Source organism: Manis pentadactyla, chromosome 2 (genome assembly GCF_030020395.1).
Source record: "Manis pentadactyla isolate mManPen7 chromosome 2, mManPen7.hap1, whole genome shotgun sequence".
Classification (NCBI taxonomy): Eukaryota; Metazoa; Chordata; class Mammalia; order Pholidota; family Manidae; genus Manis; species Manis pentadactyla.
In genome coordinates this window covers 198,054,093-198,126,181 of record NC_080020.1, presented here as the reverse complement: position 1 = coordinate 198,126,181, position 72,089 = coordinate 198,054,093, and the positions used below count along the sequence as shown (strand labels likewise).

The following is a 72,089-nucleotide window of genomic DNA, read 5'->3' as shown; positions in this document are numbered from 1 at the left end:
TATTTATATATTTACTATATACTGAATTCTTTCAATAAAGCAATCTAGAGAAACAATGTTTTTTCAAATTGTCACAAATCCCCCCAAAATTTTCCAAAATATTTATTGAAATAATCCTCATATAACTGGACCCACATAATTTGAACCTGTATTGTTCAAGGGTCACCTGTACTTGTAGAACAACTCTGAGAACAGCATGAAGGCTGGCAGAATGTCTTTTCCAAAGTTAGTAGAAGGGAGGAAATAATAAAGATCAAAGTGGAAATAAATGAAATAGAGACTGAAAAAAAGAAACATAGAAAAGATCAATGAAACTGACAGCTAGTTCTTTGAAAAGACAGTCGATAAGTGTGTAGCCAGACTCATCAAGGGAAAAAAAAGAGAGGGCTCAAATAAATAAAATTAGAAATGAAAGAGCAGAAATTACAACCTACAACACAGAAATACAAAGAATTATAAGAAGCTACTACAAACAATTTTACACCAACAAACTGGATAAGCTTGAAGAAATCTATAAATTCTTAGAAATGTACAATCTTCCCAGACTGAATCAGGAAGAAATATAAAATCTGAAAAGATCAATTACTAGTCATTAAATCAATAATCAAAGAAGTCCTGGCCCAGATGACTTCACAGGTGAATTCTACCAAACATTTAAAGGAGAGTTAATATTTATCCTTTTCAAACTGTTCCCAAAAAACTGAAGAGGAAGGAACACTTCCAAGGTCATTCTATGAGGCTAGCATTATTACATTGATAACAAAACCAAAGACACTACAAAAAAAGAAAATTACAGGCCAATATCCCTGATAAACATAGATGCAAAAATTCTCAACAAATATTAACAAACCAAATTCAACAATACATTAAAAAGATACACCATTATCAAATGGAATTCCAAGGATGCAAAGATGGTTCAATATCTGGAAATCAATGTGATGCACTGCATTAACAAAAAGAAGGATAAAAAATCATATGATCATCTCAATAGATGCTGAAAAAGCATTTGACAAAATTTAGCATCCATTACAATGGGTGGATATTAACAAAGTGGGCATCAAGGGAACATACCTCAACATAATAAAGCCATATATGACAAACCAATAATTGGTATCATTCTCAATAGTGAAAGCTTTTCCTCTAAGATCAGGACCAAGACAAGGTTTCCCACTCTCACCACTTTTGTTCAACATAGTACTGGAAGTCGTAGCCACAGCAGGCAGACAAGAAAAAGAAATAAAAGGCATCCAAGTTGATAAGTTTGAAGTAAAACTGTCACTGTTTACAGATGACGTGATACTATATATAGAAAACCTTAAAGACTCACCAAAAAGCTATCAGAATAAATGAATTCAGTAAAGTTGCAGGATACAAAAGATACAAAATCTGTCTCATTTCTATACACTAGTAACAAACTAGCAGAAAGAGAAATGAAGGAAACAATCCCATTTATAATTGCATCAAGAGGAATAAAATACCTGGGAATAAATTTAACCAAGGAGGCAGAAGGCCTGTACTCTGAAAACCACAAGGCACTGATGAAAAGAAATTGGAGATGACACAAATAAATGGAAAGATATTCCATGCTTGTGGATTGGAAGAATATTGTTAAAATGTCCCAAAACAATCTACAGAGTCAATGCAATCTCTATCAAAATACCAATGACATTTTTTACAGAACAAGAACAAATGATCCTAAAATTTGTATGGAACCACAAAAGACCCTGAATAGCCAAAGCAATCCTGAGAAAGAAAAAGTTCCCTGATTTTAAACTATACTACAGAGCTGTAGTAATAAAAAAAGTATGATACTAGCACAAAAATAGACACATAGACCAATGGAACAGAACAGAGAGCCCAGAAATAAACCCACCCTTATATAGTCAATTAATCTGTGACAAAAGTGGCAAGAATATATAAGGGGGAAAAAACAGTTTCTTCAATAAATCATTTTGGAAAAACTGGACAGCTACATGTAAAAGAATGAAACTGGACCACTTCCTACACCACATACAAAAATAAACTGAAAATGAAGCAAAGATGAAAATGTAAGACTTGAAACCATAAAACTCCTAAGAGAAAATATGGGCAGTAAATCCTTGGTCATCAGTGTTTTTTGGCTCTATCTCCTCAGGCAAGTTAACAAAACGAAAATAAACAAATGGGACCACATCAAAATGAAAAGCTTTTGTACAGCAAAGAAAACCACCAAAAAAGCAACCTAATGAATGGGAGAATGTATTTGTAAATGATATATTCCATAAGGGGTTAATATCCAAAATATATTAAGACCATACAACTCAACACCAAAAAATCTAATAATCCGATTAAACATTGGGTAGAGGACCTGAATAGACATTTTTCCAAAGAAGACATACAGATGGCCAACACACAGGAAAAGATACCTTGCATCACTAATCATCAGGGTAATGCAAATCAAAACCATGAAGAAGTATCACCTAACATTTGTCAGAGTGGCTATTACTAAAAAGAAGAGAAATGGATGTCAGTAATGATGTGGAGGAAAGGAAACCCTCATGCATTGTTGGTGGGAATGTAAATTGGGGCAGCTACTAAGGACAACAGTATGGAGTTCCTCCAAAAAACATAGAACTACCATATGATCTACCAATTCCACTTCTGGGTATTTATCTCAAAAAAATTAAAACACTAATTAGAAAAGATATAGGCACCCTTATACTCATTGCAGCATTATTTATGATAGGCAAGATATGAAAGCAACCTAAGTGTCCATCAGTAGATGAAAGGGATAAAGAAGATGTGGTCTATATATGGAATGGAATATCACTCAACCATAAAAAAGAATGAAATCTTGCCATTTGTGAGAACATGGGTGAACTTCAAAGATATTACGCTAAGTAAAATAAGACAAATACTGTATGATTTCACTTATATGTGTAATCTAAAACTGGAACAAATGAATAAAACAGAAACATACTTATAAATACAGAGAAAAAAACTAGTGGTTTCAAGAGGCATGGGAAGCAGAGGGATGGGTGAAATAGATGAAGGGAATTAAGAAGTGCAGACTTCCAGTTATAAAATAAATAAATCATGGGATGTAAAGTACAACATAGAGAATATAGTCAATATTATAATAACTTTGCATGGTAACCGATGGTATCTAAACTTGTTAATGGTGATCATTTTGTAATGGGTATAAATGTTGAATCACTATGTTTTTATACCTGAAACTAATATAATATTGTATGTCAGCTATATTCAAAAATAATAATCAAGTCAGAAGTGAGAAGTTTTCACACTATCACTACTTCTATTCATCATTGCACTGAAGGTACGAAGCAAGTATTTAAGTCAATAAGGATTGGAAAGCAAGAAATAAGTGTTATTTGCAGATGATAGAATTGTGTACACGAAAAAACCCAAAGGTATCTCCAGATACATTATTACAATTAAGTGAACTAGTCAAGATGGCTGCCACAAGGTCAATAAACAACTTTAAATTATATTTCTCTATATAAGAAACAATGAAACATTTTTAAAAACCACTTATAAGAGCAAAAAGTAATGTCAAATACCTAGAACTTGACTGAACAAAAGTTCTATGAGACCTCCACATAGAAAAGTATAAAACAATATTGAGAAAAATTAAAAATGAAAACCTTTACCATATTCATTGGTTGGGAGACTATTTTGAAGATAGCATTTCTCCCCAGGCTGATCTATCGATTCAGTGCAATCCCAACCAAATGCCCAACAGCCTTGCAGCAAGCACAGACAACTGTTCCTAGAAGTTTGTCTGTGTGGGGAGGTGAAAATGCCATGACAGCAAGAATAGGTCATGAGATCAAGGAAGGATATTTCTTAATATGGGAGAAGCATAGATATACTTATAAAAGTGAGAAATGGTTGATGATTGATGCAAGGGGTAATATCCAAGCCAGCTGGAAGGAATGGTTTTAGAAAGAAAAGGGATCCCCTCATTTATAAAAATGGCAAGACAGGAAGAAAAGGTCTGTGCAAATAGTGGCTGGCTTGTAGATTTGGTATGGGAATTGAAGAGAGTTCCCAACCGATAGTTCCAATTTTATTAGCAATATAGGAGATATTCAGAAATGAAATGCAAGTTTGCAAACGGTTTTTAAATAGTCCATCAGACACATAGCACATTTGCTGACCAGTCCCCATAGCCTATTTGAGATTGGAAAGCATGAATGTACAAAGAAAGCTGACAGTAAAACTGATGAGGATGGAGTTTTAGGACATGGGCAAGAGTGATCCAGAAATGGCAGGTGGAAACCTCTAAGCTGGTTAAGGAAGTACATGAGGAATTGGAGTGCTGATGAAATGGGAGATAGAAAAGGGATCAGCGGAAAGTGGAAGTCCCAAAGAAAACCGTATCTTTTCATCTTACTAATTTTGTACTTTTCCATAGTTTATTTCACTTAGAGGCAATAGGAATCTGGATGTGATGTGATGAACTCCCAGGGACACAGGTAGGAGTAGAAATGTCACCTCAAGATCACTGGTCCTATTAGGACACCTTCAGCTGTGAGCAACAGAACTTGACAAACAAAAGCCTCAGAAGAAGAAGATCCAGACACAAAGCCTAGGACTGGCTTATCCAGAGGCCCAGCAATGCCACTGAGTTTCCGGGCCCTTTCCATCTCTCTGCTCTGCTGTCTTGTTCTCGGACGACCTCCCCTCATGGCACCGAGTGAGCATTTCTTGGTCAACTGTATTCATAGTGCCTGACTCATAGTAGGTTTTCCAAATGTCATCATAGAATGAATGAATGGTCTTATTTCCTGGTTTTTCATAGACTTAGAAGTCCAATGAGCCTGACAAAGATTTTAATGCCAGACTTGCTCACGTCCTCAGGAAAGCCTGGATGCTAATATCACTGGCTCCCGCTGAGAGTGATCTAAATCTGGGCAAACCACCATCATGTGGCCTGGGTCACAGTGGGGCTTAGGAAGGTGCCAAATCACCTGCTTCAAGTAGATGTCCTCCATCCTTTAAGCTTAAACCTCCTTCTGCTATGAGTCCACCTTCTGCACCAGTCCCAGCCCTTGGCTCCCTGGGATGCCCTCTACCCCATGTCCTGGAGCATACGCATCGTCTGTTCTGTCCTCATCTGTTCACACCTTGTCTGCCCAGCTATACTGCAGGTCTCCTGAGCACAGGGGCAGGGGCTGTGGCTTGTATATCACCTCCTATTTTACACACGTTATTACTAACTGTGTCTGCATTTGGGCTCAGTGATTACCTCCCTGCCCTCTCTGACGGTTAAGTCTCCTAATTTTACAAAGTGTTCCTGAAGGTCTCATCCAGCTCTCCTAACCCTCTGGTTCTTTTTGAATGGATTTGTGGCCCTTAGAAAAGATAGAGTGAAAAACAAAAGCATGACTGCCAGATGGCATAGCTTCCATCATTGAAAAAGATCACAGCAAAAACTCAGGAGAAGAGAAGAAAGATGGACTGACAGTGAGGATGGGAGGAAAAAAACAGAAGCAGGAGAAGGGCTCCAGCCGGGGCAGTGAGGGACCTTAGCCTGGCAACTCCACGCATGTTGTCTGCAGAAACAGGAAGATGGTAAAGGCCGCCAAACCTTCCTGGGACCACAACTCCGAGTGCAGGGCTGTGAAATTGTAGGTGCTGGTGGGGACGCACCACTGACCAGGGACCTGTCCTTCCAACTCATGAGCCATCCAACAGAAATTTAGCCTGACCCATGCATAACTGTAAATTTTCTTATAACAACCACATTACAAAAAGAACAGGTGAAATTAATTTTCATGTTTTGTTGATGCGACATATCAAAAATATTTCAACATGCAATACAAATTTTTCAGCTATTAACAAGATATTTGATATCCTTTTTTTTATACCGAGTCTTTAAAATGTGGTGTGTATTTTACACTTATGTCTCATCTCAATTCAGACTAGCCATACATCAAGTTCTCAAGAGCCATATGGACAGCCCACATCTAAACGATGTGGAATTTGGAATGCAAGTGTTCACTCCTATTTTAAATGCCAGACCCTGTTCTAGATTCCGGGGATAAATTTCTTGCATTAATAAATCAAGAAAGGTCCCTTTTCTTATGAAACTGACATTCTTGCATGAAACACAGGACACGAACAGATTTATTTTCAAGTTTATTTCAGATGGTGATAATTGCTGTGAAAAAGGGTAACAGGGTAACTTGATGGTAAAGCAGAAACAACCTTAGACAAAATAGTTAGAGGGTCAGAAGAACTCTCTGAGAAGGTGAAGCTTGAGCACAGATCTAGATAGCAAGAAGGAATCAATCAAGTGAAGAATTGAGGGTAGGCATTCTGCAGCAGATGAAGAGTCAGTACAAATGCCCTGGGATCAGGATGAACTTGTTTAGGCTTGAGCAGCAGAAAGGAGGCTAATGAGTTAGGAGTGTGGAAGTGGAGGAGACAGTGATAAAGGAAAATTCAGAAGGCAGGCAGCTATGAGAACATGTAAGGCAGTAGCTCTCAACTCTGGCTGAAAAACAAAATCAGCTCTACGGCTTCTAGAAAATACTCATGCCAGCCCCTCATCTCCCCACTATGAGGCTCTGATTCAATTCATCTATGGACAGCAGGCATCAGTATTTTTAAAAATTTTCCAGGTGATTCTAAAGCACAGGCAGGGTTGAGAGTCACTGAGGTACGGTGTTGCACACCCCAGTAGAAAGCTTACACTTATTCTAAACATAGTGGGAAAGTGTTGAGGGGTTTAGGGAGAGATGGGACGTGATCTGAGTTATCTTTCAAAGGCCAATGCTTTATGGAAAGTGGCCTGTGGAGGGGTAACAGCAGAAGCAAGGACATAGTTAGGCACCAACTGGAGAGAGAGGGCACAAGGAAGCAGGCTGTGTAGTGGGCATAGGGCAGACCAGCCTTGCTGATGGCTGAGGTGTGGGGGATGCAGGACAGAGGTGCTCCTGGCGTCTGGGAATCATTAGCAGCACCAGGCATGTACCAAGGGCCTACTGTGCTCAGGGCAGGCTCTATGGGCCCCCTGGGCAGCATGAGAAAAGCTGCCTCCACAAATCTGTTCTGGACTCTGGAGAAGACTCCATTGTCATACTATCCTGGGGACATGAGGGCTGGGGGGGGGTGCTCCTCAGAAATGTTCAGTGGGTGCTTACTCTGAACATTCATATCAACTTTTCAAGGTGGACTTTGGTGTGATCTTTTTATTCTCTTTGGAAATCTGACTGTATGGATCCAGAGTCGACCTTACCCCAGAATTGTCTGCTCCATCTGTCCCACCATTGCCTGAAAACTTTTATGAGCCTAACCCCACCTCATTTGAATGACCCAGGAGAGGGCAGCTGATCGATGCTGGGCAAATAAGGGAACTTTGTCACAGAGACAGAGATTGGGAGGCCTCGTTGCTCTGTGCACGTTGGCACTGTCAGCTTCTGCATTTCGCCCGAGGAGGGCATGACACAGACACACGGAAAGCAGCATACGGAAACCTCCTAAAGGCCTTGGCATCCATTTCAGCTGCTGTGAGGGCTGCCCATGCCTTCCCGATGCTGTGGGACTGACCCTTAATAAGGAGAAATTCACACAACATAAAACTGACCGCTTTAAAGTGAACGATTTTGTGGCATTTAGTACATTCACAATACTGTATAACCACCATCTCTAACACTGAAATACACACATCATCCTGAAAGAAAACCCCCCACCCATTAAGCAGTCGTCCCTGGACAAGGGGTGATCTCCCCACATCCAGCCCTAGTACCACTAATCTACTTTGTCTCTGGATTTACCTATTCTGGATATTTCATATAAATGGAATCATAGTACACATGGCTTTTGTCTCTGGCTTCTTTTACTTACTGTAGTGTCTTCAAGGTTCATCCATGTTATAGCACATATCGGAATTTCTTTTCTGTGCCTGAATAACACTCCATTAAATGTATATACTTCATTCTGTTTATCTATTCATGGACATTTGAGTTGTTTCCACCTTTTGGCTATTGTGGATAGTGCTGCTATGAACATGCTCATACAAGTTTTTGTCTGAGCCTCTGTTTTCAATTTTTAGGGGTCTCTATCTAAGAGTGGAATTGCTGGGGTCATATGGTAATTCTTTTCAACTTTTTGAGGAACCACCAGTAGTAGCATTTTCTTTTTACTTGAAGTTGTACGTGGATTTGTTATTTTTAGCAAGAAGAGTCCTGCTGTTATGGCTCAGACCAGTTTTCTGGTCCATTTAGCAAGACATTAGCTCCTTTGCAAATACCTGGTCCGACACACTCCAGCAGCTGCAGCAGGACAGGATGCAGGGCCAACCCTGTGGCCAACTCCAGCCCTCCCTGGGCTCCACCCTGCCTGCCCTCCTTTACCCACTCCTTCTTGCTTCTAGCAGCTGCTGGTCCCCTCAATGCAGACTCCAGCCCCTCAACACTTCTTGGCCTCCATCCTCTCTCCCCTAACGGACACACTATCTACCTGAGAAGGGCTTACCTGTGGCCCACCCCAAACTCCCATGAAACCCTCTACCCCCAGCCCCACCGTCCCTGGCACTCCCATCCTCCTGAGCGCACCGCACCCACAGCCTTTATGGCAGACTTCCAGCCACTTCAGCCCTTTGTTCCTGCCTGCTGCCACTCCTTTCTCTGATGGTCCCCATAACCTCCAGCAGGGCAGGCACCCGGCATAGCACATACGACAGCTGAAATGAAGCAACAGCCTTTCTGATGCAATAAGCCCCCACTTGTGTGGACCACACAGATCTCCTGTGATCACAGCAAATTCCTTCCCCCCTCCAGCCTTTAGGAAACAAATGTCATAGGCAGAGGTATTCTGAACATCCAAGGTGATAAAGGACAATAGCAGTTAATAGCTGTTTTTGAGAACCCTGCAAGGTAGGGATGGTTAGACCAAGTTTACAGTTGAGGACATTGGGACTGAGAGATTAAGAAACTGAGGTCAACCTGCCATCAGTGTTAATGCTGGGTTTTGATCCAGACCAGTCAGATTTCAAATTCTAGATTCCTTTCACCAAACAAAGCTGAAATTGCATTGAAATTACAACATATTAGACTACTCACCAGCAAAATAGCAGTGAAACATTACATTAATTAATATTGTACCTCATACTGGAGATTGGTGGAATTCTTCTGAAAATCAGCTTGGCAATAAGCCTCAAATCCCTACAAATGTTCCTACCACAGGACCTTGATGAATTTATTCTCACAAAATCAATTCTATAATATAAAACCATACAGGCATAGGGTGTTCATTTCTGCATTATTTATAACAGCAATAAATTGGGAGTAATCTCAACGTCCAAATAGATGGGTTTAGTTATAAGGAAATTGTGGTCAAAGAAACATTAGACAACCATGATTCTCAACCAGGGTCAATTTTGCCATCCCCAAGGGGCATTTGGCAGTGTCTGAAGACATTTTTAGTTGTCCCAGGAGGGAGAAGGTGACTTCTACTGGCATCAAATGAGAAAGGATAGATGCAGCTAAACATTTTATAATGCAGAGGACAGGCCCCAAATATCACTAGCACTGAGACTGAGCAACCCTGTGATATAGAAATTAAGTATTATTAATATGAGGACTTTATGATCTGATGCTCAGAGAAAAAGTAGAATTCTAAGTTTGGGGCAGACTATGATTTTAATCATGCAAAACTATATTGCATAAGAAGGAACAATAGAAGAAAACATGGAAAATTTTTAAAATATATTGGTGGAAATAGAGATAAGTCTTGTTCTTTGAAAAGTTCTTTATATATTTTTACATTAAAATGGAAAAAATTGAAGCACAAATGGCTACAGATAAGAATTGAATTTTTATTGTCTAGATCTGACACTGCACATGGCATATTTTTTGTGCTTCAGTACTTTTGGAAAGAAAGAATGTAATTTTTTTTAAAAACAAAAGCTATGGGAACAGATCTGGACCAAAAGTCATATTTTTAGAAAACCACCCAAATGTCATGTCCACTATGTTGATCAGGATTCCTTCTGATGCAAGGGACAGAAATCAAACTGAAGCTAATTTTATGTGAAAAAAAATATATTGATACACGTAACTTGGAAAAGGGGGGGTAGATCTGGCATCAGGTCAGACCAAGCTATCTCCAAACCATGCGATCTTCAGTCTGTATGGTCTGTGATTTCTCTCTCATTCATTTTCACAATACCAACCACACACCCATTCTCTGAGCGTGGCCCCTCATGCTCTACTGCAAACAGCCTCCTTGCACAGAAGGGAGACAGAAGAGGCACAAAAAGCTCTAGGCTTAACATCATTTTGAGTATACAGCTAGGAGTCCAGGAAAAGAACTACTCAGCTTCCCTAGAGGAAATCTCAAGGGAGGTTTCTGATTGACTGTGTCCGGGCCACACATTTATCCAGTGGTCCAATTGCTAGGGTTACATGCTTTTGATAGAAACTAGGAACAGAATTGGCAGGAAAGAGGGCTAGACAGACAAAAACATCAAATGTCCACTGTCCTGTCCATGATATCAACAAATGTCCACTGTGAATTTCATGGACATAAGGTAACATAAAAAACACTAATTTTGGAAGCCTGTATGCCTCGCCCTAGGTTGGGCTCTGGACACCTGGAAGAGAGGGAGAACCCAGTCCTGTTATCCAGTCTGTCCCCCATGGTGGGCTGGACATGAAAATGGAATCTGACCTTTAAAGCTATTCATTGAACTGGATCTTGGGAAGGATAGACCCAGTGAATGAACTGAAGGAGGTATTATTTAGAGCTTTGAGGGTAACTCAACAAAAAACTTTATTTTACATTGCAATTCTATACACATACAACATATACACACACATAACTGAGACAGAAGTTTAATGAAACTTATCCTCATTACATACAATGGAGTACAAAGTATCAGAATGCCTTACGTTTTATTTTTAAAAGTATTTTTTTCATGACCCATTAAATTGATTTCAAATCAAAACACACTAAAGGTTTGAGACCAGCAATTTGGAACATTTATTAAGAGTGGCTTAACATGATTATTAATAAGGCTCCCGTGGTCCTACATGTGGGTGGTGCTTAGTTTCCACCATCAGACTCCCCACTAGGGACTGAGGCATCTCCAGAAATCCCCTTTCAGATGTAAGTATCCTGTCCTCTCTCCAGATTATTTATTAAGACCTACTGAATGCTCCTCTATAGGACCATGTGGAAAACTAAGAGAGACACTGGGGTAGCACTATCCGGTGAAGGAAAATGCTGATGGGTGAGGACAGTCAGCCAGAAAAGCTGAAAGAAATGCAGACATTTATTCATCCACTCAAAAGCTGCTTAAATTATCTGAGCTTCTGTTTCCTTGTTACAAAAATAGGGCTAAAATTTTCACATGCCATAACACTACTGCACCTGGGGATGAGCTTTCTTTACCTTATTGATGCTCCCAACAGGGCCAGGCTCATAGTCGGGATCTGTAGGAAAATGTTTCCAAATTCTCAGCTCATCTTAAAATAAAGATCATTGCACATCCCACCATTGCCATATGACTTAAGTGCTCCCCTATAGGGGGTTTCATATTCCTGTTCACATCAGGCTTAGCCACATAACTTGCTTTGGCCTATGGGATGTGAGTGGGCATATCAAAAAAGCCTTAAGGACCATGTGAATTTCTCCAAGTTCTCTTGCTTTCACCTTCAGCCATGGCTCATCTCAAATGAGGACCTCCCCTCAGTGGGGGTCCCAGATGAGAAGACACATGGAACGAGCCCCAGCAGCCCCAGGGCCTTCAGGACACAGAAACAAATCATTTTATGAGCCATTTAGGCTTGGGGATTGTCACAACTAACATCGAGTCCCACAAACAGCAGGAACAGGAGGGATAGAAGACAACAATACAGAGCAACAGGAGGAGATGAAGAGAACATTTTGAGTACCTATTGGTGCTTGGAATCATATTAATGTCTGAGAAATAGAAGGCCAAGGTTAGGATGTATGTGCTATCCTCTAGAAGTTTAAGATCTAGTTGGAACTGAGCCATGAGCAAATGAAATGGCCTAGCCACAGGGACAATGGAATGTAAGGACCAAGCATGTCCCAGACCCAGGCTGCAGTAATTCCCAGTGTGAAGGGATAACTCTTAGTGGTCTGGAAAGAATTTAAAGGATTTATGTGAGCCTTGAAGATGCACAGCACTCGAGAGGCTGCTATGGGCTGAGAAAAGGGCACAGAGCACAGGGAGTAAGGGCTTCTCAGAAGGAGGGGAAATGGCTGGGGAAGACATTCTAGGCTGGAGGAGTCCATGACTTCTCCTGCGGGTCATCCCAAGGACCTCTATGTCTTCATCAGGACTGTACAGAGCTCACTGGTTCTCCTGTCTATTTGGTGGATGAAATAAAGATAATTAGTAGGAGACCTGTAGAGTGAGCAGAGCCACATAAATGTGTGGGATGCTGGAGGCTCTGCCACGTGAGGAATAGGCGTGATTCAGAGAAGTTGCTGGTCCCTCTGAGGTGAGGCAGACTGGGACAGTGGGGTCTTGACAAAGAGTATGTTTGGTTTTGGTTGTGACCCCAATCATCTACCCAGTATGACTGCATTTCTGGTCAATGGACCCAGACTTTCATTTCTGGAACTTCTCCATGATTTCCTGAGAAAGTCCAGCCTTGTGGCCTGAGTGCATTGCATGCAGCCAATGAGAGAAGAGGGTTTTGCAGAACTGAGATGTAACAGACCCTGACCTTTGTTCTCTAAGGAGAATGCCTCCCCTTTGTACTTTCCTCTGGAATTTCCCACAGACGGTGCTGACCTTCATCAAGGGAGAGTGGGATTTCATAAATTTAGACTTGCCTCGACCTGCCCATGAGGGAATTTGTGCCAGTTACAGATATCCATGCAGTACAGAGTTTTGTTTGAATGAGAAAATTGGGCTGAAGGAAAAATAGGGTAGACAAAAGAGGTGAGGTCAGGAGTAAGACACAACGCTAGGTAGACAGAAGACCACAAATTGGACAGTATGCTTCCCAGTGTAAATACACAGAGGATAATATTGATTACAAGTTTCTTGGTTTTTAAAAGGCAAAAACAGGTGCCCAGGTGAAGCACAGCTCATACTTGTACTGAAACCAGGGAGAACTCTCTCCGTGACTCACATAGTAGGTCGGAATGACGTCCACCTTCAATAATGACCTTTGATGAATACAATAGCAGGTTTCAAGGGGCTATTCTTCAATCTAGAATAATGGCACAGGTCAAAGTTCAATTCAACAAAATTAATTATTTGAAAGACCAAGACAAAGCCATCCAAATCTGAGGGAATCTGAGGATATCCTTTGACTCAAGGATGATATTTAGAATATAAAGAAACAGATGAATGGCTTATCTTTCCAGTAATCCTCCATGAACATTATTTCTTAAAAATAAGAGTTTCTGGTGTGAGCAGACTGCAGAGTTTGATGTTACACTATCAGGTAAAAGCCAGAGACTCAGAAAAATCTATTGTTCCTGTTAAAGGAAAACTGGCTATGCTTTGGCCATAAAGCCAAGTAGAGAGATGAGCCCATGTCGTCTTTTGCCAAGTTAAGGAGCCTCGTCAGGATTGGAGCCAATGTGAAAATCCACTGAACCTCACGCAGACGGGAACCAAGAAGAGAAGCAAAGTTTCCCACAGGAATTAGTTCTACATTTATTCCAACCTGGGGCAAAGTCCCAGCAGCTGCATGTCAGAGATTGGCCACTGGCATGCTAGCCTAGAAAACGTTCAAAGCAGACGTTTACCAGTTGCCCACTAAGACCTCAAAACATTTAATAAAATGCCCAGAACACTTAGAGCCTTAGTACCAGTCCACAGATAAACCACACTGCATGGCCTAACCAAAATGAGCTGCACACAGTTATCTCTGAAGTCAAAAAGTGAGAGTACCAGGGTGAGAACGAAGTGGGAAGAGCATACCAATGTTAAAAAGAAAAAAAACGTTTGCATATCACTATGAATTGTTGTCTTTGAAAACCGATGCTTGTCCCCCCAAAGTCTTCTGATGACATGAAAAGAAAGTTCTAAGGGAATTCGCATTTGTTTTTCCCCCTCTTGCCCTACTGTCCACAGCTCACTCAGGTCACCCAATAAACCCTGAGGGTCTGTTTCATTTTTTCCTTCCCACACAAGCCTCACACTAACAGTCTGGCCTTTCCAAACCACCACTGGCAATTTCAACTGAACTGATCACATATCAATCAATCCTAGGCAGCCAGTCCTGACACCAAGAAACTGTGACATTGTCCCCATCAGAACTCACAACCTTCATCTGCCAAGCTGGACTCATCCCATAGGCAAATGAAGGAACAAAGTTTCCCCTCTCTTTTAATCTGGAGCAGCAACTTTGGGGCACAAGTCAAATTAGCCTTAAATGCCTTAAGAGGGAAGGATTAGTAATTTTGATTCCCCATGACACCCGGTAGGGTATTCTGTATATTGTAGGAGCTCAATAATTACTATCATTTTTGAATACTTTATTCTGGGTGCTGTACTTGAAGCTTTATGTATTTCATGCATATATTTTTTCATTCATTCTAACAATTCTCCTAGAAAGGTGTTATTTGAAAGATGGGGAAATAGAAGCTCTGGCAAATCCACTGATTCATCCAAGACAGAAGAGCTAGTAAATAGCACAGGGGACTTTGATTCCAAGATTGCCCAATATTAAAGCTGGAGCTCTTTCCCCTCTGCTGTGCTGTCTGCTAAAAACAGTTCATGAAAGCCACGAACTCCTCCTGTGACTGTTGGACCAATGATGAAAGACATAGGTGGGTGAGACTGGGCTCAGTGTCACCTAAACTTTCTAACAGTTACAAAGTCTGACAGCACAGAATGAGGAGGGGCGGAAGATGGCGGCGTGAGTAGAGCAGCGGAAATCTCCTCCCAAAACCACATATATCTATGAAAATATAACAAAGACAACCCTTCCTAGAATAAAGACCAGAGGACACAGGACAATATCCAGACCACATCCACACCTGAGAGAACCCAGCGCCTCGCGAAGGGGGTAAGATACAAGCCCCGGCCCCGCGGGAGCCGAGCGCCCATCCCCCCAGCTCCCGGCGGGAGAAGAGCAGGCAGAGCGGGAGGGAGACGGAGCCCAGGACTGCCGAACACCCAGCCCCAGCCATCCGGGCCAGAGTGCAGGGCCCTCGATACTGGGAAAACAGGGCAGCAAGAACAGTGAGCAGGCACTGGAGGCTGGGCGACAGAGGACATAAGAAAAGCGCGCGACCATTTTTTTTTTTTTTTTTGCTTTTTTGCTGCTTTGTTTTGGCGAGCGCTTTTTGGAAGTCTTAAAGGGACAGGGACCCCAATACTAGGGAAACAGGGCAGAAAGACCGGTGAGCAGAGGCCTGAGGCTGGCACCGGAGAATAAAGAAAAACGAACGACCACCTTTTTTTTTTAATTAAAAATTTTTTTTTTTTTTTAATAAAAAAAATTTTTTTTCTTGTTTTTTTTTGTGGTCGTTGTTTTGTTTTGGCGGGTGCTTTTTGGAAGTCTTAAAGGGGCAGGGCGGGTCACTTAATCCAGAGGTAGGGAATCCGGGATCTCTGGGCACCCTAACCCCTGGGCTGCAGGGAGCAGGGAGGCCCCTTACGGAGATAAATAGCCTCCCAGCAGCTCCTGCTCCAACGCGACTCCACCATTTTGGAGTAGCTGCCCGAGCCAGGCCACGCCCACAGCAACAGCGGAGATAAACTCCATAGCAGCCGGGCAGGAAGCAGAAACCCTGTCTGCGCGCAGCTGCGCAGCACAAGCCACTAGAGGTCGCTGTTCTCCCAGGAGAGGAGGGCCACAAACCAACAAGAAAGGAAGTCCTTCCAGCCGTCACTCATCCCAGTTCTGCAGACTATTCCTATCACCATGAAAAGGCAAAGCTACAGGCAGACAAAGATCACAGAGACAACACCAGAGAAGGAGACAGACCTAACCAGTCTTCCTGACAAAGAATTCAAAATAAGAATCATAAACATGCTGACAGAGATGCAGATAAATACGCAAGAAAAATGGGATGAAGTCCGGAAAGAGATCACAGATGCCAGAAAGGAGATCGCAGAAATGAAACAAACTCTGGAAGGGTTTATAAGCAGAATGGATAGAATGCAAGAGGCCATTGATGGAATTGAAATCAGAGAACAGGAACGCATAGAAGCTGACATAGAGAGAGACAAAAGGATCTCCAGGAATGAAACAATGTTAAGAGAACTGTGTGACCAATCTAAAAGGAACAATATCCGTATTATAGGGGTCCCAGAAGAAGAAGAGAGAGGAAAAGAGATGGAAAGTATCTTAGAAGAAATAATTGCTGAAAACTTCCCCACACTGGGGGAGGAAGTAATCAAACAGACCACAGAAATACACAGAACCCCCAACAGAAAGGATCCAAGAAGGGCAACACCAAGACACATAATAATTAAAATGGCAAAGATCAAGGACAAGGAAAGAGTGTTAAAGGCAGCTAGAGAGAAAAAGGTCACCTATAAAGGGAAACCCATCAGGCTAACGTCAGATTTCTCAACAGAAACCCTACAGGCCAGAAGAGAATGGCATGATATATTTAATACAATGAAACAGAAGGGCCTTGAACCAAGGATACTGTATCCAGCACGACTATCATTCAAATATGACGGTGGGATTAAACAATTCCCAGACAAACAAAAGCTGAGGGAATTTGCTTTCCACAAACCACCTCTACAGAACATCTTACATGGACTGCTCTAGATGGGAGCACTCCTAGAAGGAGCACAGCACAAAACACCCAACATATGAAGAATCGAGGAGGAGGAACAAGAAGGGAGAGAAGAAAAGAATCTCCAGACAGTGTATATAACAGCTCAATAAGCGAGCTAAGTTAGGCAGTAAGATACTAAAGAGGCTAACCTTGAACCTTTGGTAACCACGAATTTAAAGCCTGCAATGGCAATAAGTACATATCTTTCAATAGTCACCCTAAATGTTAATGGGTTGAATGCACCAATCAAAAGACACAGAGTAACAGAATGGATAAAAAAGCAAGACCCATCTATATGCTGCTTACAAGAAACTCACCTCAAACCCAAAGACATGTACAGACTAAAAGTCAAGGGATGGAAAAACATATTTCAAGCAAACAACAGTGAGAAGAAAGCAGGGGTTGCAGTACTAATATCAGACAAAATAGACTTCAAAACAAAGAAAGTAACAAGAGATAAAGAAGGACACTACATAATGATAAAGGGCTCAGTCCAACAAGAGGATATAACCATTCTAAATATATATGCACCCAACACAGGAGCACCAGCATATGTGAAACAAATACTAACAGAACTAAAGGGGGATATAGACTGCAATGCATTCATTCTAGGAGACTTCAACACACCACTCACCCCAAAGGATAGATCCACTGGGCAGAAAATAAGTAAGGACACGGAAGCACTGAACAACACAGTAGAGCAGATGGACCTAATAGACATCTATAGAACTCTACATCCAAAAGCAGCGGGATATACATTCTTCTCAAGTGCACATGGAACATTCTCCAGAATAGACCACATACTAGGCCACAAAAAGAGCCTCAGAAAATTCCAAAAGATTGAAATCCTACCAACCAACTTTTCAGACCACAAAGGCATAAAACTAGAAATAAACTGTACAAAGAAAGCAAAGAGGCTCACAAACACATGGAGGCTTAACAACACGCTCCTAAATAATCAATGGATCAATGACCAAATCAAAATGGAGATCCAGCAATATATGGAAACAAATGACAACAACAACACTAAGCCCCAACTTCTGTGGGACACAGCAAAAGCAGTCTTAAGAGGAAAGTATATAGCAATCCAAGCATATTTAAAAAAGGAAGAGCAATCCCAAATGAATGGTCTAATGTCACAATTATCGAAATTGGAAAAAGAAGAACAGATGAGGCCTAAGGTCAGCAGAAGGAGGGACATAATAAAGATCAGAGAAGAAATAAATAAAATTGAGAAGAATAAAACAATAGCAAAAATCAATGAAACCAAGAGCTGGTTCTTCGAGAAAATAAACAAAATAGATAAGCCTCTAGCCAGACTTATTAAGAAGAAAAGAGAGTCAACACAAATCAACAGTATCAGAAACGAGAAAGGAAAAATCACGACGGACCCCACGGAAATGCAAAGAATTATTGGAGAATACTATGAAAACCTATATGCTAACAAGCTGGGAAACCTAGGAGAAATGAACAACTTCCTAGAAAAATATAACCTTCCAAGATTGACCCAGGAAGAAACAGAAAATCTAAACAGACCAATTACCAGCAACGAAATTGAAGAGGTAATCAAAAAACCACCAAAGAACAAAACCCCCGGGCCAGATGGATTTACCTCGGAATTTTATCAGACATACAGGGAAGACATAATACCCATTCTCTTTAAAGTTTTCCGAAAAATAGAGGAGATGGGGATACTCCCAAACTCATTCTATGAAGCTAACATCACCCTAATACCAAAACCAGGCAAAGACCCCACCAAAAAAGAAAACTACAGACCAATATCCCTGATGAACGTAGATGCAAAAATACTCAACAAAATATTAGCAAACCGAATTCAAAAATACATCAAAAGGATCATACACTATGACCAAGTGGGATTCATTCCAGGGATGCAAGGATGGTACAACATTCGAAAGTCCATCAACATCATCCACCACATCAACAAAAAGAAAGACAAAAACCACATGATCATCTCCATAGATGCTGAAAAAGCATTTGACAAAGTTCAACATCCATTCATGTTAAAAACTCTCAGCAAAATGGGAATAGAGGGCAAGTACCTCAACATAATAAAGGCCATCTATGATAAACCCACAGCCAACATTATATTGAACAGCGAGAAGCTGAAAGCATTTCCTCTGAGATCGGGAACTAGACAGGGATGCCCACTCTCTCCACTGTTATTTAACATAGTACTGGAGGTCCTAGCCACGGCAATCAGACAAAATAAAGAAATACAAGGAATCCAGATTGGTAAAGAAGAAGTTAAACTGTCACTATTTGCAGATGACATGATACTGTACATAAAAAACCCTAAAGACTCCACCCCAAAACTACTAGAACTGATATCGGAATACAGCAAAGTTGCAGGATACAAAATCAACACACAGAAATCTGTGGCTTTCCTATATACTAACAATGAACCAACAGAAAGAGAAATCAGGAAAACAACTCCATTCACAATTGCATCAAAAAAAATAAAATACCTAGGAATAAACCTAACCAAAGAAGTGAAAGACTTATACTCTGAAAACTACAAGTCACTCTTAAGAGAAATTAAAGGGGACACTAACAGATGGAAACTCATCCCGTGCTCGTGGCTAGGAAGAATTAATATCGTCAAAATGGCCATCCTGCCCAAAGCAATATACAGATTTGATGCAATCCCTATGAAACTACCAGCAACATTCTTCAATGAACTGGAACAAATAATTCAAAAATTCATATGGAAACACCAAAGACCCCGAATAGCCAAAGCAATCCTGAGAAAGAAGAATAAAGTAGGGGGGATCTCACTCCCCAACTTCAAGCTCTACTATAAAGCCATAGTAATCAAGACAATTTGGTACTGGCACAAGAGCAGAGCCACAGACCAATGGAACAGACTAGAGAATCCAGACATTAACCCAGACATATATGGTCAATTAATATTTGATAAAGGAGCCATGGACATACAATGGCGAAATGACAGTCTCTTCAACAGGTGGTGCTGGCAAAACTGGACAGCTACATGTAGGAGAATGAAACTGGACCATTGTCTAACCCCATATACAAAAGTAAACTCAAAATGGATCAAAGACCTGAATGTAAGCCATGAAACCATTAAACTCCTGGAAGAAAACATAGGCGAAAACCTCTTAGACATAAACATGAGTGACCTCTTCTTGAACATATCTCCCCGGGCAAGGAAAACAACAGCAAAAATGAGTAAGTGGGACTATATTAAGCTGAAAAGCTTCTGTACAGCAAAAGACACCATCAATAGAACAAGAAGGATCCCTACAGTATGGGAGAATATATTTGAAAATGACACATCCGATAAAGGCTTGACGTCCAGAATATATAAGGAGCTCTCACGCCTCAACAAACAAAAAACAAATAACCCAATTAAAAAATGGGCAGAGGAACTGAACAGACAGTTCTCCAAAAAAGAAATACAGATGGCCAACAGACACATGAAAAGATGCTCCACATCGCTAATTATCAGAGAAATGCAAATTAAAACTACAATGAGGTATCACCTCACACCAGTAAGGATGGCTGCCATCCAAAAGACAAACAACAACAAATGTTGGCGAGGCTGTGGAGAAAGGGGAACCCTCCTACACTGCTGGTGGGAATGTAAGTTAGTTCAACCATTGTGGAAAGCAGTATGGAGGTACATCAAAATGCTCAAAACAGACTTACCATTTGACCCAGGAATTCCACTCCTAGGAATTTACCCTAAGAACGCAGCAATCAAGTTTGAGAAAGACAGATGCACCCCTATGTTTATTGCAGCACTATTTACAATAGCCAAGAATTGGAAGCAACCTAAATGTCCATCAATAGATGAATGGATAAAGAAGATGTGGTACATATACACAATGGAATACTACTCAGCTATAAGAAAAGGGCAAATCCAATCATTTGCAGCAACATGGATGGAGCTGGAGGGTATTATGCTCAGTGAAACAAGCCAAGCGGAGAAAGAGAAATACCAAATGATTTCACTTATCTGTGGAATATAAGAACAAAGGAAAAACTGAAGGAACAAAACAGCAGCAGAATCACAGAACTCAAGAATGGACTAACAGGTACCAAAGGGAAAGGGACTGGGGAGGATGGGTGGGTAGGGAGGGATAAGGGGGGGAGAAGTAAGGGGGTATTAAGATTAACATGCATGGGGGGGTAGGAGAAAAGGGAGGGCTGTACAACACAGAGAAGGCAAGTAGTGATTCTACAACATTTTGCTATGCTGATGGACAGTGACTGTAAAGGGGTTTATAGGGGAGACCTGGTATAGGGGAGAGCCTAGTAAACATAATATTCGTCATGTAAGTGTAGATTAGTGATAGCAAAAAAAAAAAAAAAAAAAGGGCAGTTTCTGTGTGGTAACCTCCAACGAGTTCTACACAAGGGTATAAAGGGCATATAAAAGTGTAGGCAAAGGGTCTGTTTGTGTTTATACAGAGGATCAAAGCCTAATTGGGCTACCCCGAAAATGAACTAAGATACGATATGAAAAAGAACTTCCAACATCTGCACTCTCTGGAAGACTCATGCCAGAAAATGATCATCAAAAAACCCCAACAAAGATCCACGCACTGCTACAGCTGTAGATGCACTCATCCCACCAGTTCCTGGACTTGCCATGGGAATGAGGAAGGAGATATCTAAGCTGGCCTGTGCATACAGTAAAACAACAAAATTGGACTGGATCTATACTGTTGGAACTCAACCAAGAATTTGGAGAAGTGCAAATTGTAGCGCTCCAAAGTCTTACAACTACAAACTATTTACTGTTAAAAGAACATATGGCATGTGAACAGTCCCCAGGAATGGGTTGTTTTAATTTGTCTGATTTCTCTCAGACTGTTCAAGTTCAGTTGGACAATATCCACCATATCATAGATAAGTTTTCACAAATGCCTAAGGTGCCTAACTGGTTTTCTTGGTTTCACTGCAGATGGCTGGTAATTACAGATATGCTTTGGTTATGTAACTATACTCCTATTATGTTAATGTGTGTGTGCAATTTAAGTAGTAGCTTAAAACCTATACATGCTGAAGTTACTCTACAAGAAGATATATCAAAGAAATAATCAATCTTCCCATGTTTTCTTCCGCCTGCTACTTCTATAGCTTTTCTTCTTCCTTCCTAATTACAACCCTTAAATAGAATTCGTGCCTCATATCAAATTTACCGAGTATCATAATTCTTCCAAGTGGTAAAGATACCTCAAGACAAATGCTGGGCATAGAAGCCACAGGGCATAAATATGCAAAGAAGTAAAAAGCTAACTTTTTCAAACAATAAGGCTTCTCTCTCACTTACCAACTTCACATTTCCCTGTATGGCCCCGGAAGATGACTGGTTAGCCAGAGACGGGTAAGATTCCTCAAGGGAGGAACAACCTAAGACAGGCACAGTCGCAGGGGGGCCATCAGGTGAGAAATTGGGGATCAACAGAGGTGAGGCTTAGAACCTCACCCCCCCGTTCTGAGAGAAATCTTCTGCATACGTGGATGTTTTATTGCCCTGGTCTAGCTTGGATTAACACATAGTCTACAGGCACACACCTGATCATCTACATGTGCTCTCTTACAACACTAAACTATGTTTTCTACCTTTATCTTGTATCTACCTACCACTTCAGCATTTTATTAAAAATAATAATAATAAAGAGAGAAATGTGGTATCCACATATAAATCAAGTATAAAAATCAAATGAGTATTCATATTTGAACTGACTGTTTATAGTTCATAATGCATGAGCAAAACCGAAAGTTTCTGTGATGACTGCCCTTGTACTGTTCACTATGTAACTTATTCATTATGTAAGAATTTGTTCTACATGTAAAAACTTGTTTGTTATGCCTCAGAAGATTGGAGACTGACAAAAATTAGGCTTGGGGTGGAATAATGATTGTGCATTGAGCATTGACTCCCCTATACAGAATTTTATTGTCGTTAACAACCATTTGATCAATAAATATGAGAGATGCCCTCACAAAAAAAAAAAAAAAAAAAAAAAAAGGACAGACTTACAATGGTAAAATAAATAAGTAACCGGGATGTAATGTATAGCATAAGGAATATAGTCAAGATATTGTAACAGCTTGGTAGGGTGATAGCTGGAACCTAGAATTATGTATATAAATGTTCTACTACTGTGTTGTACACTTGAAACTCATGTAATGTAATACTGTGTGTCAACTACCCTTCAATAAAAAATAATTATTAAAAAAAAAAAAAAAAAGTCTGACATCAGAATAGACTACTTCATCACAGAAACAACTTTCTGTCTGAGACAATACAGATGGGATCACTACTCTGCTTAAAAAGCTGGACTAGATAATCTCAATACCTAAAATCAAGAAACCAAGACTGAAAGTCAGATTCTGAGAAATGAGGCCAAAGTTAAATTCCAGGTTCCTTTCATAAGCACCTTATACACGAGACACTGTGTTTCAGGAGATACAGAGATGAAAAAGATATCATTTCAGTATGGAGGCAGGGTTATAATTTGAGCTTGGTACTAAAGAAAAGTAGGATTTCAGAAAATGGGAGCAGAAAAGAGTTGAATATTATACCCAGTCCCAAATGAAGGGAACGGAATTTTCAAACACAGGATGGTGAGAATGCACAGAAAATGTTTAGGGCAATAGAGCATACATCACAGAAAGTAGTGGGAGAGAAGCGCAGAAGAGTATTATGGGGCCAGATTATAGTGGGCTTTGAATGATTAAGGAATCTAGATTTTAGTTTATTACACCTGAAAGCCCTGAAGCTTTTAAACAAGGAAGTGATTTATTTGTGGCTGTGGCTTAAATAGATCAGTCTGAATCCTCAATAAAATATTAAATAGAATCCAACAATGTAGATAAGAATTATACACCATGACCAAGTAGAATTCACTTCAGGTATGCAAGGCTGGTTCAACATTCAAAAAAAAAATCAGTGTAAACCACAACACTGACAGGCTACAGAAGAAAAATTACATGAACACATTAATTGATTCAGAAAAAAATTTGATAAAATCCAACACATATTTGTGGTTAAAAATCCTTAGCAAACTAGGAATAGAGAGGAACTTCATCAACTTGGTAAAGAACACCTACACAAAACCTATAGCTAACTTCATATTTAATGGTGAGAAATGGGTGCTTTTCTGCCAAGACCAGGAACAAGACAAACATGTCCACTCTCACCATTCTTCTTCACAATCATACAGGAAGTCCTAGCCACTGCAATAAGACAAGGAAATAAAAAGGTATATGGATGGGTCAGGAAGAAGTGAAACTGTCTTTATTCACAGATGACATGATTGCTTATTGAATAGATCTGGCACTCACCATAGGAAGGACCCTTACCAATTTGATAGTGTAATTTTGAATCAAGAGAGTAGAACTAATTTCTTCAGCTCATGCTAGAGACTTGACAGAGACCACCTAAAAAAAGAAAAAAACCATGTAAATAAAACCAAACTTATAATTTAAATAGCAAACTTGAACTGATTTGATATGGATGTTAAAGCACTTACATGAAAAGTCATCTGTTCTGTTTAGACCAACTCAATAGCACTCTCCCTCTCCTCTGCCACCCAGAAAACTTCTAGAGGGTAGGACATGATGTGAAGCTATGTACCAATAAGCTGCATTATAATGGCAAAGCATCTCATCATCTTCCAGGCTTAGCCTAAGCAATTAGGATAACACTAGAAACAATAATGGCCACATTACAATCCAACATTTCCATATTTCTGTGATGGTTTCCAAGTGAACACATCCTTCTGTAACTATCAAACAAGAGTAGAAAACATTAAAGCAATTCAATCAATGAGAATGTATTAAGTACTGACAACGTGTAAGACTCCAGAGGGTGTAAAAGGAAGTTTTAATGTGAAAACAAATAATTTAGAAAAAGAAAAAGTAGAGGAATTGAAGAGTCAGATGGACAAACCTGAGCTCTGAGTCTTGCACCGCAACCTCCAGCCACATGACAAACAAGTTTCATAATCCCTCTGAGCCCTCAGCCTTCTCACTTTTTTTTTTTTTGTAGATAATTATTTTTTATTGAAGGGTAGTTGACACACAGTATTACATTACATTAGTTTCAGGTGTACAACATAGTGATTCAACATTTATATACATGACAATTCTAGGTACCAGCTCTCACCATACCAAGCTGTTACAATATCTTGACTATATTCCTTATGCTATACATTACATCCCGGTTACTTATTTATTTTACCATTGGAAGTGTGTACTTTTTTTTTTTTTTTTGTGAGGGCATCTCTCATATTTATTGATCAAATGGTTGTTAACAACAATAAAATTCTGTATAGGGGAGTCAATGCTCAATGCACAATCATTAATCCACCCCAAGCCTAATTTTCGTCAGTCTCCAATCTTCTGAGGCATAACGAATAAGTTCTTACAGGGAGAACAAATTCTTACATAATGAATAAGTTACATGATGAACAGTACAAGGGCAGCCATCACAGAAACCTTCGGTTTTGCTCATGCATTATGAACTATAAACAGTCAGTTCAAATATGAATACTCATTTGATTTTTATACTTGATTTATATGGGGATACCACATTTCTCTCTTTATTATTATTATTTTTAATAAAATGCTGATGTGGTAGGTAGATACAAGATAAAGGTAGAAAACATAGTTTAGTGTTGTAAGGGAGCAAATGTAGATGATCAGGTGTGTGCCTGTAGAAGCCTTCTCACTTTTACCATTCTCATTGTTGATGCTATACATACCTAATGTTGGGGGGGATTGAATGTGAAAATGCACATGAATTTGGCTGGCTGTAAATGGCAAAACACATTTGTTTATCTAGTTCGTCAGTTTGTTTATCTGCCTGGTAAGGCAAAGTCTACCCATGAGAGCATTAAGTGTCCAAAGCAGATGAGGAGTACAGGCAATAGGAAGAGCAGAGGGAGAGAATTCTTGAACTGGGGTGGACAACAAAGGCATTCCAAAGGACATTTGGGACAGCTGATTTGTAAATTACTCAGAGTAGAATTCAGATAGGCAGGGAAGAAGGGAGAGTTGCTGGCATAAAGGAGACACTCAATTCTTGAATGAGTGAATGAATGAAAAGCATTGACAAATGAAAGAACAAATTGGAATGTCCAAGATATGTTTTAGAGGCATTGAGCAGGCCAGAGATTAAATTAAAGATGGTCCTTGACTCTGCAGAAATTTTTAAAAAATATTTTTCTCCCTATGGATGCCCATGTAAACATTCAGGCCCTTTCTAGAGATGGGCAGGCCCGTTCCCCTGGCCTTAGAGAGGCCACATGTCTGTAGAAACCACACCGTGGCTGGTTTGACCCCTGGTACTGCACTATCTCTCTGACTTATCTGTGACCTGAAAATTGGGGTGAATACATTTCCTGTAGCCCCAGTGAGACAAGACAGCTTTTGCACCTGCTGACATATTTAGACACATTCATTAACTCAGCGGCCACTGTTCTCTCTTGATAACCACCTCGTCACCTAGATTGTCAGAGTCAGCTTCCTCCACAAACCACAGGGCAAAAGATTCTCATGGGAAAAAAAAAGGTGCCAAGGCTTCCTTTGACTTTGGTGCTCATGTTTTCAGATTGAAGCTTTCAGGTAAGAATAATGGTCAGACGGACAAGGAGGTTTTGGAGTCTGCAGGGCAGTGCGGATGTAGAGCCGAAGAACAGGCAGAGGAGACAAAACAGCAGAAGTTAATGGAAAAAAACTAAAGATCTGGACTCTGGTTTGGGGCCTTTGGTTAAATCTCTCCGTGATCTTGAGCAGGTCACTTAACCTCTCTGGGCATCAGTTTTGCCACACAAATATCGGGAGGTTGAGGGACTTGACCTCTGAGAATCTTGCAGCTCTTACATCCTAGGACTACAGATCAAGGAGATCCTATTTTCAGTGCTGGGAAGAGACAGGTCAAGAGCAGCTCTTCTTTTCTGATGCTCCTTTATCCATTCTCCTCCTCATGAGCCCTGATGACCCAGAGAGGTAATTGGTCTCATTATTAGAGAAGCAATGAATAACTAAACCTGGGTAGGATCAGTAGGTCTGTTTTTGTTTGTGACCTTCATTGTGCCAAAAAGAAAAAAAAAATCACTGCAAGGTTTTCTCTATGCACTGAGGCTGGAAGGGGGGTTGCTCAGCAAGTCCTAATCCCAGAAACATCATTATGGTTTCCACACTTTTGCTAGACATTAGCAGACTGGTCTCTGCCCAGGAGATGCACCAGAATGGCAAGGGTCTGGGAACCATGCCTGAGGAGGAGCAGGGAGGAATGGGGGCATTTAGCAGAATCAAGAGGATTGTGAAAATGGCTCCAAGCAGCTCAAAGAGGGACAGAGAGGATGGGAGTGTTTGGTGTTGCTCCTCAGGGCAGAACGGAGGGCTGCCAGAGCTGGCTCCAAGGGAGGCAGAGGACGTCACACTGGAAGAAGAGCTTGCCCATGGGCAGAGCACCCAAGGGTCTCACGGGGGCAGGGACCTCCCACTAGAACACTAGGGAAGTGTCCTAGTCCCAAAGGTTCCGTGCCCTTCTGCCGGGAGACCTCAGAGAGGGAACACTCAGCAGGGTGAAGGCTCAGCTCTCCTTTCCAAAGCAGAGATTCTAGGATTTCACCATAAAGTTGACTCTGAAGCTCAACAAATGCTATTCACCTTCCTTTCTAGCTGTTTTAACTTGCTTGAAGTCTTATAAACTGAATCCTATGCTGTGTGACTGTACTTACAGCTTTTCCGTTGGTCTGCAAAGGGGGCAGGGAACCCTCCACCCCAGCCCAGGCCTTCCCTTCTCACGCTACACAGAAGAGAATAAACTACAGTCATTTTTACACAGCATCTGAGTGAACCTCACACATGGCAGTGGCAGGTATTCAAAACAAATCGCACAGCCTCCAGGAGAGCACACGGCCTCAGGTGACGTCAGGGGAGGCAAGAGGCAGACTGACTGGGGCTCACTCTTGTGCTGATTACAAGTCACTTTGCCCCCTTTTGGAGGTTTAGCTTAGTTTCCCTTCCTTAAACTGTTTCCTAATTTGCCTAGGACATTCCTCTTCAAGAAATCATTAAGACTGATATGGTAATACTGTTTACACACAGAAGCCACCGCACTCTCCCATGAAAGAGGACTGTTTGGTTAAACTTTGAACTCCTCAGGCATTGCAATAATAGGCAGCCCTGAGCAAGAATCATTTAAAAATCTATGAAGCAACATGTAAACATGTCAAGGCAAGGTGAAAAACTGTACATATTGGAGGCTCATAACCCTGCCAAGAATGCATATACGTATACAATGATGTAAAAAGAAAAACTGTTTAAGACAAATAGTTGACATGGCCTCAGGGGAAACATATTTGAAGGGCAGGTTCTCTCTCTCCCTTCTCCCCACCAAGACCTCTTTCTAAAGTTTCCATTGATTTCTTAAAATTATTTGTTTAAATTATTACTTGCCATGCAAACAGTTAATCATTTCAGCATTACCTTTCCCCCCACCCAGTGCCACTTTTGAAGGCCAGTTTCCTTCCCCCAAGACACACTCATGCCTAACCTGGGGCTGCTTTGGTTAGTCTGATTGTTATTTGAAGTTTCCCGCAGTCTCTTCACACTTAGGGCTACATGCAGGGGAGAAACTCCAAAGAGAATGGCAGTAAGCCTCAGGCTTCATTTTCTTAGCCAGCGAATGTTTGCTCGCTGAGCTGTCGCAATAACCCTCTGAAGGATGGATTATTTTTAGTCCTAGTTTTACTAATGAGGCAACTAAGGTTCACACCCAGGACTTGGAAGTGCTAGGGTTCAGACCCACGCCCCTTGGCCCAGAGTCTCTGCTCTCACGCTATGCCATGTGCAGTGTGACCCCTTTGTTTTCAAAGGGTATTCCAGCAATAACACAGAGGGTGAGCTGGCAAGAATAGACAGTCAGAGAGGCCAGTGGGAAATGGTTGCCCCATCCAAGTGATGGGTAACAAGACATTAGTTTGGATGGTATTACTGGAATTGGAGAAAAGAGGACAGATTTTAGAGAGTTTGGAGACCACTACGTAGTACCCACTGGACTAGCTGAGAGAGAAAGGTGACCCTTGGTGACTGTGAGAAGTTGGGCGGGGGCACTGGGGAGGAGGCTGGGGGACAATCTGGGGAAAAGAGGAAGATGATAGAGGAGGAGGAGGAAGAGAAGGAGGGAAGGTTTAAAACTGAATCAGCACCTGGGGAAGCAGTCAGAAAAGTCCTGAACTGGTGGGACTGAAGGTTGGGACAAAGATCAGGGTTAAATTGGTGAGGCAACACATGGTTTGGGACTCATCAGGATAGGAAAAGAAGAACATTGCTAAGCCAATTCAAGTCATAACTAGTTTTCGCCTAAAGCTATGGGTTTGTTTGCTAATTTTTATAGATGGAATCAATGTGTGAACTAAAGCTGCCTTTTACAACCACAACCAAGAGAAAACTATGTAGCCAAATGTTTCAAAAATAAAACCAGACAGCAAAATAAAATGTTCCCCAAACCAACAATGGCCAGTTCCTGTGCCGTGTGCAAGAGTACGCCAAAGAGAGCTGAACATGGCACCCCACCTTTAGGGGGCTACCACCGTCCCTCTGTCCCTGGCACTCAAACATCTGCCACCCACCCGTGGGCTAAATGGGTCAGTCCAACATGTACTCATGACTCCCAAAGTATCTTTCATAATCTAGGATCTGGTCCTGCCTTGAGGTTGCCAGGTTCTAGAAACTTTGTTATTTCTTCTCTTATTCACTTGGATCAAAGGGATAGAACACATAATCACTTTTCCATTGTCTGAGCAGAACCCATTACAGTTGCTGAGAAGTGGTAATTGAGTTTATCAAATATAATTACGTCCACTCAACCCACCTGCCCTTCAGTTTGCCTTTCTCAGTCAGAAAGAAGTAACTCCACCTTTCACAAAGGACACTTGCATATTTGAATGGCTTCCCAGGAGTTTCTGAGTGGCATATAATTGCACTTGATTTAATTTTTTGTCATTAGTCCCTGAGGCTTTGATCCAAAGTCTTCATTATTCTGATATAAGGAAAATAAAGCTCCACCTCAAATTAAATATTTGCCTTTGCCTAAGGTTTGCTGTTTATTGTACATCTGATCTTCTGTTGGATCTTGGGTTTCCAGCAGCCACTTCTGGACTTGGCTTCTTTTCCAGTTCCTCATGTTTCCCCATCAGTTGTCAGGTCACCAGGAGCCTGAACACACTCAAGTTTCAGGGACACTTGCTCACCCCAAGTTCCCAGGAGGGGACACCTATGGGAACCTAACATCTCTCGCATTTTTCATGTGAGGCCAGCCATCCTCAGACCTTGTATTTGGGGGATGGGAAATTCCCAATGAAAACACAAATTGATGGAGAAAACAATAAAGCTCTCTCACATTTGTTTCTCATAGTGTACCCAACACTTGCCATTTAAACCAATGTTTATTAAGTACCTCCAATTCATCTTGGAGTATATTACACCTGTCCCCAAGGACCTAACAATATTGTAAAACAAAGACACTGAAAAAGAGTCAGTAATACATTCTGTCATAGAGATGCACAAAATATACAGAAGAATCTCAGAAAGAGGGACAAACCCACCAGGCCATTCCTCTTCAACTTTTGGGAAAAACCCCCTCCCTCCTTGATGGTTAAGCCAAGCATCACAATGTACCCAACTCCCCATTAACATGATTCTTTGGGGACTCATCTCTTCCCAACTTAGACTGAGGAGTTGATCATCCAGACCCACTGACTTCCTTTCCACCCCAATTCCTGACATCAGCTTGGAAGAATTTTTCATCTGTGTAAATGAAATGTAACAACTCAGTCCCCAGGTCCTTGGTACTCTCAGCTCCATCTGCCCATCACCTGGTCCCAGCTTCTGTACTACAACTACCAAGAACCGCTTCATCATTGAAGGCTTAATCTCAGCACTCCACTCCTAGGTCCCATCCTGATTCCTCCAGCTCTCACTCAGGTCCTCCCTCTGTACCTGCTCTCTGACCTCACCTGGACCTCCGAGCTCCTGACTACCTGATTCTCCAGATCTGTGAACATCTCCCTACTTCATTTCCTTCCCATCTAGCCAAGACCCTACAGGGTTTCATTTCAATTGTTCTCTTGACCATCACTTCAGCTCTGTCACCTGCTTGTCTTTCTATCACATCTACCCTGATAAACTCCCAATCCCAAAGTATCCATGTGCAGTGCCTGGGCTGCATTTAGGACTGCTGGAGAAAATCTCACCACAAGGAAGAACAGTGCCGCTCCAGCTTACAGCATGAGCTACACCCCCTGTCACTCGCAGTGACATCTCCATGACTTCTCCCATTCTTCTCAGCGTCTCTCCCAATTTTGTGTGTTTTCCTTCAAGTTCCCAACTCAACTCCCTTCTCTCTTAGTTGGCCCTAATTCTTATTTTATAGAAAAATAAGTGAAAATCTCTCAGTTTCTTGTCCCTCCATGGCTGCTACCTAGAAATCTACCTACCGCTGCCCTCAATATTACCCCTCCTCAGAAGAAAAGACATGTGAAGTGTTCAGATACATCCATTATCATTGACTTCCTCAAGGACCTGCATCCACCAGGAACAATTTCTCTTTCATGATCGTCAGCCTATGGATTCCCACTGGATCCTTCACTTCACCCTGCAAACAAGCTCATGCATCTTCTTTTTTAAAAAATTCTCTTTCAATCATCATTCCCCTCACATTCACCGTACAGTGCACCTTTCTCCCAAAGACAAACTTGAGGGACATGTAGCCTGTAGTTTTGGTCTCCACTCTGTCTTTTCCAACCAACTCCCCAGCGTGGACCATCTGGCTTCCGCCTTGCCCGTGCCACTGAAAGTGCTTGGTCGGCACCTGTCTTTGGATGTCTGACAGCTCCAACTCAGTACGTCCAAAACCAAACTGCTGATCTTCGAACCCAAATCTTCTTCACTCACAATCCTCACCATCTCAGATCAGGGTAGCGTCAGCCCTCCAGCTGTTCATGCTAAGGAAATGAAAAATCTTTTTTTTTTCCTCTCATACCCCACAGCCCAATACGTCAGAATTCTGTTGGCTCTACCTTCAATGTTTATCCAGAATTGGACACTTCTGAGCACCTCCAGCACCACCATCTGACTCAAGACATCACCTTTGCCTGAATCACCACCACGGCAGTCTCCCTGGTGCTCCCCTCCCTGCCCTATAGTCTGTTTTCAATGCAGTAGCCCAAATAATCATTTTTAAAACATAAGTTAGACCATGTCATTCCTTGGCTCAAAGTTCTCCAGTAGCTCCCCAGAGTTCAAGTCCTTCCCATGGTCTCCCAGACCCTGGGAGATCTACCTCCACCCTTCCCCTTAACTCAGTGGCGTGACCTCCTGCTGCCTTCCTCCACGCACCCTCCCCCAGCTACAGTGGCCTCCTGCCTAGTCCTAGAACATGCCAGGCACATTCCACCTTAAGGTCTTTGTGCTGCCTTTTGCCTGGAATGCTTCCCCTCCCCCCAGATAGCCACACAGTCAGCTTCTCATCACCTGCAAGTCTTTGCTCACATGTAACTTTCCGACCACTATATTTAAAACTGCAACTGCTGATGAGGGCTTCTGATTTTCTTCTTACATGTTCAACTATTTTTTCTTTATAACACGTACCACCCTCTAGCATGCTATAAATAAACTTATTTGTTTTTTTCATTCTTTATTAGCTCTCTCCCCTCACTCAAATGGAATTATTCTGCTGATATACTCTAAGCTCTAAGAACAGTGCCTGGCATATAGTAGGCATTCAATATATATTTGTTGAAAAATAAATTAAATCACCAAGATTGCCAGCAGACTTCTGACAGATCCAGAGGGAACTTCCCTTCTGACACTGCTGAACCCTGGATCTTCCGTGAACCACTCTCCTTCAGTTACTGCCCCCCCGCCCCACCTCTGGCCATTCATCTCGGGCTGCTAGGTTTCTCTTCCTTCAGGTATTGAAGGTCCTCCCAGCTCTAGCCTCGATCTCCCTCCTCCCTAGTCTTCACATTCTCCCCAAACAAGGTCATCCACTCAGTGTTTCAACCACCCCCTGAACATTGACTTATCTAGAATTTATACCCTCCCACGTTTCAGACCTATACAAACAGGTAGTGATGAGATAATCTCAAAGTCAGCATGTCTAAACCTGATCCTCTTCCAGAGTTCCCGTCCTCGGTGAGCACCGTCTACCCAAGTGCTCAGGCCAGAAACCTGGGAACATCCCACATCACTCCCCCTCTCTCACCCTCCACATTCCATTGGTCAGGAAACAGCTCCCTTGTTTCCACTCCTACTTCTACCTCCTCTTCACCCTGCACTTGACCTGCCTCCACAGGCTGCTCAGTCTCTCTGCTTTTAATCTCACTCCTCCAGCCCATCCTCCACACGGTCTCAGCATGGCCACTTGGCCAGGTGGTTCTCTTGCCTCTTGGGCATCTACAGGGGAAAGTCGAAACTCGCCTTAGACAGGAATGCCAGGCCCTTCATACAGGCCCCACACACCTGCCTCATCTCCAACTCCTGACCCTCCCATGCCGCCACATACCAACGGTCCTGAATTAACACTTGCAGTCTCCTCTGAACGTGCCACTGAGCCTTTGCACATGCTTTTTCCTCTTCCGGTAAAGTCTTAGCCCTACTTATCTGTGTTTAGATATCTCATCCTTCAAAGTTCAGTTAGCCTTGTGTGATTCCCCCAAGCAAGCCAAAGCATTCCACACGTTCTCCAGCCACATTTTGCACATACCTCCACCATGGCAGTTACCTTGCAGTTTTATAATATGACAAACCTTCCCAACTGACATCCCACGGTGGTTGTGACAGTCAAGGAACAATAGAGGAAAAGGCTCAGTAAGCTGTAAAATCTCGAACAGATGTTAGTCATGGAAGGAGGGAGGAGCCAAAAAGAGATATACAATAGGAAGCAATTACAATAAGATAATTACTATTGTACAAATAGATGCAGAAACGGAGGCTTAAAGACCCTTTAAGCTTCAACAAGGAGCAAGGAGCAAAAAGACTTGGATCTAAGAATCCTGGTAACCAAGGAGTATCAGGGTCTATGTATGTAAAACAGAATACTCTTGTTTGTTAAACAAAAATCCTGTAACATAAGTAATTCATGAATACAGAATGGATCACAGAAAGGGTAAGTGAAAGGGCTCTAGGCTGGGCCCTCAGAAATGACAATCAGATTCTTGCCACCTAACTTGTCCACCAGCGATGCTGCCACCTCTGTCATAATCAGGACAGCAGAGAATCAAAGCCGTGTATGCAGAATTGTCAAAACCCCATCACCAAATCTCCAGTCCCAGGACCAGGGAGACACTGTCATCCCAGCCATGTGCCATGACACCATGGGGCCAGTGACTGGATGCTGAGTCACAGCTGCAGAAACACCCCAAAACCTTGCCAGTTGCTAGCAAGAGCCAGCTCGGCACTAAGGCCATGTCCCCTGCACTCCCACTTCCAGATAGTGCGTCAGTGCATCTAATGATGGAAACTATCCAAATCCAGAATCCTAGGAGCAGGGGATCTGGGAAATGCCATCATTAGCTTTCCAGCCTGTCAGGTACAGGAATGCACACAAAAGGAGTCTGAAGTGGATGCCAAGTGCCAGTCCATGACATCCACCACACAGCACAGAGCGGGAGATGCGTCAAGTCATACACGTTTGTACAGCAAAGTTCCTCTCTGGGAAGACCAAGTGATTGCGTCTCATTGGTTGTTTTAGAACAAAGAACTGAAGGACATTTTAGTCCCTGATGAAAAAATTAAAAGTTTCCCTAACATGAACTGTGAAAGAAATTTCTCCTTGCAGGGGCACTCCAGGTGGATGCTGAGTGGTGTTGTGTGCAGTGTCTTCAATAAAAGCCTTTATAGCAAATATAGAATGAACATTCATATGCTGGTTCTTAAAGTGACTTTTGCTAAAATGCAAAGGCATAACATAGACATGGGATCTGAGACCTCACTTGTCCCCATATCTGTCATTAGCCTGACCCTTAGGTCAGCCACTTTCAAGCTGTGTGCCTCAGGGCCTGGGGGCGTGGAGAAGCCTGGGGATTCCAGGCTCCTTCTACCAGAGCAGTCAGAGTTGCATCTGTCTTAAGTCCACATAAAATTCCCTTTGAAAAAAAATTTAATTGCTTTCAAAACTGTTAGAAAATCAGTCTTTGACCATCTCTCATAAAAGTTATTTCTTACAACTGGTTTTTGGTAAGGGCCAAACCATGGACAGTGTGATGTTTGATGCTAGCCTGCAAGACCACAATTCTGCTCCACTGATTAAGAAAGATTTGAAAGCTTTTGAGAGGGTGGAGATAGCCAATTTTGAGGTGGCCTTTCCAGACGGCAAAAGTCTGCGCGTTTTTCTACACCACTGCCCCCAGGTGCAGGTTAGGACAGCCACAGAAAATTAATTGCAGAAGGTCAGGATACAAAAGGAAGTTGGAGGCCCTCCAGCTTGTACCCTTACTTTACAGATGAGAAAACAGATCTGGAGGGAGAAAGGGACTAGTCAGCCAGATAGCGGGACCTCCTCCCCCAACCCAGCTCCTTCTTGCAGGCAGAGACACCTGCCTTTCCCTGCCAGTTCTATAGTTAATAGATGTCTTGTCTGTATCTGCAGGACTCTCAGAATCCCAGCGCACACCTCACAGTGCTAGCAGGGCTCTCCAGCCCGGCACTTAGCATTTACTGGAGGTCAGGGATTCCAAGGAAACTGCAGCAAGTAAATGTCTCTGTCAATCATATGAGCAGCTGTCAGAAACTAGAGGATTGAAATGTCTCCTGCTGCCTTTTGCTTTTCTCAGAAAATGATCTGCAGCCACTGTTTCTCTCCTCCTTCTTAGGCAGAACTCCTGCTCTCTATTCCCCAAATAGAGCCTGCTGAATGTGGCCAAGCTTTCTACCTATCCAGCCCAAACAGCTGAGTCCTGGCTTTGCAGCCCCTGGTGAAGTGAAGCCCAGCCACAGCTAGGGATCTTTCTCTGTAGGCCCAGGTCAGATCTCAGCAGAAAGCCAGGCCAGCAGGCCCAGTTTCTGAACTGACTGGTGGCTAGAAGCCCAGTCAAGACACAGGGTCAGGGTGGAGAGCACGTTCTGAAAGGGCCAGGAGATGGAGTCGGGTGGGGTCGGGGGAGGCTCAGTGGAGGAATCCTACCAACTGGGGGCTTCTGCCCTCCTTCTCGCTGTTCAGACTGGGCCAAATGAACTCAGTCACCTCAGGTGGAGGCCCTTTAAAGCTGAACGTTCTCCCCATACTAGGCCTTCCCCAGTGGCCTTGACTGTTTCTTTCAGGCTGCCTCTGTCTCTGAGGCTGGAACTTAGTCAGGTCCTGCTGGTTCTTCTGGCATGATTTCAGCTGTATCTGTGCCCTGGGTGCCATTTTGGTCTCACCCACCCTCATCTTGGACCCAGAACTGACAATGGTCTCCTAAATGGGCCCCTTCCCCTTGATCTCTCCAAGCCTCTCTTATACACAAATGGCCACATTAACACTACTCACACTACTTTGCAGGTGATCCATGCTCATAAACTTGCAATGCTCCCCAAAGTAATGAGCTGGGAATTCAAGGCTCTCCACAATCCATAATCACACCAAGTTTCCCCACTCACCTCCCCAGTAGGGGCACATTTCCATGTGTGCACACACACAGCTGATTAAGCCAGTGACATGCCCTCTGCTTCTAGGAATTATTCCAGGGATTCCTGCTATTGTTCCCACCATCTCCCCACCTGGCAGATACCACCCCACAACATGTGCACATGCCTAAGTTCCACTCCTCCTCTCTCTGCCTCCCAGGCCCACGGAGAGCCCTGTCTATCTCGAATGCACTCCATATGTCAGCGTCACCATCTATATGAACACAGCCTCCAGACAAGCGGGGTATGTGTTACCACCTCCATTTTGCACAAGCAGAGATGGTGCCTAACGAGCTGAAAGCTCTGTCTTCCCAAGTTTGCCCAGCAACAAATAGTTTGAACAGAACTAGCCCTGTCCTCCAGTCAGCCCAGCCTTCTCCTACTGCTCCTGCAACACCAGAGGCGGAGGAGCCGGGGTGCTGGCAGGAGGAAGAAATGGTTGGGGGAGGAGAGCGGGCCACCGTCGGGGCGGGCAAAGTCTGTCACTCACGCTCCAAAGACCCTGAGAAGGAGCAGTGAGTAATGGTCAGCTCCCCAGTCAGCCAGAAAAAATAGGGCAAGCGCAGCGTGAGGAAGCATCCAGAACGGTGCCCAGCATGTGATCAGCCAGACCTGGGGTAGGGGCTTGCGGCTCATAGCAACAACCTTGGTGCCACGTGGTCGAAACCCCCGGGGGCAGTGTTTCTTGGGAGGAAGGACCGAGCCCTCCACGGCCTTTGCCTTTTTCTACGTTATCACACGGAGCTGGGGGAGTTCAACACCATTTGCCAGACTGAGTAGGAACACAGTAGCCAGGCCTTCAAAACAGGGCACCTTTGTCCGCAGCTGACACCTTGGCCCAGAGCCCGGCTCAGCTTCAGGGAAGGATTTAGGTCAGAAGGAAAATGGAGGTGGGGGTGGCTGCAGCTTTAAAATCTGTTTTAGCACAAGATTAGGGAGATGATCCGCCTCTTCGCATGGCCATACCTGTGCTGGGTTGCCCCCGAGCCATTTCGTGAGTTTATCACCTCTTTCCAGTCAGCTCAAGTCAAAACTTATCTCTTCTGAGTGTAAGTGTGCAGAGTTGAGCAGATGGATGTGATGCAAGAGAAGCGCCCAGTCAGCAGGGCAGGTGGCCACAGAGCTGGGAATTATTTCCAAAGCAAAGTAACTTCAGGAGGCAAAAAGGATGTTGTCCTGAGTCATTTTGAGTTTGACAGCTGTGTCTCCTTTATATTAAGTTCATTTCCCCCTGCGTTTCAAGAGAGAGCTCAGCTCTCCAAGGGGATTTATGAGGAGAAGCCCCCTTTCCAAAGCGCTCCTTTTCACAGGGATCATTCAGAGAACCTACCTCAAAGTCGAGTTCTTACCATTCCGATGCACTTACAGAGTTGGGAAAGAGGTTTCAGGATCCTGCAAATTTTATGAAAAGGGGTCACCTGCGCTTGCCTGGCTCTGCCCCGTTGCCTTACAAGGCTTTCCCGCTGACCTTGCCCGCCATCTGCTGGACGAGGGCGGTACTGCTGCCAGGGATAGGCTCTTTGGGCGGAGACTTCTAGACAGAGACAACTCAAAAATAATTCTGGCAAGGGCCATGAAAAAAATTACTCTTGACTGCCAAGAAAGTAGTAATCAATTTAATTGTCTACAGCAAAGTGCATTTAATGATACACTTCTTGGTTGTTGTATTTAAATCATTCTCACTCAGCATTCAACAAACCCATAGCTGAGCACATACCACATACCAGATGCTATACTAGATGCTGGGATAGAAGTGAATCAGATAGCCCCTGCTCTTAAAAAAAGAAGAAGTAGGCTAAAAGTTTTTTTTCTATGAACCTAAAACTTCTCTTAAAAAAAAACTACTTAAAAAAATTAGAAGTCCAGAGGTCCAGAAACATGTGCAATGATAGTGATATTTCAATGTGATTATGGCCTCAAGGGGATGTGCCACATGCCACAGACCCCAAAAGAAGAAGTCTGCTTGGGGCAGAAAGGGGAAATGGCCCAAAGGGAACAGAGAAGGAAGGTGACATTTGACTGATGGTAATCAGAAAAAAAAAGAGGACAGAAAAGTCTCAAATAAGTCTTATTGACTGGAAAATGCCCTCCACTTCCTTCACCCTCCATTGTGCTCAGAAACACTGTTGGTGGAACACTGGCCACTGGGAATCTTGCAGGGCATCTTGAGAAGGGTTATGGGTCTTTTTGAAGATGACTTGTGGAGGCTCTAGGGCCATTGGCTCAATCCACAGGTGTGGGACATTAAGTGCTGTGGCCACAAGGAAGTAAAGCACCAGACTTTAGAGTAAGAGATACCTGGGTTGGATCTCAACTTGCTACTTAACAGCTGTGGAACGTGGGTAAATCACTTAAGTTCTACAAGCTGTAGTTCCTTCACACGTAAATGAGGTGATGATAACAATTTACCCTAAAGAAAATGAAATGAGGCCATGCACGTGGAGCCCTAGCCCATGGCCTCATGCACACAAGCCTCAGAAATGTGCAACTGTTCTCAGAGGCACCCCCAAACTTCCCAGCTATTTCTGTTTAGGACATAGTCTCCCCCACCTTAATCTCCTCCCTGGAACACAGACCTCCACAAAGCCAGGTTTGCAGATTTGAGTCGCCACCAGGCATTAGAACCCCTCCCAAGGGTCTTGTGGATTCAGCTTTTCTGGGGTGACCTTCTGATAATTCTGCAAATGACCGGCATCAAGAATCTATGGGAAGACTGGGCTGAAAGCCTCCTGGTAAGGACAATATTGACCACAAGGGGGCAGTATTGGCCAACACTTGCTTCCCAGAGTGGCAATGTCAGCCTTCTGTTTTACCGGGGAATGGGGAGGATGGACCAGTACAGAGATGAGAAGAGTAACGTTGTTTACAGGAGCAAGTTTATTTTATGTTAACTTACATGAAATGAAAAAAGGCATCTGATCCAGGAGGATTTTTTGAGGACATCCACAAAGTCATAGGGGAGACCTTCCATTACCTCATTCAGTACATTGCTAACAGGCCACTTGGGGGTAGCTCTATTAGCAGGTGCACCACCCGACTCCAAGCCCACCTGTTATAAAGTGGAAACAATGATAGCAGGCTGTGTGAAGCAGTTCAGGCTTAATTGCCACCGTATTTACACACAGAATCTGTACCTGTGGAGGGTTTCAATGACTTGCCATGGTCTTGGCTTGGCTAATGGCAGAATGTGGGCCAGAACCCCAGGACCCCTATCCCTGGTGCAGAACATCTTCCACTGTGATCTGATGGGCTCCTACTCTGACCCCAGATGAAGTTAACTGCCGAGATGTTACCGAGAGCCACTGTGGCCTAGGCTGGGGGGTCTCCAAGGCCCCTTCCAGCTCTGAATGATGAAATTTCACGATTTCAGCTTTAAGCAGGTTCTTTATTGGAAGATTCCTCCCATCCGGAGTGCCAACCTTGTAAGAGCATAAAGGCACCTGTATTCTGGCTTCACTAGGCTCACCACAGGTGGGCTTTGCTGTAACAAGCCCAGTTAGGGCCACTGGATTCGCATAAACTGTAGACTGGGGGAAAGCAGCTCTGTAAAATTATGCAAATATTCCTTTAAATAACAAAGTTCCCACACCCATCACCCTACTTCTCAAGCATTTGAAATAGAGCTAAACATAAATGACTTTGAGTTACACCCAGCTTTATGGGAATTCATCTGCTGCTAATTCACCTGAATCAGAATAAAGGAATCACAAGGAGAGTGGGTAGGAAGCAAAGCCTGTGGTTCTGCTAAGGGTACAGACAAACAGAAGAAGCTATAGCTCCTTGACATAGTGGTCCTCCTCCTCTTCCCCGTGGGCCTTCCTTTCCTCTTACTCCCTCAATGGTGCAGTGCTTGGCCAGACACCTAGTGGCCCTCACCTCCCGAGGGTCTCAGTGGCCCCTTTGAAGCAGCCTCCCAACAAGTTTCCAGCTAAGGTTCCCTCCAGTGACTTCCTGGCAAGTTTAACATGAACCCCCAGCAGCCTCCTGGTGAGTTTTATTGGTACCCCGGGGAACAGTTTGCTGTTTGCCAGCCTTGACCTGCTTGACCTTGACCTCAGTGAACTTGTACACCATCCAAGGGCTCCAGCCATCCCTTCTCCAGTGAGACCTTATTCTCAGCCTCAGAGGTGCATCTCTCCCAAATTTATTTCTTCCTGTATTATTTAGAGTTCTCTGTACCCTTAAAAAGCCAATCTCCTGTCCTGGTTAGTAATTATTAACTAGTTAATAATTCTCTACAGCCGACCTTCTGTGTTGGAGTGACTGTGTGGTTTCTGTCTGCTGATGAGGCCCTGACTGGTGCAGTGTGCACACACACGCCTTCACACGCATCCCTGCATACACCCTGGAGGGACCCTCCTTTAGCAGCTCCTTGCTCCCTCCAGCTCAGTTGGATTTTCCCCAGCAAATCGTCTGAGCATCCTGAGTCACCTGCTCCTCTTAGGACCCCCTGTATCAGCCGGGATTTGGTCAGGAAAACAGAAACCACTCCAGGTATTTCAAGCAGGAAGGGATTTAATACAGGGACTTTGGTGCTCAAGTCCTGGCTTCACCTGTTCCTGACTGTGTCACTGTGGGCAGGTGACTCAGCCTCTCTGAGACTCAGTTACTACTTCTATAAAGATAGAGATAATAATAGCACCTAACTCATACAGTTTCTCTGAAAAATTATATATAATAATCCATGAAAAATTCTCAGTGCCTGATACATGGTTAGTGCCCAGAAGATGTATTATTACCCAGAAAATGTAAGCTATTATTAGTGTTTCTATTATAATCCTCTAAATGCTCCAGCAACCTGAGCTGAAGTGTCCCAAAGCCATAACAGTCTATAGCTGAGGCAGCCAGGAAAGGAAGACATCTGTCCCCGATTGAATTAAAGACTATTCTAGACTGAAGTAGGGGATGATGTGAGTGACAGATAGGACCCATTGGCCCCAAGATCCCTGCCTGTCCTCAGCTAGAACAAATTATACATCCTAAACGCCCTTCACCTGTGTTGAGCAAAACCTTCTCTTCCAGATTTCTTTTTAAAATTTTAATTGAATATGTAATATATGCACATTTTTGTAAGTCAAAGACTACAAAATGCTGTATAGTTAAGAATGTCTTCCTCCCACCCCAAACCCTTAATATCTTCACTTTCTTACCCCAGAGACAACCATCAGGAACCAGTTTCTTATGTGTCTTTCCAGGCATATTTTAGGCATTTACAAGTAAAATATATATTCATATTTTAATACATATGGGAGTACTGTTTTTGCTCTTCCACTGAAAAATGTATTTTGGAGACCATTCCATATTTGTACTGATGTATTATTACCTTATTTGGTTTTTCTTCTTTAATCTTACTCTTTCAAGTCTGCATAGTCTTCTTGATATGGAGATAGCTCTAATTATTTAACCAGATTCTTTCTGGTGGACATTGAACTTTTTCCCAGTTTTTGGCTGTTGTAAACAATGTTGTAATAAATATCTGTATACATATTGACTTCTTTCTTTTCTATGAAGTAGAAAATCATCTCATCTTTTTAGAGTCAGAGCCCCAGAGGCCATCCTTATGGTCTAGTATAAAAAGACCAGGGAAGGAGATGGGAGACCTGCGCTGCAGTCCTGGCTCAGCCATCAATGTTCTGCATTCAGACACCAATCACTCCATCTCCGTGTGACTCAGGTTCCTTGCTGTCAGGCAGCAATATTTGTACCTGCTTTAAATTGCCTCACAAGGGCATTCTGAGAATCAGATGACACAGTGCACATGAGAGCTTGGGAGTGCTGTCCTAATGCTCAAGTCTCTCTTCTGCTCATTTTCCAAACCCACAACTGATATATTGATGCATGAATGTGCCCATCAATATTCAACACAGTGCCTGCTCCATCAAGTGCCCCTTCCAAGGGAAACTGCTTAAAGGACAACCCGAGGCTTCTGTACAGAGCACTGAATGTCCCCCCACCTTCCCGAACCCCCACTTCTCCTCCACCGCCAGGCTGAACTGGGCTGAGCACACTGGACACCCCACCAGCTTCCCAGAACTAGAATGAAAAGCTTTGCCCAAAGAGACAAACCAGGTCATTCTGATTCTTGCCCTGGAAAAGTCTACCAGGAAATTATGAGTGACTAAGATAGTGAGGACAAACATAATATAAAATGCATGGAGAGAGGCCATGTGGTCAGGGCCAGGAAGGATCGTTAGAAGTACAAGTTATGAGTAAACTGAAATTGGGAGGAAGCAGAGGTCATAATGCTGAAACTATGAGGTCAGAAAAAAAGTGGAGAAGGATGTGGGAGAGAAGTGAGAGGACCCAGAGAAGCAGAAACACTAGAACTGGACAAGTTGTAACAATGACAAAGCACGTGAAGGGGCAGCAGCTCTGGCTGCTGAGTCCAGCACAGTCCCCGCGAGGCTAAGCCATCCAAGACGCTGGGCTCCCATGTGATCCTGTCTGCCCTGCCCCTCATGTGGCTTTACTATAACTGCCCCTTTCCCTAGGCTCAGTGGAGGATGGGAGACCTGTTTTCGGCTGCCAGGAGTGCCAAGCCAACCCAAGGCAGGTGAGACTTACCTCCCGTGCTCCCCCAGAGCCCCTTAAAGGCAGGTGTGTGAGGATCTTACCTCACAACAAGGGAGATGGGAATCCTAGACTCTATTTGGCTTTGGCATATACCTTGTTTAATGAATGAATGAATGTTCATGCCCCCTAAAGAAAGGGCAGGGCAGAGAAGGGCAGAGAGCAAAAATGGAGAGGCAAATAGGCAAAATAAATATCAGTCGAGACAGCTCCTGCTGATCCTGCCCTCATGCCCAAATGCCCCCCACGCTTCCTGTCACCTCTTCTGCTAAACCTTCCCCAGCTACTCCCACTGTATCAGCACCCATCTTCTTGACTGTGATGGTAAATCACCTTATGGGCCCCAACTCTTCATTCTGCCCCATATCTACACCTTCTACCCTTTGTCCGTGCAGTTCTTCCCATTAAGGGGCAGAGCACATTTCGCCATCCTTTACCTTTGGGTTTGGCCGTATGACCACCTTATACTGTTGGCCAAAGCCAATAGTAAAAACGGAAGTGATGGCAGGCCAATTCCAAGGCCTTTTGTGCTTCTTCCATTGCCATGAAAAGAGCATGCTCAGGCCAGCCCACTGTTGCCAAGAAGAGGCTGAGGGACACGTGGAACAAAGCTGCCTTGGCCAACCTGCCTAGTGGAGCCCATCGCAGATCAGCCAACTCTTAGATGTCTATGTTGTCACTGAGATTTTAGTGTTTGATATGCAACTATACAATTACCCAAGCACGTATACATTTCAGTGATTGGTGATTTTTATAGCAGTTCACTATTTAGTCATATATAATTATTTCTTTGGACAGATAAGATTTAATAGATGAAAATATAGGATCCCCAGTTAAATGTGAATTTCAGATTAATGAAGAATAATTTTTACTGTAAATGTATCCCATGCAAATTTTAAAGTAATGATTATAATTAAAATCATAATTTTAAATATGCAAAAAATTATTTATCTAAAATTCAAATTTAACTTTAAATTTAAAGGGCATCCTGTACTTTTCTGGCAATCCTACTCTGAGTGCCTGGGGCAGGCTTAACATCTTCTACAATCGCCAAGAGGTAGTTTCCATGGCCACCATCTTAACGCTGGGAGAGGGCAGCCATGGTTTGGTTAAAGATGAGACTAAAGCCCCTTCTCCTTTTGTAGCACAGCCTTGTCTTCTACGACCAAAAATGTTCATGTCATTCTCACAAAACTGCCGACCACAAGGTATTTTCCCAGCCCACTGATCTCTTTGCTGGTCCCCCTCAGTCCATCCTATGAATAACAGGGGTTGCATGTGCTTGCTAGGTCTGCTGTGACAAGGTACCACAGCCAGGATGGTTTAAACCACAGAAGGTTATTTTCTCACAGCTCTGGAGGCTGGAAGTCCAGGATCAAGGTGTCAGAAGGGTTGGTTCCCTCAGAAGCCCATGAGGGAAGCATCTGTTCGCGGCCTGTGATAGTCAGTCTTACATGTCAGCCTGACTGGGCCGTGGGATGCTGGAATGCTTCTGGGTGTGTCTCTGAGGGTGTTTTGGGAAGAGATTAGCATTTGAATAGGCAGACCAGACAAGGCAGATTGCCCTGCCCAGGGTGGGTGGGCATCATTGAAACCTCTGAGGGCCTGACTAGAACAAGAAGGTGGAGGAAACCCCAACAGATTCTCTCTGCCTGACTGCCAGTCTCCTGCATTGGACAGGGACTTCTGCCAGCAGCGCTGCTGGGTATTCAGTCTCCAGGCTTAGGCTGGAATTTATACCGTCAACTTTCCTAATTTTGCCCCTTGCAAAGAGTAGATCATGCCACTTCCCAGCCTCTGTGATGACATGAGCCAATTCCTTGTAATAAAGCTCACATGTGTCATATACATATAATCTTGTATTGGTTCTGTTTCTCTGTAGAAACCTAATACAAACCTCTCTCCTTGCTTTGTAGATGGCCATTTTCTCCCTTATCTTCACATCATCTTCTGCCTGTGCATGCATCTGTGTCCAAAATTCCTCTTCTTCTCAGGACATCAGTCACTGGATTAGGACCTCCTCTAATGACCTCATTCTGACTTAGTTGCCTCTGTACAGACCCTCTCTCTAAGATGGTCCTACGTAACGTACTGGAGTTAGGACCTCAGCATAAGCATTTTATTGGGGAGACATAATTCAGTTCATAACAGGGTTTGTGGAGCTATTGTGACTCATCCTGATAAAGTCTGCATTTAAAAGAGGAACCCAAGGGAGTAGATCTCAAATAACGGAATTCTTCAGGTGGTGGAATTCTAGTTTTCAAAGTCGTCCCTAAAGGTGGCAAAGGCCCATCCTGCAGTTCTTAATAATGACACCTCAAAGGGGCCATACCCCCTGCCAAAGGGGCCCTAGCAACTAACTGGTGAAATGCGGGTTATTATGAGGACAGGGATTGTGATGGTGGCCGAGCTGTGGAATCTGGGGAGACCAAATGTTAGTGCCTCAAAATTGGCAAGCAGCGTAGTTTTCTGCATGACAGCAGAGGAGAGGGAGACGATGGGAGCCCGTTGGGCAGAAAGCTGCCCAGCCTTCTCCAAGGGCATGCCTGATGACCCCATGTCTGAAGGGAAGCCCAGAGTGTTTTTGGTAAGGGCATGCCTCATTTCACTGCCCCAGCCTGCTGTGGGGACCTGGGATAGCAGCCGAGTGCACTGGGATTCCTGAGAGCGGCCAGCAAGAGCACCCCATCCCCGCAGCTGACACCCAGCTCTAAGCAGGGACCTGGCAGCCCTTCACAAGATTGTGAGATCACTTGAAACTGGCTTCGGTCTCTCCTGTCTGCCTCCCTGGTTGGAGCCCTGTCCTCCATCTAGGAATGGCACCCGGCGCCCCCGTAGCCCTTTCATTGGTTCCCATGTGTACAGGTTCTCTCAGTGCAGCCCTTGGGGTTCTTCCTCCCTCTGTACCCCCACGCCCTACTGAGGACTAGGTGTCTAAATGGTCTCAAAGTTAGGCAGAGGGGGCTGGGGATGGACAAGTCACCTCCATGGTGATTTGAAAATCACCAGGAAGGCGGCCTTCTACCTCAGCTCCCCGCTGCCGCCACTGGCTGGCACGTCAGGGCGCCAAAGCTTTGTGCCAGTTTGCCCTGTCCTTCTCATCGCTCTCAGGGCCTGATACTCCATGTTAAGTGCAATTCTGATAAGAACTCTGTCTAGATCTTTACCAAACACCCCAGTCCATGTGGGGGTGGGGTGGGGGACAGCCCCATACTGACTCCTCACTGTCCCCCAACGCCCCCCTCCCTGCCCCAGGAGGCAGAGTCACCAAAGTCAGACTCTTCCTATGACTGCCTGGAGGAGATGGAAGCTTGTGAGGACAAAGGCTGCCCAGGGCTGCCTAAGTTGCTGTCCCCCAAGACTGGCCCTGCCACCAAGGGCCAGGCGGGTGATGGACCTGAACTCACAGAGCTGCTCCAGGCCTCGGCCCCAACTCCAGGGACCTCAGGGACCCTGGGGATGGAATGCAATGCTGAGATGGAGCTGGAGTAGGTGCGCATGGAGTTCGAGCTCACACGGCTCAAGTACCTGCACGAGGAGAATGAGCGCCGGCGGCAGCACGAGGGGGTGATGGCGCAGCTGCAGCAGCAGGCCGCACTCCACCTGGTAGGTGACAGTGAATGGGGATACTGGCCAAGAGGCCCGCAGGGCCCGCCCTGAGAGCCAGGGACTGACCTTGGGGCCCGGGGGCCCACCTGACCTACTGCACCTGCCCTGGGTTCAGATGTGGAGGACTCACAGCTTTGAGCTTCCATGCTAAGCTGAACTCCGACCTTGTAAGGAGAGCTGACCCTAAGAGCAGCCCAGAACCACCTTGTTCACCTGCCTGCTCACGGCTTTTCTTCTCAGGGGAAAGTCCTCAACATGGCCTCCATGACTGATTTCCCCCATTCTCCATTCCTCTCTGCATCTTTTTTAAGTGACTGATGCCTGAGACTAAACTCAGAATCCCTACCGAGGTCTGTGGATTTTGATGAAACCATCACCTTCCCTGATCAGGGAGGCATTTGCCCTGTAGGATCACTGCCATGCTGTCAGCTAAAGCCTAGACATCTCCTGGTGAGAGCCAGGCCACTCTTCCCTAATCCATACTAAACCAGGATGAGAAAATGTACTTGCAGTTAAGTGGGATGTGAGGTGTTTGGCACTGTGGCTGTGCCACACTATAAGTACTAAATAATGAAAAATGTTATTAGTTAAAGCAGTGTTGTCTGGGCTTTAAAATCAGGCAGTTCTGGGATAAAACCCTGGCTCTACTATGTGTAAACAGTGTGACGCTGGGCAAGTTACTAATCCTCTCTGAGCCTTGGTTTGCTCATGCAGAAAGTAGTACCTACCTCATAGGGCTGTCGGGAAGGTTAAATGAGATAATGCATGCAGGGCACTTTACAATGAGCCTGGCACATTAGGTAAGCACTCAATAAGTGTGAGTAATTACCATATTTATGTACTCAAGCAACTCACTTCTTGACCCAAATGCAACAATATACATTCATCACTTCTCAATTTTATTGGGATATAATATATTAGCTATGCTTCTCAGCTCTAAGTCATCCTCAATTCTGAGAGACTTGTCTTCTGTCTTCATTCAAGTCATTGCTACAATTGTTGAGGAGGCTATGACCCAAAGGAAATAGCACTAAAAGGTCTCTGAATAGGTTAGTAATGTTCCATTAATCAGCACCCTCGAGTTATATTTTATCCAGCTCACATTTCTCTACCCTGCCCTTATCCTGAGAAACAGTCAAATGGTTTCCCAGAATTAGATATTATACTACCTATAGCATTTCCCCCAATATCTTTTTTTAAGAAAAAGGGGGTGGTTTTGCCTGATTTGTTCTCAATGAACACAGGCTGGCTTCTTAACAATGATCATTTTTTTTCTTGCTCACAAAAGACCTTCTTAATTATGAACTAAATGATTTTGCTGAACCAAGTCAAGATCATTGAACTGAGATTTCCAGAATCCATCTTTTTCTCCCCTCTTTTAAAAAATCTAGAAAATATTTCCCTGTCTTTAAGATTTGGGCACATTTCCTGATAGTCTGACTTCTCCTTAATAAATTCCACTTCTAAACTTGTGACTTTGTCCACAATAGCCTGGGATAGAATTTGTCACAAGTCAGGGTCTGAAACTATTTGAAGCAGATGTGGTACAGTACTCGGCCTTTGGTCAATGTCTCCTCCTAACCATATTTGCTTTCCCTTTTTTGGTTTGAAATTTTACTCCTTGCTGGATGAGCTGGAAACTCTTGGTGTATAGTCCTATCTGCTGTCTGTCTTCTGCTCAAAAGATTGACTGTTGAAAATATTTTGAAAAGGTTTCACAAATGCATGTTCGGTTACCAAAATCATAATTATCACCCTTCAGCATTTCAGGCAGAAAACACATGCAGACTGCAGAAGGTGGCAGGAAGCCCACAGGTCCAGGCCCACACCGTGTCTGCTGACAACCGTGAGATCTGCCTCCAACCCTGAACACTAGGGTTCTTCTCTGGTCTTCAAATCTCCTTGCTATGCATTTTAAAGATGCATCTCTGAGCCATTTTCTGCCCCCTCAGTTTTATTTAGTTGCCCTCACATTTCATGGTAGTTGTCCCAGCTCTGGTGTGTCCCAAATCCCAGCCTTTGGTAATAGTTTACATAAGTGTTTGACTTGTACATTTACTGAAAGGTGGAGAGTTGACTTGATTTTTAAGCCTACTGCCCACTCTTTCTGGGTGAAGGGGTGAGCAGATAGGTCTCATTTTGCTGACAAATACTTCTGTGTGTTTCCAGCTAGTTCAGGGCATCACAGTCCCTGCCTTCTGCCTGCTTACAAAAAAAGTGGAATGATTTTAAGAGACATTTTAAAGAATAGACCATGGTGATACCTTTTTACCTACAGACCAAAATAGTTACATCAGCTTTTGCCTTACTTATATGCCAGTGACTTCTACAGTCAAAATGGGGGTCTGTCAGACTCAATTACATAGATTCTGAAAATGAGCAACACACAGGCAGAGTTAGCCAGACCAGTGAGGCTGCCTTCCCCCGGCCCAAGACCATGAGGGGTTTGGTCCCACCACCCGTCTCTCACCACCTGTCCCCAGGAGAGACAGAGCCCTAGGCTGACGGACTGCAGACTGACCCTGTGTGACATATCCAGGACCAGGAAGTCAGAAACAGTCATCTGTGCCCAAGGGACACCCTCTCCTTGTGCCTCTTTCCAGAAAACAAGGTTGAGTGACAGGGAAAACCATTCAGAGAACACTCCCCAGACCCCACGACCAGATCTGGGCATCTCAGAGTCAGAGAGACTGCCCACCTCTGTGACTCAGAGGCAGTGTGGAACATACAGAGCAGGAAAGGTGTTGGCCTTGTGCCTGGCTGGGGAGGCTCGGAGAGTCTCGTACAGCAGACTCAAGAAGGAAAAGCTCCTAAGCTCCTCCATGTGCCAGTGACCTTGCTAGAAATTTTTCTGTTCTTGTTCCTCATAATCTTCTTCCTCACAATCTCGTGAGGTGGGCACGATTACTCCCCCTCAGGGGAGGAAGACAACCTGCCCAGGGTCACGTTCAGGAAGAGACAAGAGCAGGATCACCCCCAGATGTGCCTGGCACCCAAGCCCAGTTTTGCCAGCTCCATCTTTTCTCCCCCCACAGTCCTCAGGGGGCCTCCAGGACCTCCTGCTCCCCCAGAACCAGTTTGCCATGTTCCTGTACTGCTTCTTCTTTATACACACGATCTGTGTCACCAAGGAGATGATCTTCTTTCTCTTCTCCAAGCACTACCTGTTCTGTATCGCAGCCATTCTGCTCCGCTTGATTAAAATGTTATGGTCATAATTCCAAGTGCCCTCTTTCTCTCCCTCACTGGGAACCTCCACACTTGGACATGATCCCAGTGAGCCCCCAGTCTCCCTTCCTCCTCCTTCCCTAACACCTCTTCCCCTTACAAGCACCTCCCTCCAATCAGAACTTGCTGTTAGAAAAGGTTCTGATGTCAACTGTTTACACCTTTGTGTGAAGAAATATGTTCAGGCCTTGTACTGACCCTGTGTTTTGCCTGGGGATGAAGATATTTTATCCAGAGAGAAGGATTTCAGAAGTTAGGAGGATAGAGAGATATCTTTAGGGGTGAGGGGTTAAGAAAGCCTTTCCAGAATCACAGAAACCACACCAAGGCCAGGCTGGTTTAGGATCCAGCACATCTACTCATATTCATAGATCTTCTCTGATCCACAGCATGGATGATAGGCTTGGGGCTACATCCCCCAAAGATGTCCATGTCCCAGTCGCTAGAACCTGTAACTATGTTACTTCATATGCAAAAGAGACTTTGAGCTGTGTTTATATTAAAAATCCTAAAATAGGGAGATGATCCTGGATTTTCCAGGCTGGCCCAGTATAATCACAAGGGTCCTTATAAGAGTGAGACAGGAGGATGAGAGTCAGAGAAGGAGATGTGACCGTGGAAATAGAGGTTGGAGTGATGCAGGGCCATAGGCCAGGGAATGCAGGCAGCCTTTAGAAGCTAGAAAAGGTGAGAAACTGGATTGTCTCCTAGAACCTCCAGAAGGAATGCAGCCCTGCTGACCCATTTTAGACTTCTGATCTCCAGAAACACAAGAGAATACATTGAGTTGCTTTAAGCCACTAAATTTGTAGTAATGCATTACACCAGCAAATGGACCCTAACACAGGAGCCAAGACTTCCCAGGCTGTCCCCTGCTCTGCAAACATGTCAGGATAGCATCAGCAGGCCATTGGCAAGGGTCCATTTAGTGTACGGTGAGAGCAGGACTGCACACAGGCAGCCGTGCAGGCTTGGAGCCTGCCCTCAGGCAGCATACGGTTCCAAAAGAGAGAGCAGGAGAGGTCTACCAGGATCTGATGGACAGGGGTCATCATATCCTGAGCAGCGCACACTAGGGTGAGGCAGGGTGGCAAGACCTGAGCATACTACTGGGGGCATTCGGAAGGAGGGATTAAATAAATGCTGGTGTAAAAGTAGGAGGAGGAAAAGCAGGCCACACAGCCCAACCCTCAAATCCCAAGTACACAGACACGCAGATACACAGCAAGTAAACAGCTGTCCACAGTAGAGTTATACACAGCACCCCCATCCCCCAAATACAGAGGCAGCAACCAGCAAAAGGAACATATTTTGAACACTAGAGGGCCCACAGGAGGCACAAAATGAAGCTGCCCGGTGCATCTAACAAGACAAAAGAGTTCAACTCCCCCAGCCCCAGCGGCCTGCCCCTTCTCTAACACACACACTCCTCGCAGGCGGTCAGCTGCTCTGAGCCCTGCCCAGGACTGATGGCTGGCCAGCTGGCTACAGTGCAGGAGATGAGGGATAATGCAGCAGATGGAATGAGGCTGGACACAGCTGTGCCATCAATCAAGTCTTTACTGACCCCTCCTTTTCCTGAGCGAGAGGCTCTGCCTTAAGAGGGACACAAGAATAAGTTTCTGTCTCGTTGGGCTCTCTGAGTGATGCTCATTGAAAACACATGAAGAAAAAGAAGAGCGCCCTGGGATTCAATGTCAGTACATACTATCATGCCATTTCAGTCTGTGGTGCCTCCTCATTTTCCACCCAGTTTAGTGCACCCACCCCCACTGATAGCTGAGTGTGACAGGTATTTACTCGGAAGTAATAAAACTGCAATTTCTCATTAAACTTTCAATGATAGGATTTTTTTTGCTGTAAGTCACTTCTCACTATTATCGTATTTGATTTGGGTTCCTGGGGTGCAATTGAGGTAAGAGGAGGAGGAAATCAGGATATCAAAAAAATTAAGGCCCAGAAATTTAACTTGTTACAGCAGACAGATTTGAGAGTTTGTAAAAAACACCAAGTGCTATAAGTTCAATCCACTGTTGTCAGGTAAAACAGGACTAGAATACTCCATTTTCCTTACAAATCTTCTGAGAAAGACATCACTAACTACCTTGAGTAGGTAAGTTAGAATTTCATCTCAGGCCCTTAGCAATGCATAAAATCCTCCCTCTGTCCCTCCTGCTGTGATTGATGATTAAAGGCAGTAGCCTCAGATCTGCCTTCTGGAAAAAAAAAGTCACTCCCCAGACTTGGTACAATTTTCCTGGTTCAAATGCAAAGCAGAAAAGCAAAAGGGAGAGACGAAGGTAGAGAGAGATGAAAAGGCTAGGAAAACAGCACTGCTGATGTGTTACCCAGAAGGCAACAGTCAACATATACAAGCAGTTCTTGAGCACCTCCAAAGGGCAGGGCACTTCCCTAAATGCTTTATGGAAGGTATCTTCACCAAAACCCTGGGCAGAAGACTCATGTATTCTCTCCATTTCACAGATGAGGATACTGAGCCTCAGAGAGGTTAAGTGACTTACCCAAGATCATCTTAGATCTCAAGTCTGACTCCCAGGGACATGATCTTTCCATAGTACCATGCTCCCAGGATCCTGCCTTGAAGGATCTCACAGTCTTGCTGGGGAAAGGAGGCTAATACATGTGGAAATGTAAAGATGCTCTCAGCATACAGACCTCAGTAATGAAGGAGACCAAAGAAGGAGAGGTCCCTGGGGCATGGGGTGATAGCAAGTCTCCTTGAAAGAGCAGCCCCTGAGGGCAGGTAAGCCTAGAGCAGATGAAGGGAAGAGGGAAAATTCACATGAACTAGACCACAGTGGGAATAAACTGAGTAACAGAAGGCTCACCCTCATGCCAATAAAGGGTAAGAGACCCGGAAAATTGATTTGGGACCACATTTTATAGCCTTGAGTGTTGGTCTGAGGACTAGGACCTTAATCCCATGGGAAATAGGGAATTTTGAAAGATTGTAGAGTAAGATAGTGACACCCCCCAAAAAAGGAAAAAATGCCTCCTTCCCCCTCTTTGGGGACTATGTTCTTGCCTTGACCTTCTATTTCTATGTTCAATCCAGAAACATTCTTTCTAAGGCCCTGAGTATGAGAATTACATTCAGCTATAAAAGAAACCCAGCCACTGTAGCTTAACCAAATAGCAGTTTATGTTTCTCACATACTGAGAAGTCCCAGGTAAGGCAGTTCATGACTGGCGAAACTGCTCTAAGAAATCATAGAGGTCCCAGACTTCACTTTGCTCCACAAGGCCAAGTGCACAGCTTTTATCCCCCTCACCCGTGGCTTTCAGCCTCAAGATCTCAAAAATGGTTGTTGCAGCTGTACGTGTCAGGTCTACAACTCTAGGTCAGAAAAGAGGGAAAAGTAAAGGAGCCACCTTTTAAAAGCTTTCCAGAGAGACCCACCTAGAGACTTCTGCCCAATCTCATTGGTCACCCTAGATCACGTGACTGATGCTAACTGCAGGGCATCTGAGGAGGTAAGTTTTTCACCTGGGCACTAATGCCAGCTTGAACAAAATTAGGATTCTGATAGTATTGAGGGACAGTGTTGGAGAAGGGAAGGATGATATTGAAAAAGCAAATAACTGTCTACTATCCCCTGCATTTTTAGGCCCAGCTTCTATCCCTTCCTCTGTGCTGAGCCAGAGTCTCCATGGGGGTTGAGGCAACTGGGTGGAGCGCAGCTATGGCCAGTCTGGGCCTGGCCGGCTTCTGCATTTCTGCCCTAAGGCCTCATTCACATAGGACAGCAGGAAGGTCATGGTTTTCCCTAGACACACGAGACTAGAGCAGCTCTGCCTTCATTCTCCTGACCTCTGCCTGAGGCCCCGACCTCACACAACTGGGGCAGTAGCCTTGCCTAGGGACTTGGAAAGGCATGCTCCTCTGTGTTGGGTGCCCTTGGCAAAGTTGCAAGAGGAGGCAAGTTTGCTCGTAGATCCCTCCCCACCTGAGTCCCAGATCCTGCAGAACAGAACCCAGTACCCCTGACATCTCTTCTGTCAGACTGCTAAAGACTCCCACACATTACAAAGGTCCACTTGGCTTCAGTCCAGTCAAACAACTTTCAGACAGCCTCAGGGAGAGAAAGATAAAAGACTCTTTTCCACTCCCCAAATGGAATCTCATAGGTTACAACCCTAAGCCAAGCAACAAAGGCTAGTGTCCTGGACACAGACGAAGTCTACAGGAGGGAAAGGCGACAGGCTTGGGGCCAAAGTTTACTCTCCTGTCATGTGTGTTTCCAAGTCCCATGTTAGCAGGTGACGGTAAGCAAGTTGGTTAAGCTCATTTGTGTCATTCTAATCTAGACACTAACTAGTTTAAGCAAACAAACAAAGCCTAGGGCCTGATTTCAGAAATTTCTAATTTACTTGATCTGAGACGGTGTCCAGGAGAACTGGTAGCCTTGAGAGTGCCCCAGTTGATTTTTTTTATTTTTTTAATTTTTTTAAATTTTTTATTGAAGGGTAGTTGACACACAGTATTACATTACATTAGTTTCGGGTGTACAACACAGTGATTCAACATTTATATACATGATAATTCTAGGTACCAGCTATCACCATACCAAGCTGTTACAATATTTTGACTATATTCCTTATGCTATACATTACATCCCGGTTACTTATTTATTTTACAATTGGAAGTGTGTTTATATATATATATATATATATATATATATATATATATTGTGAGGGCATCTCTCATATTTATTGATCAAATAGTTGTTAACAACAATAAAATTCTGTATAGGGGGGTCAATACTCAATGCACAATCATTAATCCACCCCAAGCCTAATTTTCATCAGTCTCCAATCTTCTGATGCGTAACGAACAAGTTCTTACATGGAGAACAAATTCTTACATAGTGAATAAGTTACATGGTGAACATTACAAGGGCAGTCATCACAGAAACTTTCGGTTTTGTTCATGCATTATGAACTATAAACAGTTCAAATATGAATATTCATTTGATTTTTAAACTTGATTTATATGTGGATACCACATTTCTCTCTTTATTATTATTATTTTTAATAAAATGCTGAAGTGGTAGGTAGATACAAGATAAAGGTAGAAAACAGAGTTTAGTGTTGTAAGAGAGCAAATGTAGATGATCAGGTGTGTGCCTGTAGACTATGTGTTAATCCGAGCTAGACAAGGGCAATAAACATCCATGTATGCAGAAGATTTCTCTCAGAACATGAGGGGGGAGGTTCTAAGCCTCACCTCTGCTGCTCCCCATTTTCTCACCAGATGGCCCCCTGCGACTGTGCCTGTCTTAGGTTGTTCCTCCCTTGAGGAATCTTACCCGTCTCTGGCTAACCAGTCATCTTCTGGGGCCATACAGCCCCAGCTGATTTTAAATGTGCATGCACATTAGAAAACCTAAGTCCTTGCTACTCTACATGAGCTGAGGACCAGCAGGATCAGTATTACCAGGGGCATCTTAGAAATACAGCATCCCAGGCCCACCCCAGACCCACCGTTCAGTGGCATTTTGACAGTATCCCCAGGGACTTTGAAACCAATGGGTTTCAGCCCTGGGCAAGTTCACTATGGATTCAATGAGACTGAAAAATGACAATGGAACGTTGTGGATAAAGTGAAGGTTCCTGTGGCCAGGATTCTCACCTGGCTCTGGTTGGCTAGCTCACTACACAAGTGTGGGCAATGTGTTGCTATTGACTATAAAGAGCTCTGCCCAGTGCTCTAGGCGACACTGGCACAGCTGCAAGCCCGCAGGAGAGCAGAGACTGGAGTGGTGGCAGCTCCGAGGGCAGAGACTGAGATGGCTGTGCGGGTAGAGAGGCCCAGAGGCAGAGACCAGCTTGCTGCATGCAGACTCGCTCTGCGTGGACAGGATTCTAGTGATTGACCTGCCACCATGGAAATAAAGTTGGGTATGAACCCTTTCACCCCAAGAACATTCCATTGTCATTCCTTGGTCTCATTGAATCCATAGTTAACTTGTCCGGGGCTGAAACCCATTGACCAGACAAACGTTCTTGGGATGAAAGGGTTTATACCTAAACTCTGTTGTGAAGACACTGCTCTTGGCCTGGAGGGCCTGGGGTTGACAGCGATGTAGAGGCAAGATGACACAGGATAACTGAGACCCTAGAAGTGCTTTGAGAGCCTCCATTAACAACTGGGGGTGGCAGTGCATGTGCCCTCTTCCCTCTGTGCTTTTACTAGTCCTTGCTCTGGGCTTCTGAGGAGCCAAACAATTTCTCCCGGCACTCTGAGATTCACCAGAAACTTTTGGAATCCCCCAGGTCTGTCTCTGCCTCTGCCCCTTTTTTTATTTGGCTCCAGTATGACTAGCTTGAGAAAATCTTGTTAATATACATTCATTCATTATTTAAAGGTTGCCACTGTTCCTTCAGGAAGGTTAAGCCTGATTAAAAGATGGGATTTTTCCACAGGGCACAGCAGAAAAGCTAGGGTTCTGCATTTTTAAGCTGTTTTAGCCAAGTCTTGTTGCATAATTTAAAGCCTGTGACTTATTTAGATTTAATTAGCTAAAGGAGCAGCAGCTGCAGGTTCCCAAGTCAGTATTTATTAAATGCCCTCAGAGGGCTTGGTGGCCCTTAAGAGCAAAGAGAAGGATGGGCTTTGGACTGGCTTTAGACTTGCAAATTTCCAACATTTAAGTAGGAGGGATTATAGACAGTGTCAGAAGGCAGGCATTTTTATTCCTCAAGAAGAACAAAGGGGTGGCATCATAGGGCCTAGGGTTATGGGATAAATTCGGACAAACAACCTCCTCTTCAACCAGGAGTGAGCTGATGATATTAGCCCCTCCCAGGGCTATAGTGACAGTATGACAATGGGGTGCAAGCTCATAGTAAATTCAGAGCTATAGAAATGAGAATTGTCAATAAAAGATTAGCAGGGAACTTGTAGCAACTGCTCACAGGATTTTAAGAACTGGAAGTGGGGAGGACCAGCTCCAGAATTTGTGGGGCCCAGTGCAAAACGACAATGCCGGTCTCTTGTTTGAAAACTATTCAGAATTTCAAGGTGATGACAGCAGGGCCTGAAACCAGTCATGCTCCCCACCACAGATAACGGGGTCCCTCTAACCACAGGGGTTCTCTGAGCTTGGGGCCGGGTGCCAGCACTCTGGTGGTACAACCACGAGGCCATCCCTGGAGGTAGATGGAGACCCTCTGGGCACAGGCTTTTGTGGCACCTCTCAATCCCACCCTGAGAGAGACTATGTCCTTGGCCACCCTGTCAGCCAGAGGGAGGGGAGCAGGCTCTGCAGTGTGGAAGGGGTGAGGACCCCTGGAATAGGCCCAGGGATGGATGAGGCTGAGTCCAGTGGTCTGGGGGGAGGAAACGCCCCCTGCCAGGCCAAGTGGGCCACTCATGCACCCACACGCACTGGACGCAGCATCCAGCTGAGCAGGAGGCATCTCCTGGCTTTCAGGTCACACTGGAGGCTTGCAGCTGCTACCGCAGGGCCACAGGAGCTCAAAGGTCCTCAGTTCAGAGACACCCCTCCCTCTGGCTCCTGCCTCTCACCCAATCCAGCTGATCATTTTCCTTGTGCTAGAAAATCCCAAAACAAAAGAATAAAGCTACACTTTTTACCCCCATGAGCCTCATTTGCATCAAATGACACAGTCACTTGGCTTCAGACTTTTCCTCAAAGGAGCCTTTGTGGTGTCCTGGGGCAGAAAGCTGGCCTTGGAAGCCGGCCACCAGGAAGCCTTGCAAAAAGTGCTGAGCAAGGCAACCCTGGCCTGAGGAGCAGAGTTGTTTCAGGAGCCTCCCTCCCCCAGAGGAGCCTGTGCCAGCCACTCCCATCCACAGGGCAGCTTCCCCCCCAGCAACAGCTCTGGCGGAGATGCCAGAGGAGCCTACTGCGTGTCTGCAGGGACTCCCCACTGCCAGGGGCTCAACAGCACCTGAGACACAAATGAATGAATAATCCGATGAACCAAAGGATGCAGTAGGCAACCTGAGAATGGCCCTGCGAGGTCAAGTTTTCTGTGAAGGCTTCCTGGAGGAGGGGTAGGGAAGCGCACCCTTTCCCAATGCCTACTGTGAATTCTGCCCTGTCTGGTGCACTTTGTTATCCCATTTCCCCCACAGCCACCCATTGAGGGAGCGCCACTAGCTTCCTCACTTTGCAGAGGAGAAAACAGATTCAGGTTCGGGAGCTGCCTGAGCTCTCTCAGCTGGAAGGCGGCAGAGACCAATTGTGGCAAGGAGCAAAAAGTTGATTTAAAGAAAACAAAGAAACATATGTCTTGTCTACTTGAGTTTGTGGATGAAGATTCAGAGCAGCTCTGATAGCATGTGAGGAGTACTATCCATGTATTTCAGATGGTATTGTGCGATGCCACTGTGTCTCTACATGTGTACCTCGAGGGCTAGCTGCTTCAAAGGTACTGGGCTTAAAGCCTACCCTTTCATTTTACCCCTTCTCCCATTTCCTCCCACCAAGGGCAGTGCAGGGAAATGTCTTTGAGAGGAGACAAGGATGTAAGTCCTCACTCACTAGCCTACCCATTCCACACACCTGTCTCAAGTGGGAGATCCATATTCAAAGCCTTGGAGAGATTCCTCTGGAGCCCACCCAACATCCTCTGCTGGGTGTCTCAAGTCAGGTGAATGGGTCCATAGCTGGGCTGGAGGGTCTTCCCTCTTGTATCACAGCCATGCCTGACTCACTTTCTGAAGACCAGGATATATGGCAGGTGTATGAAAGAGGAGGGAGGTGGTTGGACCCAGAGAGAAATCTTACAGTTCACTCACTGACTTTCACTTGTGGGTGACTTCTGCATCAGATACACAAAGACCCCCTCTCCCATTCACTCACACCCCGCTTACCAGACCTGGCCCCAGTGGGTTCCTAGAAAATGATGAGTTTTGCTTGGAACATTCTGGAACACAGCAAAGTGTAGAAAGTTCCCAGTCAAGGCTATAGATAAACAAATATTGTTACTGAATCAAACAAACCTTGGTTCGTTCACCTGCCCCACAGCAAAGTCAAACACTAACTTCAGGATGCAGTGAAAGAAAGAGGGCATTTATCACAGGGCGCCAGGTGAGGAGAACAGCTACCTAATGCTTAAGGTCCTGAACTCACCATGGGCTTACAAGCAAGGGTCTTTAAAGACAAAACTATGGGAAAGGGTTGCAGATGTGTAATCAGCTTGTGCCCATTCTTCTGATTGGTCAGTGGTAAGGTGATAGGGGAGTGTTTCACGAATTTTAGTTATCAGTCTTCTGACTCCACCCAGTCTGGAGTCTATGTGCTTGTTGTCAGGAGGTGGTCCATCTGGTGGGGGTCTAAATTCCTGCAAAATATCTCAAGGTCATATGACCTAAGAGTTTATCTATAGCCTTGACTGGGAACTAAGAGGCCTGTGTCTATTTAGTTTCCTTTACCTTGGTTTGCAAACTCTCATTTTCTTTAATCTCTAATTCCTCAGACTAATTCCCACACTCTGTATCATAATTGAGGGGCTTTGGTTTCTCTTTGTTAATGAGATGCCCCAGGGCTACCTGTGGATTTTCAATACCAGGCTACCTTCAGAGGCTCTCCAGATGACTTCCTGAAGCAGACCCAGCAGGACAATCCTGATTCTCCAGCAGATATGCTAAGGCAGGAGTCAAAAACTGGCATGCCAGGAGGCCGCAGCTGGGGCAGGTAAGCGAGGAAAGCTGGCCAGGTGTAGCTAGCAGAAGTGAAGAGCCAGTGTAAGGAGAGAGCCCCTGCTCACCCCTTCCAGCCCATTTTCATCATGTGGAGGACGCAGGGCCCATGTCCTGTTGCTCAAGGGCAACCAGGAATCCAATCTTTTATGTGATACCTGCTATTTTGAACTAATGGTTCCATTTCTCTTTTTTTAGCCATGCTATGGACCTGACAGAATTCTGTGTACCCACCCACTCACAATCTCTGAAATTAAGATGTGATTTCCCTTATGATAAGAGTCTCTGTTTCACTCAAGACATGCTTTTTAAACAGAAAACATTCCTAGTACAAAAATAGAATGTAGTTCACTCCAGCACAGTGTCTAAGCATTGAGACATCAGTAAGGGATGCTCTTCCCTTCACTAACTGCCTCACCTTGAGGTGCTTGAGGGGCAGATCTCTTAATGCATTTCAAATCAGTTTAGAGTGGCTAAAATCTAATTTTCATAAAACTTCTGGAAGGGAGATGGGAATTTGGCTCCAGCCCTGATCAGGATTAAAACAGAGAAATGAGGTGGTGGAGGGTGTTAGGGGAGGAGGGTGGAGGTGGGTGCCCAGGCTGAGCGTGTGAGGAGAGGCCAGCAACATCTCTGTGAAGTTGGTCAGACAGATTGGTGGGGCCTGGGGACCAGAGTTTGCCTGAGAGGGGAAGAGGAGGAGGGAGCATCATTAGTTGCCGTGGCAACGGAGGGATAAGGCAAGAGGGAGAAGTGAGAGGAGATTTCAGAGAAAATCTCTCTCCTCCCCACCCAGGCACCTTGTCCATGGCTCCCTGGCCCTGCTGAGATCCCCACTGACTCGGCTCCTCCCTGGTGTGGATAAATTACTGTAAGATTACATCAAGGACATTTAGATACTAAACACAGGTGGGTGGATGGGTACCTATTTACCTGTGCCTCTGGGTCTCCAAAAGGCCACTGAATTCAAAATATTTCCCCCACTGTCCTGCCGTAAAGCCTATTATTCTACCACTAGGGCAAAATTTCTTAGCCTAAGGATTTGTTCCTGTTCAATTACAAACCCTCATTAGGAAGGGTCACAGCTTGAATATCAGTTTATAGAATGTCACAAGGAATTAATTTATCACATGTACAGAGATCTCAGCTTCAACCCGGGAATGCCCAGTAGTAGGATTCAGGCATATTGAACATGTATGATAAACTGGTAGGGCAGACCCAGACAGGTCAGTTCACAGGGTGGTTCCAGTGATACCTGCTATGTGTGTCCAGCATTATTTTCCCCTCTATTTTCTCTTGGGGAGCTCTCTGTTCCTTAATCAGTCCATCAGGTTTAGGTGGGCTGACCTCTAGTCAGGAAGACAAGACCCAGACCTTGCCAGCCAGAGCATCCCATCTCCTGGTGGAAATGGTTCATTCCTGCATGGACACATGAGCCAAGCCCAACCAATGAGTCTTGAGCCTAGGATTTCTTCTAGCACACCCAGGAAAGATAAACCCCCCACTAGGTACTAAGTGGCTAAAATATATATCCAGAACTGCTGGGGACCATCTTGTTTCACTTGAGGAAAACTTGCCTGAGAGCAAAGCCTATATAGAGAGAAGCAAAGGCAAGAAGAGATGAGAAGACACAGAAAGAGGGAGAGAGCGGGAGGGAGGGAAGAGAGGAGAGAGAAAGTAAATCCTTGTTGGTGTGATTTGAACCCCTGGTCCACCTAAAATAAGAGACAACCCTAAGCTTTCCAGCTACTGTAAACTTTGATTTGAACTGCGTTTCTGTAGCTTGGAACCAAGTGACAATCTCAGAGAAGAGATTCATGCAAGGGCCTTCCCATTCAATTAAAGAGAAGAGGATTATGTGAGTTGGAACCCGGACTCCACAATACCTAATGGAGGAGATCTGGTGGCATCTGGTCGCAGCCTGTTCTGGAGAGAAAGATGTGGGGATGAACCTAAACAAGGGAGTCTGGAAGACATGGGGAGGAATAGAGCTCTCATGGGCACCCCTCAGCAGGAAATGAGCCATTTCCTCCAGGAAAATAGCACTGCTCGGGCAACTGTGAGGGGTTGGAGCATTGAAGACAGTGCCAAGGGACATGGCGGCAGGGCCTAGCTGAGAGGGGCGCCCCGAGGGAAACCCCACGGACAGGCACATGCTGGGCACTGCCAGCACACTGAGCACTGCACTCACAAGGGCGCTCCCAGAAAGACCATGAAAAATCTGGAAACACCCAAATGTCCACCAACTGATGGGTGGGTGACTAAAAGGTGGGACAGCCATACTATGGAATATTATGTGCCAACAAAAGGGAATGAATCACTGATATACCCTAAAGCATGGATGAATCTAGAAAACATTGTGGTAAGTGAAAGAAGACAATCACAAAGGTCCGCATATTGATTCCACTGATACGAAATGACCAGAGTGGGCAAATCTAGAGGCAGAAAGGAGATTAGTGGTTACCTAGAGCAGGGGAAGCAGGGGGTGGGGAAAGCTAGGGGTGCAGGGTTTCCTTTGGGGTGAGAAAATGTTCTAAAGTGGATTGTCGTTGATTGCACAGCTGTGAATATACTAAAAGCCACTAAACTGTACACTTTAAATGGGTGAATCATATGATATATGAATTATAGCTCAATAAAGCTGTTACCAAAAAAGGCTCCTGAGGCTCCTGCCCAGTCTGTGGGGGAAGGAGGGACAGGGGTGGGCGGTGGTGGGGGTCAGCCTCGAAAAGGCTCGGGACATATCACACAGCTGCTGCTCCTCTGCGAGGCAGTTCTGCCCAGAGGCCTGACAAGAGGAACCTCATGCTGAGCTGGCACTTGAAGAGGGCTTCACTCTGGCTCACCCCTTCCCACTGTGTGAGGCATCTGTGGGGCCAAGTTAACATTTCTACCACAGTCACACCTTCCTAGACCATACCTGGGTATACAGGACCTGGGAACTCCTCGGCTGAAAGGCCTCTGTTTCTAGAGCCTGCAGGCCTCTTGCCAGGTCCACCTTCCCTAGGATAGACTGGTGAGCATACAAGAGGTGTGGCTGGAACTTGCATATGTAGGGTGAAATTCCTATGTCAGGTCCCTCAAAGGGTGAGGCAGAGCTGAGGCTAAGAGGAGAAGGGGGCAGACCATGGGCTCCTGAGTATAGTGTCAGAGGAGGCATGGGGCCGGTTCTCCCCACAGCCACCATATTCCAGCATTGTGACTTTAGGGAGTCTAAGAATTCTCATTTCAAAATCAACCTTCTAGGCCATTATGAAGACATATTTTTCAAGATAGAAAGCTAGAACAGTTTAAAATTTGTTAGCTAGCTTTATAGTTTTAAGATATTTAAACTTGTAGTTTGTGGACCTCCATTTGTCCTCTTACTCTGGACCCCCACAAATGTAAAGATCTGACCTGCTGGGAGACGCTACATCTAAGAGGGAAATCTATTAGTGTTCTTTCTAATGAATCCCCGTGCAGGGTATTCCCAGGCTGCATTTACAGATTTGGAAAACACAGTACATAGATTCCTTGCCCCAGGCTAAAGAGAAAGCCTGCCTGCAACCTTGAAGTTAAATGATTTCTCAACATCTTCTCAGCCGATCCCACAGGTCAGGCATGCAGTGGGCTGCAGCTGGAGACTGGGGTGGATCTACGAGCCAAAATAAGGAATGCTGTCTGGCTCCCTTGTTTTTTGTCTTTTGGTTTTCTTAACAGAAAGCATGTAGTGGAGCACACTAGAGAAGGAATTCTGGCAGAAGCTCATGAGAAACATCTGAAAGCTGGACTGAGGAAAGCCAAAGAGTGTTTGTTTAGCCTTCTGCATTTTGCTGCTGGCCAAGACCCCTGGAGCATCCTGTACTGTGCCCTTGAGGTAGAGATGTGCAAGACACACCACCCCTGTCCTCCAAGAAGTCACCATCTGGTTGAGGAAATAACACTAACACTGAAGTCATGCACAATATTTAAAAACCCACAATATAATTTAGGGTGTGGCATAAAGTGTTTTCAAGACTAAGAATCTTGTCCTGAGTTTCTCCTTGGATTATTGACATTTTGGGCCGGATAATTCTTTGCTGGGGGTGGGGCACCGCCTTGTGCATTGTGAGATATTTAGCCCCATCACTGGTCTCTACCCAGTAGATACCATTAACAGGTTTCCTGTGCCAGTTGTAACAGTGAAAATTATCTCTAGACACTGCCAAACATAACCCTGGAAGTCAAAATTGCCCCCAGTTGACAACCCCTGCTCTAGCTTTTACAACCTCCACCCCTGCAATTATTTCCAATGCAATTTAATTCATGTCTATAGACTCAAAGTACTGTAGGGAACCAGAGGAGGGAGAGATCATCATGGGTTTAAGGAGCCAGGTTCCTGGAGGAGGAACTGGACCTCAAAGGATGGGCAGGATACGGCTAACATCCTAGGATAGCACTGCAGACTGGGGACTCTGTGTGCTCTGAGGCAGGGAGGCTGGAACACCCCACGTGGTGATATTGGGCAATGCCAAAAGTGCCCAGCTGAGGGACAAGGGTGAACTGAAACGCAGGAAGGGGAGGAAGGGGCGCCCTTCTCTTAGTGCAAAGGTGTCTTGTGCTCCCCACCTAATGGGCTCATGGTGCCATATCTGCCCAGAGGGGGCCTTTTCTAAAGATACAAAGGCAGCATCGAGGCCAGCCAAGGGCCCGTGAATGAGCACACCCCAGCATGGGGAGGAGAGGCAAGCCAGCAAAGGAGCCAGCCCTCTGGCAGGGTCTGCTGGGGACTCTAGCTTTCTCCAGCCCCCATTGGCCCTGCTGCTCTCCTCGATGCTCTGACTGGTTTGTGGGGCCCCCACCCTCCCTGGAAGAGGCCCCTCATGGAAGAATGAGAAGGATGTTCCTTCAAGAGCTCAGCGTAGGTTGAACCAAAAGGAGAAAGGAAGCTCGAGAAGAAGAGTCTGGGATCTGGAGGCAGAGAGCAGCAGTGTGCCAGGGTCCTGACCTGCTTCTGCCCATCAGCAGAAAGGCCCTCCAGAGAGACGGTCACCCCTCAGGGAGGTCATCTCTACCCAGAGCACCCGAAAGAACCCCTCCCCCCATCGCCTTCCTGTTCTTTGCTCATCCATCAGCAATGCACCAGTACAAACGAAGGTACAGGTGCTCCTGGGGATACAGGAAGATGCTCCAAAAGGTACATATTTTAGCGTGGGTCACTGGAGAAGCCTCACCCAAGTCCTGAACTTCCACACACTCCCTCTCCTCCAGGTGTTCTGCCTGTGTGCACTGAACAGGGCTGCTGCTGGTTCCTCTCCTCCTTCCCCTGCCAGGATCGCCCCTCTCCCACTTACCGGAAGAAGGGCACCTCTTACTTATCCCAAATCTTACCAGGGTACACGGGCTTGGAAGAAAAGGATACGGTGCAGCGAAGGGACACTCTAAATCCTGGGACTGTGTTGAAAAAAGGAGAACTAATGACTGAGGAAACTGACAAGCTTCCAATTCTCTGCTGTCATTCAGAATGAAGGAGAATCTATTGCAGTTGTCAGTTGATAGATTTTCAATGAGCTTTGGCATAAAACTCAAGAGGAGTTTATAAAATTGAGTGGCATTGTTATAGAAAAACTCCTTATAGTCCTTTGTACTTATGTATTTGAAAAGGTTTCTGAGCTCAACTCTTGTATCTATTAAAAAAAAACCACACAAATAGAATTAGTGCTGAACTCTGACCCCTTCCAGCAATGAGTAATATCCATCCATGGATATATGAACTAATTGGGGCAGGGAAAAAAGCTTTATCTCATTAAGAGATGCATTTCCAATTAAGATTTATTATTTATGCTTCTTTACTATCAATTAAAATTTCTAATAGCATTTGTTTTGATTGGTTGTATACTAGTCATCATAGTACAAATCCAGACAAAATATTCTCTAACATTTAGAATCTATGGTCCAGAAAATTTTTAAATAAGTTCATTTTATATACATAGCTTTGTTGGAAAGAATTATGACAGAGGACTACATAAAAGACATTCAATCATAAAATATATTAGGATAAAATTCTGTAGGGGAAGTAGAGTGGAAAAATTAATTCAAGGAGAAAAAACAAAGATGAATTTTCTTCCCACTGTTACAGAAGAATTTCATGTATTTTGTAAAAAGATGATAGTGGGAATCCAATCACTATAGTATTTCATTTAGAAGCATTTTTCAGAGTTCTAAAACAGTTTTATTTTAAAATGTCAATATTTGCATACACCAGAAAGCATACCCTATGTAACTATTTGTGCTATGAAAAAAATGTGAATGTTTGCTCCAAAATATGTGCACCAGCTTACATAGATGGTCAATATTCTTTTAGAAATCTGCAAGAAAAACGTTTAAAACACCATATCCTGGCTTTTGCCTGCAAGGGGAGTGAGCCTAGAATGAAAGCAAAATCAAGAGCTTTGAATATTCTCCTAAATGTTGGGGGACCCAAGGGCACCCTTAAAGGAGTAAGGGGAGACTCCCGCTGGTGCTGGGTTTGTGGGAATGGTCCAATATGCTCTCCCTTCATCCTATCAATACTTTTCTCTGGACTGTTTGTTTTATTCCAAGCATTCCTCTAAAATCCCATTCTCTCCACTGCAGGTGCCTCATCAGGTCACTGCGGGTTCTGCTGGGGTTTTCTCATGCTGCCTCAACGGGTCCTATCTTTGGGAAACTTTGGGGCTGGCATTACCCTGCCAGCACCCACCCCCAGCCTGGCTGGCCCCAGTCTGAACCCCTTTGAGGCCCCTGGCACCCAGTGCCTCCTCCAGTTTTCTGTTGCTTTGGGCTAGTCCCCTCTCCCCAGATAGGCCATACAATTTCTCATCTGAGTCTCCAAGTCTCTTTCCTCAGCAGTAAAATGTGGATACTAAGAAGTAAGCAAGATGAAATTTGTTCAACACCTGACACAGAACCAGACCTGCAGCCAGAACTGGGCACCCAGTTGCATTCAGCAAATAGTTGCTAATAGGTTAAATTTTCTCGCTGGCCAATGATAATAGAAGTCTGGGTTTCCCAGCGTCCCTTTTCTTTGCCCTGGGCACCAAGGAAAGTTCCCAAAACCCCAGGTCTCCTTTGGAGAAGAGACCTCTCCTTGCCACATACAGGTGACAAAAAGGCCCTCCTCCTCCTGCTGCCACTTGGTGGGCTCCGTGCTCAGGGGCCCTGCCGGGGGAACCAGGAGCTATGAGGTCATGATCAGGTCACGTGGTTGTTGCTGCATCTGTCAACTGTGGTACAGTTACTAAGACAGCAGGGCTGGTGACATTCAAACCAGTTATCACTCCCTCCTCCCTCTGTGGTGTGCTGGCGCCTTTCACACCAAGGGACCGTGTCAAAAGTCTAAGACCCTGAAGGGCGTGCCTGGCTCTAAAGGCTACAACTTAAGGGGTGGGAAAGGAAGGAAGGAAGGAGAGAGAGAAAAGTCTAAGATTGTATTTCTTACTGCTGCAGTTTGGAAACCGTGCTTACACCCTGGTTTTTAAATATCTTTTGTGCCAAACAATTTGGCATATGTATATTAAAGAGACTTAAAAATCGTCATGCTCTTTAACCCATTCATTCCAGATCTAGGATGCTTGCCTATAGAAATAATCCCAACTAGGGCAAAGGTTTAGGGACACAAAATTCAATGCGTTGTTATTGAAACTAAAAAAATATATGATGAACTTGAATAGATTAGGGTATAAAAGAACAATATAATACTAGGCAGTTATTAAAGGTGGCAATTTCCAATAATTTTTCATGACTTGGAAAATGCATGTATTTGTTGAGCATTTACTATGTGCCAGATATTCTGCTAAATGCTTTATATAGATTGATTCTTACAACCTCAGGAGACAGATACTGTTACTATCCTTCTAAAAGCTGTGGCCTAGAGAAGGAAAGAAATCAGGGTGCAACACTACACATACACCTTCAGGGCAGGAATGTGTATATGCACATGTGCCCCTACACACAACATATGCATAGAAAAAGGATGGAAGAACAGACCCCACATTTTCATGATGGTATCTCTCAGTGGTACAATTATCAGTGATTTAAATTTTCTTTATACTGTCTTAAACTTTTTCTACAATGTGTGTGTATTAATTTAGTAAGTACACAAAATGTTATTGATACCACTTAAAAACCCCTGTACTGATTACATTACTTATTATAATGAAAACTTGAAAGTAGCTCAAATGTCAATCACTGTTTAAATAGTTAAATCACAAAACATATTAGGTACAATAATTTTCAGGTATTGAAACAGAAGTTTACAAAGAGCAAATAACAACATTTTATGAAAACTTTAGGTTCAAAATGGGAGGCATGTTATGCATGATTATTTGTAGATATTACTGAAATCTGAAAGAAAAGGATATCTATGAGGATGGTAAAATTATAAATGATTTTTAAAACTTTTTTTAAAGTCTATAATATTTTTCTATTTCTTATTTAATAATACAAATATTTTCAGTGAGTTAAGGTTCAGCTATCAAGATTAGCATGAAACACATGGGAATCTCCTTTGTCTTTCTGTTTTCTCTCATGTCATTGCCAAAACCCTCCAGTGAGAATAAACATTTCCTCTCCCATTTTGCTGATAGGCAAGTTAAAGCATACAGAAGGTAAGTGAATTATCTGGGGGTAAACTAGCAAATGAATGGCAACCCAGTCCTGCAATTTCCCACCCCAGGGCTCTGTCCTACAAGCCACATGGATTCCTTTGGTAAAGGGCTGCATGGCGCTGCCTGGAAAATACAGACTACTATTAAGACCCTAAACTCTGAGATGCAAGCATAGATTCTCTTCAAACGAAGAGAGTCAGGAGGTGGGAAAAATGCCCTATTTATGCTCTTTGTTTTCAGAATGGGAACGCCTAAGGCCTAAGGCTTTCTCCCACTCCCCTCCAACCCCTCCCTTCAAACCCACACCCACACATACAGCTAGACTTGTCCCCAAAAGCAGGCTCCCTGGAAGCATGACCTTGGATGGAAATGGAGGCCAGTAGATCTGCAATTCATTCTCCTCCACACCCTTTAGCATACAGTCCTGCCCACAGACTCCATTGGAGAAGTAGGGACCCCATAGGTGAGCATGTGTCAAAGGCTAGTTACAACCAGCCTTCGCTAGGTAGGCACCAGAGAAGCAAGCCTGGGAAGAAAGATCAGAAGAGGTCAAGGGTCCATGACAGTAGGTAAAGGGAGCTGGGGGCTGAGGAACCCCAGGAATTTGGTCGTTGGGCCCTGGGCCCTCCCTCACTTAATAGATGGAGATGTGACCTTCCAGGGTTACACACCAGCCAGCCAGAGTAGGAATGTGCCCAATCCAAAGTCCAAGGGAAGCAGTCAGGAACCAGGCCACAATTCTACAGAACCAAGGTTCAGTCATTCATTCAAGAAATACTCAGTGTCATCCCTGCTTACCAGATCTTTCTGTTCTTATGGGACCAGAGCCAGTACCCCATCCCCAACTCTACCTCCTTTAGAGGTCAGGTGACCCCCATGGCTCAGGGTGGGAAAAATCTCAGAAGTCACAGGCAAGGGGACAGCTTCCTGTCTAGGCAAACAAACCCAAACTCCAAAGCATGTGAAAGAAACCACAGTGCTGAGCATCCACGGGAGTGTCCAAGACCAAAGATTCCAGAGCCTGGTGGGGGAAAGCTTCCAGAGGGCAGACGGAGTCAGGAAGAGGCAGGGCTCAAGTGGTCCAGAAAGATGGGCATGCTGTAAAGAAATAAGAGAAAACTGAAAGATTCCGTAGGTATAATAACGGCATAAAAAGTTAAGGAGAGGGGGCTGCTAAGCTAAGTTAACCAACCCCACTGGCAGGGGAGAGCCCCTAATAAAGAGAAGGGGAGTTGGGAGTGCTTGGATAGGGTGATTTCTGTAAATTATGCATTTAATATTTGTGCCTACCTTGGAGGGGTAGAATACCCAAATGTTAGCAGTTCCTGCTACTGAAGACGAAGGTGAAGCTAAGGAACTTTCTGTAGCACAGGGGATGTCATTGGCCCCAAGTACTAGTTGTGGGGGACTTTTAAGAAAAAAAAAAAGTGATGCTTATAAAAAGACTCATCTTTGGTCTGAGCTGGTTGATGACTGAGTATTTCCTTTCCTATTTCTTCTGGGGCCAGTGTGGTTTCTTTTGAGCAAAGAAGGGAGGGGCACCTTCTGTACCTGGGACCTAACAGAGAAGTGGATACATTGTACACAGTAAAATGAGGTCATGTGTGCAAGCCCTCAATGGCTTCCTATGGTACTTAGAATAAATCCAAAGTCCTTAAATGCCACCATGAGACTCTGCCTTCTCTCTCCCCTTCACTCCCTTAGTGAAGCCCCCTGGCTTTCTTTCTGCTCCTCAAACTGGCAGAGCTTTCTCTGCCTTGCAGCCTGACACTGGACGTTCTCTCTGCTCAGCATGTCCTTCTCTTCTGCCCCCTCCTGTCTGCTGTTTGCACTGCTGACTCCTTCTCATGCTTCAGGTGCGTGGGGCCCTGTTTGAGCCAGGGTCATGGAAGGCCTTGCTGTCCACAGCCCTTTACACGGAGGGCACTTAGCACTTAGATCAACCAGAAATCATCAGTTGTCTACTTGTTTGGTGTTCCCTCCCGAGCCCTGGCCCTCCCCACCTGTGCCCCCACCATCTATGTTAGAATGCTCCTTCCGGGAAGCTGGGACTTTACTGGTCCTGTTCACTGCAAGGCATGCAGTCCCTGCCTGAGCACCTGACATTTGGTAACCACTCAATAAATATTTGTAGAATAAATGAATGAATGTATGCATGAATAAGAGGTCTGCTGATTTGAATTTAGCTGAGTGAAAACACGAGGCTCAAATTCCAAATGAGAAATGGTTAAGAGTCTTCTAACATTCCCTGTTGTTCCCCTTCCTCCCAATGGGCCCCAGTGCATCTTGTTTCCTCACCCCTCAACCCGTCTCGTTTCCCTCTTTGGAAACAAGAGGTGCACTGTCAGCTGCAGTGGGCCAGCTCTGGGCTAGGTGCTGTGTGATGGGCTCCTTCCCACCCACTCTGCTGCCCAGCCTGTCCCTGGTGCCCTGTCATCACATAGGGCCCCAGTCCTTCCCTGGGCCTCCTCCAGTGACATCTCTCATGCAGTCACTGGTACCCCTTCTCTGTGGCCTTCATTGTGACTAAACCCTGAGTCAGAGAACACCTGGGAAAGAAAAATGAACGTTTCTCAGAGGAACCAGATATTTGCTTATGGCTGCACTGTCCCTGCTGGACGCCAAAGTTCTGGAGCTTCTACACAGTAAGCTTGTCATAAAATAAATGATAGCAACCCAGTCTTTTCAGGTTTTTTCTTTGCAGTCTCAGGAACTTTACTGACTGATTGTGACCCTTGCTTCCTCTGAGCTTCAGATTCAAATGAACATTTGGCTCTCCAGATCCTTCGAGTTGTAAATCTGCTGTAAGCACCAGGACGTGCATCTATTCAGATTTGGTAGCAGCCAGGATCAGGATGAGTCAAACATCACCCTCTATGGGCTCAACTCCCAGTGACAACAGAATGTTCTCAATTCCAGCATTCCCAGGATGTATGGGAGAGCATGGTGAGTTGGGCCAAGAGCTGCTAGGGCTGCCCCTTGGAACTGGGGATCCCTTTTGCTGCATCTTCAGAGAGAAGTGGAGTAGCCTTTCTCCCAGTGGAAGTGGTGCTGCCCTGCAGGAGAAGCCCACTGGGAGCTCTGAGATTGTACTGGGAAAGCCTGGGGTGCGCTGAGAGAGTGGGGGTTTGTCGGCCTTTGGAATAGTTTCTGAAGGTGGGGTTGCAGGAGAGCCTCCATCCTCTCTCAGTGCTATCAATACCAGGCATGATTTCAGACATGAGGTAATGAATTGGGAGGGTACAGGGAAGGAGACAGAGAGCACAGGAAGGGGACAAAGTCTTGAGCATTTTCTCTGGGAAACTCATCAAGAGGCTGCCTTTGCTCCCCAGATATGTGGGGGGTTATGGTTGGCACAGAGTAGATCTGCTGACCCACCGCCACAGAGAGGAAGCTCTGCAGGGTTTTCTGTTTTGCTATCTGTTCTCCCTGCTTTCTCAGAGGTTCTAGCACAGGCTGAAAGCATCCCTTGCATTTCTGGCTTTTCAGGCAACTCAGGATTGGGGCTGAATCTACTCTCCCTCTGCCAAGTTTCCCCTACCAGCAGGAGTCCTGGGTTCCTGGGACAGAGGGCTCGGGGAGGGATAGGGCCTGGCTACAAGGCCATTCAGATCCCGCAGCCCTCCCCAAGCAGGGAGTGAGCCGATGCAAGCAGCCTCTGTCAGCGTCAGTAGCAAACAGCTTCCCTCGCACCTCAGGAGGAAGTGTTAATGAGGAGAGGGGTGGGGAAGGGTTGTGCCCGCCTGCAGTTGTAACCATAACAGTTTGCTCCTTCTGGTTCACAGGGACTGAAGAGCTTTCAGAAGGAATGTGTCTTCTTGAGGACAGGACGCTTAACACCAATAAAGAAAGCATATATGTTTGCACCCATCAACTAACAGAAAGAACGCCATGCAAGCATTTCTAAAGCAAAGACCCTTAGCACAGTGCGGCCAATCAGAAGGGTGACAAGCAGCCCACCCCACAGG

At 44.6% G+C, this 72,089-nt stretch overlaps 1 protein-coding gene across 1 annotated transcript; it reads left to right on the top strand.

Moving 5' to 3' along the window:
* The first annotated feature begins 45,457 nt into the window (after nucleotides 1–45,457).
* TMEM247 (transmembrane protein 247) lies at nucleotides 45,458–49,811 on the top strand. The gene is given in 4 exon segments (XM_057497571.1): nucleotides 45,458–45,571; nucleotides 46,240–46,590; nucleotides 49,370–49,417; nucleotides 49,629–49,811. Coding segments are annotated over 4 exon segments (696 nt in total).
* The last annotated feature ends 22,278 nt before the right edge of the window (nucleotides 49,812–72,089 follow it).